The following is a 69,656-nucleotide window of genomic DNA, read 5'->3' on the forward strand; positions in this document are numbered from 1 at the left end:
AATCACGACCCTTTCATATGAAATCTTTAGTGTTGCAAGCCCTGAAAAGGGACAGAAATTGTGCCCTCAGGGAGCTTGGATTTTGAGACGGTAGCTTGCCAATGCTCCCAGCTGAATAAAGCCCTTCCCTTCACAACTTGGTGTCTGAGAGGTTTTGTCAGCGGCCAGTTCTGCTACATGGGGAGGGATCAATGAACAATTCGATTTAATTTAGACAGTGTTTATTTCATATGTTTACTGCTACATTACATCAAGAAATTTCTTATTTTGATGTTATGACAATTCAGCAAGTAAAAAACACATTTCTTTGAAAAAATATTTCTAAGCTCAGGCTCTTAACATATAAATATAATGCACAAAATAAACATACTGCAAAAAAACCACCCACCTACAAATTGCTGTATGCATCATTTCTAAAACAGGTAATATTTATAAAAGCATAACTCTACATTGCTTTTATTTTCAGCTCTAAGTAACAGAAAAACTTACTTTGTAAAGTGCTAGATCATAGGCTCAAGGGCATAAGGTGTCTGCCACAACTACTCAACCCTGCTGGGGTAGTGCAAAGACAGCCACAGGTCAAACATACACAGATGTTTTTGTTTGTATTTGTGTTTTCAACACTTTATTTATGGACACTGAAATTTGAATATTATATAATTTTCATGTGTCACAGTATTCTTTTTTTTAACCATTTAGAAATATAAAACCATTCTTAGCTTGCAGGATACAAAAATGGGTAGTGGGCCAGATCTGTCTGATGGACCGTCATTTGTCAAACCCTGACTTAGTGTAGTCAGGATCTGCTCCTAAATCACTTCTAGGAAAACAAACAACAAACAACCAAATCAAGGCACTGGCAGCAAGAAGGTGGGGGATGAATGTTGGGTAGCCAACTTTTTTTTTTTTTTTTGCAGCGTAATTCACAAAATACAAATAATAATGATGATAACCTCTAACATATAGCTCTTGTGTCTCAGACACTATTCTAAGTGCTTTGAAAATTTCAACTCATTTAGACCTCAAAGCAATCCTAAGATGTTGTCACTATCACTACTCTTTTATGGGAAGGGAATTGAGGCACAGAGATATTAAGTAGCATGCCCCATGCTGGAATTGGGGCCCAGGCGGCAGGATTCCAGAGTCCACACCTTTAACTATGTCATGTTGCTTCTATGAGGAAGAAAAAGTTGGTGAAGAAATTTAGGACTCTCAGAAAAATACAAATGCAGGTATCTCTGCTCCCTGCTCACACATCAACAGTAAGATACACAATATTTCTTACATTGCACTATTTGTTTTCATTGTATAGATTGTAATAAATATTACTGTTTTTAGCTGTTTAAAAATAGCTCAGGCTTTTGCTATATATAAAGGTGTCCCTAATGCAAAACTTGGCTGACATTTAAAAATTTTACAAAAACATTTTAGCTTTTTTTTGAAGGATTAGTTTAGTGCCACCGTCTATATCCATTTGCAAACACACACACACACACATAAATAGGATAAAAAGATGCCTTATAGTTTAAAAGAAATATTACACTTACAATACAAATATTAACAACAAGAGTCACTACTGAGACTTAATGTGCGATATCTTCATAGGCATAATAGTTACTGAACGAACAAAGGTTACGTATTTCCCTATGTACAATTATGGATGGATTCCACATGCACATTGAACATCCACAAGTTACATGTTATAGCACACTCACATACACACAGTCCTATATACCAAAAGACATTTAATGTATGTTTAATGATGTTGCCTAATTGTGCTTTTTAAAAGCTTCATATATGTAGACATTTGCAGGTTTCCTTTTAAAACAGAGCAATCTTGGCATCAGATCTGCAACATGATTTCTAGTATAACTGTTTCCCTCAGTACAAATTATTTGAATTTTTGTTGAACACCTTCCAAATATTTAAAGTATCTATTCAAGTACCAGTGATCTGACATTGAATGAAACATCAATTCTTAAGAAAGGCTTCTGTATCTGCCACGGTCTTTGCAGTTCTCCCTTTGAATTCTTTAGTATATGAGCTCCAATTGTGTAAAGAGATTTCTGGATACTCAAGGAGCTTCTCACTTACGAGCTTTTGGATGTCTACAGCTGGCTGCCCTGACAGAAAATGTCTTGACATTCATTTTACTCACAGGATTTCTCTCCTGTGTGATTTCTATGTTGCAAAACAAAAGTATGACTTCTGAAAGGTTTCCCTCCTGTTTTATAATTTGCATGACTTCTGCCATTTATATTATCTAATATTTAGAAAAGTCTACAATATGATAAAATTTTCTCCCAAATAAATGTACAGAATCTATGTATTTGCTGATACACAGAAAGAGCAAAGATTGTAGCTGAAAATTTCCCTATATTGATGTGATTCATAAGGTGTACCTCTTGTGTGAATTATCTGATTGTTCTGAAGGATGAATTCAGTCAAGAGAATTTCTCAACTCATCTTACTTCTCAGCCTTCCTCTTCTTTGTGTGTGTCTTCTGATGTGCAGTGAGTTGTGACTTCTGGATAAAGGTTTCCCCACACTCCTGACACTCATAGGGCTTCTCCCCTGTGTGTTTTCTCTGATGTATAATAAAATGTGACTTCTGAGAAAAGGACTTCCCACATTCCTTGCATGAATAGGGCTTCTCTCCCGTGTGAGTCCTTTGATGTAATCTGAGGACCGAATTCACAGAGAAAGATTTGCCACATTCTCTGCATTCATAGGGCTTCTCCCCTGTGTGTTTTCTCTGATGTTTAGTGAGGTCTGATTTATAGTAAAAGGTTTTCCCACATTTATTACATTCAAAGGGTTTCTCCCCTGTGTGAGTTCGCTGATGTACTGTGAGGGCTGACTTCTGGTAGAAGCATTTCCTACATTCCTTACATTCATAGGGTTTCTCTCCTGTGTGAGTTCTCTGATGAGTTTTGAGGTGTGAATTCCTAGAGAAGAATTTCCCACATTCCTTACATTTATAGGGTTTCTCCCCTGTGTGTGTTCTCTGATGTACTGTGAGGTGTGACTTCTGGGAAAAGGCTTTCCCACACTCCTTACACTCATAGGGTTTCTCCCCTGTGTGTGTTTTCTGATGTACCATAAGGTATGCCTTCACATAGAAGAACTTCCCACATTCAGTACATTCAAAAGGTTTCTCCCCTGTGTGTGTTTTCTGATGTTCTATGAGATGTGGTTTCTGGTAGAAGGATTTCTCACACTGATTACATTCGTAGGGTTTCTCTCCTGCATGGGTTCTCAGATGTCTACTGAGAGATGATAGGTGGTAAAATATTTTCTTACATTCTTTACACTCATAGGTCTTATCTCTCGTGTGAATTTTCTGATGTCTTGTGAGGTCTTCATTTTTGGAGAAAGAGTTCCCACATTTATCACAGTCATAGGATTTGCCCTTTGAGTGAGTATGCTGATGTACTATGAGGGCAGACTTCTGACAGAAGAACTTCCCACATTCCTTACATTCATAGGCTTTCTCTGTGGTACGAGTTTTCTGATGTTTTGTGAGTTCTCCATTCCTAGACAGAAAGTTCCACATTCATTAATGTGTAAGACTTTTAAGGCTTTTTGTTCCCCCACACTGGGCATATTTTCCAAGTACCTCTGAGGACTGATTTCTAGAGATGTTCCCATATTGGTTCCATAGGGTTTCTCCACTGTGAACATTCTCTGACCTGCACTGTAGTTTAACATTTGGCAAGGTGAATCTGCATCTGCATTCTATTCACAGGGTCTCTCAATTGCCTGCTTTCTGTTTTGTGTAATCAAGACTCCCTTTATTATTTAATTCAGAAGAGTAAAAAGACTACTTCAAAGTTTCAGTCTCCTGATCCTGCACAAGGTCTCTATGAAAAGGGGCATTCCCATTTGGATTATATTCCTCGGGATTTGCTCTGCAGTGTTAGTTTTCTCATGTGTAGTATTAACTAGTGTCCTCCCATTTCCAGTAACTCCTTCAAGACTCTTGCTTACAAATCTTTAATCTTAAACATTAATTCTTGAACTTGCCTTGAATTTCCAGCTTGGCTTTCCCGGTATCTTGCTTCTAGATCATGAATACTCCATAGGTCTTCTACAAAGGAATCAAAAATTTAATACTTTATAAATATTAACACATTAATATTGTCATAGCATTGATTCTTAGGCTTCAGGCCAATTTCTCATAATGGAAGAACCTCAAATGCAAATTTCCTCTAGCCCATTGTTTTGGAAAAATAAACTAAAACGAACACTAAAAACTGCTGTCACACACAGAAGAAGGAGCCTAGTTGTAGACCCATGTACTCTGACATTTTTACAAATATGACCTTAAGAGCTTGGAGGCGAAAGTTAAAGACAAAAAAAGAACCGGGAGAGGAGAACGCAAGACATTAGAAGTGTTGCTGAACAAGAGTGTGGGAAGTATAGAGAATGCTGTGAGCCCCTTAAGTACCATGAACAGTAAGCAGGATAAGAAAAACTACTGGACAACAGTGTTCCCTGGAATTACATGGAAAAGATTAAACTGGAAGAAGGAGCTGAAGTATACTGAAGTATAGGTCTTTATTGCCTCAAACCTAGATTACTGTGCTAGGACTGCTAGTATTTAGCAGACAAACTTCTACTTTATTTCCTCTTCATCCATCCACAGCAATCTAGGTGTCAATACTAAAGGGACTTTCTCAGAACATCAGTTTCCTCAGGCTTAGAGGAAGAGTCCTGTAGCTTAGACTTTCACTCTCCGTCTAGCTGGCTTTGTTTTCAGGACAGGAAGATGGAGGACCACATATATCCAAAAGGAAGGATTTTCTTAAAAGCATCAGGATAAGCCATCTATACAAGGATGAATTCCTAGTTCTAACACCAGAGATTTTCAATCCTCAACTCATCCTGACCACCAAATCCTGCACTTCTAAAGCACTTGTTACTTACGACTCAGCACTAGTCTTGAATTTCATTTTCATATCTCGCTTCTTCCATCTCTGCTTCCAATTTACTACAGGATCTTTAAAGGTCAAATTATTGAACATCATTCTAGAATCTTTAGTGACCTTCATATTTATGCATCTTTAAATGCATGAAAGCAAGTGAAAGGTTATCAGTAGAGGCTTGGGGTTGGAATTTCATAGCAATGGTGGGGAATACATAAGAAAAGTCACTTGATAAGGAATTATGCAATGTTAACTCAGGCACACATGAAATAAGATTATATGAATGGGCCGGGAATGGTGGCTCATGCCTGTAATCCCAGCACTTTGAGAGGCTGAGGTGGGTGGATCACCTGAGCTCAGTAGCTCGAGACCAGCCTGACCAACATAGTGAAACCCCGCCTCAACTAAAAATACAAAAATTAGCTGGGCCAGGTTGCAGGCACCTGTAATCCCAGCTACTCAAGAGGCTGAGGCAGGAGAATCACTTGAATCGGGGAGGTGGAAGTTGCAGTGAGCCAAGATCGCGCCACTGCACTCAAGCCTGGGCAATAGAGTGAGACTCCATCTCAAAAAAAATCTTATGTTTGGAAAACATTTAAGAGCATAGTAAAATGGAAGTTAACAGGTGTTTTGGGGCCACAAGGAGAAATAAGTTGCATAGGCAAGAGAGGGAAAGACTAGTTCTTGACAGAAAATTCATTTAAATGAATATTACTAATACCTCCTTACCCTTGTAGGTTTTTTATTTTGTCTAAATGACTCAATACTGAGTCAGTATTAGTCATACCATGCAGGCTTCTGGCAATGTACATATGCTGCATTACACAGCTACTGTGGGAATTTAGATCAACAATTTTTGTTTTGATCCTAACAAGGAAGGAAGTGGAATGAGCAGAACTATCTTACAAGAAGGTAAAAATATGGGATCAGAATATAAATAGGGCAAAGATGCTGGAGAGGTCAATTTTAGGAGTCCTTATCATAAAAACCAATGCATTAGCCTTAAGAATGGATGAGCTCTTATAGGAGTTAATAAAAAAAGCACAGAGCAGAAAGTAGAGAGTGTCATATATTTTTTATTTCTTTTTTTCATGAACATGAGTCTCACTATTGCCCAGGCTGGAGTGCAGTGGGGCGATCTTGGCTCATTGTAACCACTGCTTCCTGGGTTCAAGCAATTCTTGTGTCTAAGCCTTGGTCTCCCAGGTAGCTGGGACTACAAGTCTGCATCACCATGCCCGGCTAATTTTTGTATTTTTAGTAGAGACAGGGTTTCACCATGTTGGCCAGGCTGGTCTCGAACTGGTGCCCTCAAGTGATCCACCCGCTTTGGCTTCCCAAAGTGCTGGGATTATAGGCGTGAGCCACGACGCCCAACCAGTCTCTTGTTAATTAATATTCATTCTTTCAACAAATATCTAGTGAGCAACTAATATGTAATAGGCATTGTTCCTGATACTGGCAACACATCTGTGCACAAGTTAGAAAATACATCATAAACATTTAAGGAGGCAGGATGAGATTGATTGCCTCAGTGTTATCCAAATAAGATACAGTAGATTTTAGGGGGGATAAGGAGTGCTTTGTGGGAAGGATAAACACTGTATAGCAGGAAGTAGCAACTCTGAAATGAAAGACTTGTTGAGCCGCATAACGATTTTTAATCTGAGTTCAGAGTTTAAAGAAAATATGGGAAGTTAAAATTGGTGCTAAAATAACTGAGGTATTTTATTGTTAATAAAAGGAGGGAGATGCCATTTAAAAAAGTTGTAAGTCAGATTTACAAACACTTTATAGTTGCATACTCTAATGGCAGGGAGTAACTGGCGATGCTAGAGAAAAAGACAAAATACAAGGTAAGGAGGGATTAGAGTTTGTATATAGGAAAGAGAAGTAAATCTATTTAAACCATGTCTAGCAAAGGAGAGAATTTAAGTGGAGAGAACAAAAATTGGAGGTGTGAATTAGGTTTTTTCACATGTGCAAATAAAGTGTCCTTAATCGCTTCCAAAACTATAGGGCATTTATAAAGAGACTACCTAGGCTGGGCACGGCAGCTCATGCCTGTAATCCCAGCACTTTGGGAGGCTGAGGTGGGTGAATCACCTGAGGTCGGGAGTTGGAGACCAGCCTGACCAACATGGAGAAACTCCGTCTCTACTAAAAGTACCAAATTAGCCAGGCATGGTGGCGCATGCCTGTAATCCCAGCTACTCAGGAGGCTGAGGCAGGAGAATTGCTTGAACCTGGGAGGTGGAGGTTGAGGTGAGCTGAGATGGCAACATTGGACTCCAGCCTGGACAACAAGAGCAAAACTCTGTTTCAAAAAAAAAAAAGTGAGAGATTGCCGAAAAGTATTTCAGAAGGCAAGAGGCACCAACCACTCACCAGTAACATGGGATATAATTTCTTCTAACTCACCAGGGAAACCCCGATGTGGATATTCTACTTCTAATATCCACGGCTCTCTTCCTTGCTTCAACTTGAAGACTGCATTTGGCTTATTCACATGGTAACCTATGAATGGAAAATATCAAGGAAATGATACAAATTGCTTGGAATTTAGGGACTGTGAAAGATGAGGAAGTGGAATTTCAGGAGAATGATGAAGGTTGCAGTTAGGCTTGGCAAATTTAGATTCTTTCAGTGGGGAGACAGGGACACAAATATTTTTTCTAGTACCCAAAATGCATTTATTAACTTCGAACTCTGAATCATAACTAATGTCAATCATTCAACCCTATAGGGACCTTTTATATTCCAGCAGCCAAGAGGGAGATGCAAACTACCGGGATTTACACCTGGGGAAGTTTTCCTCACCCACTGAGACCAGGTGACTATAGTTTTCCAGCATCACATCCTTATACAGAGTCCTCTGAGCAGGGGTCAGTAACTTCCATTCCTCCTTAGTGAATTCCACAATAACATCCTTTAATGTCACAGGTCCCTGGAATAACAAACTTCAGTTCAATCTAAAGTAACCAGAATAGATAGCATACCATTGAAAAGACATGTGAGCTAGCTCTTAGTGTACTAACTGCAAAGTTCACTCTGGAGAGTTAGAATATGTGCCATGCTGTACCCTGCTTTATTCATAGAAGGAATATTTGTTCAGTACATATTTACTGAATTCCCACTCCATGCCTGGAACTCTGCTGAAGATACAAAGATGAAGAAAAAAATGAGTGTCATGTGCCACATAATGACATTTCAGTTAATGATAGAATCCATATATGATGACGATCCTATAAGAAAATATAGTATTTTTATTGTCTGTTTTCTATGTTTAGATACACAAATTCTTACCATTGTGTTACAAACTGCCTACAGTGTTCAGTACAGTAACATACTATAGAGGTTTGTAGCCTAGGAGCAATGGGCGACACCACATAGCCTAGGTGTGTAGTCAGCTGTACTATCTAGGCTTGTGTAAGGACACTCTATGATGTTTGCATGACGAAGTCACCTACTGATACGTTTCTCAGAACATATCCCCATCACTAAGTGACACAGGACTCTATTCCTGTTAACGAGGAGCTTATATTTTGCCAGGAAGACAAAGGTGAAAATGCTAAATTATAGTATGTGAAGCAGATGCCATGACAAAAACAAGTACACAATATGAGATGGCCACAAATGGGGGTAATTATTTGCATTTCATATTGTCATGTTAGATTTTATTAGGTGGTCAAACTAACTTTAGGAATAAAGAAAACACAATTGGAAAAGGCATGGATTCATGAGAAATGGCAAGTTTAGGAAACCACATATAACTTGGTAGGTATGATACCTATGGTGGGTATATACCAATGGTAAGTATATACCATAGGTTGCTAGTTATATACCTATGGTAGGGCATAGGACCAAGATTAGTTAGAAGGTTACAGTGTAGAGTCAAGGGACAGGACAAGAAGAAATTCTGAATCTGTCTTTTGGACTAGTAAAATATACTTTGCATACACACTTAACAAATCTCTGCTTAATACATACATTTGCTTGTATTAATGTTTATTAAGGCGGTGGGTGTGGTGACTCAGGCCTGTAACACCAGCTACTTGAGAGGGTGATATGGGAGAATCAGATGAACCTGGGAAGTCAAGGCTGCAGTAAGACTCTATCTAAAGACAGCGAGACTCTATCTAAAAAAAAAAAAAAAAAAAAAAAAAGTAGGCTGGGCACAGTGGCCCACGCCTGTAATCCCACCGCTTTCGGAGGCCGAAGCCGGTGAATAACCTGAAGGCAGGAGTTTGAGATCTGCATGGCCAACATGGCAAAACCCCATCTCTACTAAAAAATACAAAAATTAGCCGGGCATGGTGGCACACACCTGTAGTCCCAGCTACTCAGGAGGCTGAACCAAGAGAATGGCTTGAACCTGGGAGGCAGAGGTTGCAGTGAGCCAAGATTGTGCCACTGAACTCCAGCTTGGGTGACAGAGCAAGACTCCATCTCAAAATAATAATAATAATAAATTTAACAAGTTTGTTTTTGTTCATATAAGAGAAAACATAAAGAGATATTCTGCTATTTCATACTATGTGAAATGTCTTATATATCTCTGGGATGCTCACCATTCACTGTGTAGATGAAAATATAGACACCAGGAGCCACTGAAGAGACGTGTCAAGTAAGCACTGGAGTTACAGGGGTAAATGAGTGGCTTAGGAGAAAACTTTAATGTAAAAGTGGCAAATGGCACATTAGAAAAATCAGAAAAACAATTATATAAAAGCAACAGCAGTGGGGGAAAGAAGTATAATGTGACTTTGTGATTAATTGGACATTAGTTAATAATCACTAGGAGAAAGGGGGGAGGGCAGCACCCATAATGTCTGTATGCCTTGCTTGTGGGTACAGTCATAGTGCCAATTATTTTCATTCCTTCACTTTTATTGGTAGAACTGTTAAAGGCTATGAAATTTCCTCTAATCATTGCTTTATTTATATTCTATGAAATCTGAAAGGCAGTATTTTTACTTGCAGAACATCTTAGCTGGATATAAATTCTTGGTTCATTTTTTTTTTCTTCTTCTTTTGAGATGGAGTCTGGCTCCGTCTCCCAGGCTGGGTGGCGCAATCTCGGCTCACTGCAACCTCTGCCTCCCAGGTTCAAATGATTCTTCTACATCAGCCTCCCAAGTAGCTGGGATTACAGGCGCCTGCCACCACACCCGGCTAATTTTTGTATTTTCAGTAGAGACGGGGTTTCAGCATATTGGCCAGGCTGGTCTCGAACTCCTGACCTCAGGTAATCTACCCGTCTTGGCCTCCCAAAGTGCTGGGATTATGGGCCTGAGCCACCAGCCCAGCCGGTCCATTTTTTTTTTTTTTTTTGACACGGAGTCTCGCTCTGTCACCCAGGCTGGAGTGCAGGGGCTTGAACTCAGCTCACTGCAAGCTCCGCCTCCTGGGTTCACGCCATTCTCCTGCCTCAGCCTCCCGAGTAGCTGGGACTATAGGCACCCGCTACCTCGCCCGGCTAATTTTGTACAAACTAACATTATTATGTGGCAACCAGGAAGTCTGTAAATGAAAACAGGAATACAAGGAAAAGGATAAGTTGGGCAGGAGTTAATGAGTTGAATTTTGTTCATTCTGTGCTTAAAGTGACTATGGAACATAAAAATGGAATTGTCCGTTTTGGCAGATACACATATGAGTAAGTTTCCTCAGACAGAATTTTCAAATATATAAAAAACAGAGTTCTAGAAGAGTCCAAAAAAGAAGCTGTGGGGGCCGGGCACGGTGGCTCACGCCTGTAATCCCAGCTCTTCGGGAGGCCAAGGCGGGCGGATCACCTGAGGTTGGGAGTTTGAGACCAGCCTGACCAACATGGAAAAACCTTGTCTCTATTAAAAATACAAAATTAGCCGGGCATCGTGGCTCATGCCTGTAATCCCAGCTACTCGGGAGGCTGAGGCAGGAGAATCGCTTAAACCTGGGATATGGAGGTTGTGGTGAGCCGAGATCATGGCATTGCATTCTAGCCTGGGCAACAAAGATTGAAACTCCATCTCAAAAAAAAAAAAAAAAAAAAAAAAAAGGCTAACAGATGGCCAGGTGCAATGGCTGATGCCTGTAATCCCAGCACTTTGGGAGGCTAAGGCACATGGATCATGAGGTCAGGAGCTCAAGACCAGCCGGGTCAAGATTGCAAAACCCATCTCTACTAAAAATACAAAAAATTAGCCAGACGTGGTAGCGGGTGCGTTTAATCCCAGCTAATCGGGAGGCTGAGGCAGAGAATTGCTTGAACCCAGGAGGCGGAGGTTGCAGCGACCCAAGATTGTGGCATTGCACTCCAGCCTGGGCAAGAGAGCAAAACTCTGTTTCAAAAAAAAAAAAGCTAACAGTTATGTAAGAATAACTATTTCTCATATAGCCATAACAGGAAACTATAAAATTTAAAATGGACTGCTTACAGAAGAAGTGAGAAGGAAAAGACTATTTTGTAAACTAAACTGTCCTTCAAAGATACTTATAAATATACATTAACAAACTGCTCACATCTTTTCATGAAATATTCACTAAAAGACCATTTTCTGGGCCGGAAAATATCTTAAACTAAAAGAATTGAAATCTACCAAATACATTCTCTAAACACAGTAGACATAAACTAGAAATCAGTAACAGAAACTTATCTGGAATGCTATCAAATACTTGAAAATAATAGGTGAGCACTTTGTTTAATGTTATTGGTTAACATGGTTAATGAACTTGGTTCTCTGAAAAAACTAAGAAAGCTGATAAACCTATATTCAGAATGACCAAGATAAAAAATACATGTTAACAACATCAGAAATGAAAAGGGGAATAGTTACTATAGGCCCTACAAACAGTAAAAGGAAAATAAGAGAATACTAAGAACCAGTCTATGTGCATAAATTTGACAACTAAGATGAAATGGATTAATTCTTTGAAAGAAGATAACTACCAAAACTCACTCAGGAAGAAATATCTAAGATAAATAATATTACCTAGTATCAATTCCATTAAATAAACTGAATCTGTAGTTAAAAACGTTTCAACATGACTGACTTCATGAGAAATGGTGACTTAGGGTGCTCTAAGAATTGGTCCCTCCACTGAGGCAACCACTAAAGCTGACAAAAACTGATAGAATCAAGTTTTTGGAACTGTAGAATCTTTTTTCTGTTTTTTTCTTTTTTAACCATCAACCAGTGGAGTACTTTTTTTTTTTTTCTTTTCTTTCTTTTTATTTATTTATTTTTTGAGACAGAGTCTCGCTCTGTCACACAGGCTGGAGTGCAACTGTGTGATCTCAGCTCACTGCAACTGCAACCTCTGCCTCCCGGGTTCAAGCAGCTCTCCCACCCCAGCCTCCCAAGTAGCTGGGATTACAGGGGCCCACCACCACGCCCAGCTAATTTTAGTAGAGATGGGGTGTCACATGTTGGCCAGGCTGGTCTAGAACTCCTGACCTTAGGTGACCCACCCGCCTCAACCTCCCAAAGTGCTGGGATTATAGGTATGATCCACTGTGCCCAGCCTCAGTGGAGTACTTAATAAAGAAAGAGGCTGCTAAATTTTGGGGAGAAAGTGTGTGGCACTTTTTTCTTACTGGCCTACTGATATAGTTTGGATGTGTGTCCCCTCCAAATTTCATGTTGAAATATAATCCCCAGTGTGGGAGTTGGGGACTGGTGGGAGGTATCCAGGTCATGGGGGTGTATCTCTTATGGATGGTTTAGCACCATTCCCTTGATAATGAGTGAGTTCTCATTTGGCTCACATGAGATCTGGTTGTTTAAAAGAGTCTGGCACCAGGCGTGGTGGCTAACGCTTGTAATTCCAGCACTTTGGGAGGCCAAAGCAGGTAGATAACCTGAGGTCAGGAGTTTGAGACCAGCTGGCCAAGATGGCGAAACCCTGTCTCTACTAAAAATACAAAAATTAGATGGGTGTCATGTTCCACGCCTGTAATCTCAACTACTTGGGAAGCTGAGGAAGGAGAATTGCTTGAACCTGGGAGGCAGAGGTTGCCATGAGCCAAGACTATGCCACTGCACTCCAGCCTGGGTAACAGAGTGAGACTCCACCTCAAAAAAATAAATAAATAAATGAATAACTAAAGAGTCTAGGACCTACCCCTTTTCTCTCTCTTGCTCCCACTGTCACTATGTGATGTACTAGCTCCTGTTTCAACTTTCTGTCATGAGTAGAAGCTCCCTGAGGCCTCATCAGAAGCTGAGCAGATGCCAGTGCCTTGCTTCCTGTACAGCCCGCATAACCATGAGCCAAGTAAACCTCTTTTCTTTATAAATGACCCAGCCTCAGGTACTTCTTTGTAGCAATGCAAAAAAGAACTAACACAAAATTGGTACTGAGTAGAGCATTGCTATAAAGATACCTGAAGATATAAAAGCAGTTTTGAAACTGAGTAACAAGCAGAGGTTGGAAGAATTTGGAGGGCTCAGAAGAAGACACTAAGATGAGGGAAAGTTTGAAACTTCTAAGAGACTGGTTAAATGGTTGTGACCAAAATGCTGATAGGGATATGGACAGTGAAGGCTAAGCTGATGAGGTCTCAGAAGAAAATGAGGAATTTATTGGAAACCGGAGTATAGGTCTCCCATGTTTTATCCTGGCACAGAGCTTGGCTGCATGTCTCAGGGATCTGTGGAAGACTAAACTTAAGAATGATGACCTAGGGTATCTGGCAGAAGAAATTTCTAAGCAGCAAAGCATTCAAGATGTGGCCTGACTGCTCCTAACAGCCTATGATCAAATACAGGAGCAAAGAAATGACTTAAAGTTGGAACCGATATTTAAAAGGGAATCAAAGCATAAAGTCTGGAAAGTTTGCAGCCTGGTCCTGTGGTACAGAAAGAATCCAAGCCCAAGCAGGCTGTGAAGCAACCACTGCTAGAGAGATTAGCATGACTCAAAATGGAGCCAAGTAACAATCCAACACAATGGGGAAAATGCCTTAAAGGCATTTCAGAGATCTTCAGGACTGAGCCTTCCATCACAGGCCCAGAGGCCTAGGAGGAATGAATAGTTTCAGGGGCCAGGCCTAGGGCAATGCAGCCCTGTGCAGGCTTGTGACACTGCTCCCCACATCTCAGCTGCTCTGGTTCCAGCTTCAGCTCAAGGGGGCCCAGGTACAGCTTTAGCCCCAGCTCAGGAAGGCACAATCTGTAATCCCTCATGGTTTCCATCTAGTGTTAAGTCTGCAGGTGCTCAGAATGCAAGCATGAAGGAGGCTTGGCAGCTTCCCCCTAGATTTCAGAGGATGTATTGGAAAGCCTGGGTGTCCAGGCAAAAGTCTGCCACAGAGATGGAGTCCCCGCAGAGAAACTACTAGGGCAATGTTGAGGGAAATGTGTGGTTGGGGTACTGCCTAATAGAGCTGTGGGAAGGGGGCCACTGGCCTCCATACTTTGGAATGCTAGAGCCACTAGCCACTTACAACCTCAGCATGGAAAAGTTGAAAGCAGTCAACTCCAACCATTAAGATTAATCCATTAATCCATTAAGATTAAAGCAGATTTCTTAACAGAAACTATGAAAGCCAAAAGGCAGTGTGATGACATATTAAAGTGCTGAAAGAAAAGAATTCTATTTCAAGAATTCTTTTCCATCAAGACTATCCATCAATAATGCAGATTAAATTAAGGTATTCCAAGATAAACAAAAGCTAAAGGACTCTGTTTCTAGTAGACCTGCCTTATAAGAAATGCTACAAGAAGTCCTTCAGTCTGAAATGAAAGGACATTGGACAGTAATTCAGGGCCATATGAAGCTATAAAGAACACAGGTAAAGGTAACTATATAGGTACATATAAAAGCTGGTATTATGGTATGTTTTAAATTTTATCTCTTTTTGTTTCCTATAGGATTTAAAAAGACAAATGCATAAAATAGTAATTATAAATATATGTTAATGGTCATACAACATACAAAAATATAATCTGTGACAGTAACAACATAAAAGGGGGAGAAACAGAGCTATATATCAGCAATTTTTATACAGTACTGAAGCTAAGTTGGTATCAATTCAAACTAGATTGTAAAAAATTAGAAAAAAATTGTAATGTTAAGAGTAACCACTAAAAACACCTTAAAATATTCACAAAAGGAAATGAGGAGGAAAGCAAAATGGTACATTAGAAAAAATTTAAAAAGAAGGCAGTATTGGAGGGTATTAGTGTATTATCACATTGCTATAAAGAACTACCTGAGGCTGTGCACGGTGGCTCACTTCTGTAATCCCAGCACTTTGGGAGGCTGAGGCGAGCACATCACTTGAGGCCAGGAGTTCAACATGGCCAACATGGCGAAACCTCGTCTTTACTAAAAATACAAAAATTAGCCAGGCATGGTGGCATGCACCTGTAATCCCAGCTACTTGGAAGGCTGAGCCAGGAGAATCTCTTGAACCTGGGAGGTGGAGGTTGCAGTGAGCTGAGATTGCACCACTGCATTCCAGCCTGGATGACAGAGCAGGACTCCATCTCAATTAAAAAAAAAGAAACAACAAAAAAAAACCACCTGAGACTGGGTAATTTACAAAGAAAAGAGGTTTAATTGGCCCATGGGTCCACAGGCTATCCAGGAAGCATGGCAGTGGAGGCCTCAGGAAGCTTAAAATCATAGCAGAAGGTGAAGGAGAAGTTGGCACATCTTCACATGGCAGAGCAGGAGAGAGAGGGCAAAGGGGGAAGTGCTACATACTTTTAACCAGATCTTGTTAGAACTCTCTCACTATCACAAGAACAGCAAGGGAGAAGTCTGCCCCCATGATCCAATCACCTCCCACCAGGCCCCTCCTGCAACATTGAGGGTTATAATTTGACATGAGATTTGGGTGGGGACACAGAGCCAAACCATATCACGGAGGAATTAAAGGAAAAGATATAAACTATGTTGAAGAAAAATGCCAAGTTGCAGAAGTCTTTATCAAACATCATTTTAAACAGATTAGACTCGCCAGTTAAAGGCAGAGATTGACTGAATGGATATCAAAAACATGATTCAAATATATACCTTCTAAAATTAAATTTAGATCCAAAGACACAAGTAGGCTGAAAAGAAAGGATGGAAAAAGGCATCTCACGAAAATAGTAGTAACCAAAAGAGAGCTGGCTGGCTATACTAAGATAAGACCTAAATAAATGAGACGGCATCCTGTTTTCATGGACTGGGAAACTTAATATGGTTCAAATGATAATACTACCCAAAGAAATCTACAGGTTCAAATATCCTCCAATTCATATGAAATTGCGAGGGGTCCTCAATAACCAAAACAACATTGGGAAAGAAGAATAAAGTCAGAGGATTCACTTCAAAATTTCAAAACTTACTGAAAAGTTAGTTATCAAAACAGTGAGGTACTGGCATAAGGATAGACATACAGTCTAATGGGATAGAACTGAGTCCAGAAATAAATGCATATATCTATGATCATATGATTTTCTTCATCTTTTTTTTTTAATTTTTCTAAGACAGGGTCTCACTGGCTGGAGTGCAGTGGTGCAATCATGGCTTACTGCAGCCTGGACCTCCCCAGGTTCAGGTGATTCCCCTGCCTCAGCCTCCCAAGTATCTGGGACTGAAAGTGCACACCACCCACCTGGCTAATTTTTGTATTTTGTAGAGACAGGGTCTTTTCATGTTGCCCAGGATGGTTTCAAATTCCTGGGCTCAAGAGATCTGCCCACCTTGGTCACCTAAAGTGTTAGGATTACAGGCATGGGGGACCACGTCCAGCCCCAACTGATTTTCAACGAGGCTGTCAAGACCATTCAGTGGGAAAAGAATAGTCTCTTCACCAAATAATACTGGGAAAACTCAATACCCACATGCTTGAGTTAAATGGGACCTCTACCTCACATCATATGCAAAAATCATTCAAAACAGATCAATGACCTAAATATATGAGTTAAACATGTAGAACTCTCATAAGAAAACATAGCCTACCTTGAATTTGGCAATGGATTCTTCTATATGACACCAAAAGCACAAACAAAAGAAAAATAAATTTGAATTCATCATAATTTAAAGTGTTCGTGCATTATAGAACTCTGTCACAATGGAGAAAAGACAACTCACAGTGTGGAAAATATTTGCAAATCATCTGAGACAGAGTCTCCCTCTGTTGCCCAGGCTGGAATGCAGTGACGCCATCTCAGCTCACCACAACCTCTGCTTCCCAGGTTCAAGCAATTCTCCTGCCTCAGCCTCCCAAGTAGCTGGGACTACAGGCATGCGCCACCATGCCTAACTAATCTTTGTATTTTTAATAGACACGGGGTTTCACCATGTTGGCCAGGCCAGTCTCAAACTCCTGACCTCGTGATCCGCAGGCCTCAGCCTCCCAAAGTGTTGGGATTACAGCCATGAGCCACTGCACCTGGCCAATCTTTTTTTTTTTTTTTCTTAAGACAGTCTTGCTCTGGCGCCCAGGCTGGAGTGCAGTGGTGCCATCTCGACTCACTGCAACCTGCACCTCCCAGGTTCAAGTGATTCTCCTGCCTCAGCCTCCCAAGTAGCTGGGACTACAGGTCCATCTCGACTCACTGTAACCTGCACCTCCCAGGTTCAAGTGATTCTCCTGCTTCAGCCTCCCAAGTAGCTGGGACTACAGGCATGCACCACCAAGCCCAGCTAATTTTTGTATTTTTAGTAGAGACAGGGTTTCACCATGTTGACCAGGCTGGTCTGAACTCCTGACGTCGAGTGATCTGCCCACCGTGACTTCCCAAAACGCTGAGATTACAGGCATGAGCCACTGGGCCTGGCCATAAAATGTTCTTATAATTCAACAACAAAAAGATAAACGGCCCAGTTAGGAAATAGGCAAAGAACTTGAGTGTACATTTCTCCAAATAACACAACTCACCCTTGAACAACACAGGCTTGGATGTAGATTATTTTCAACCAAACATAGATTGAAAATGTAGTATTTGCAAGATTGGAAACCACACATATGGAGGGCCAATTTTTTGCACACATGGGTTCTGAAGGGCTGACTGCAGGACTTGAGTATCTGTGGATTTTAGTACATGTATGGGTCCTGGAACCAATCACCTGCATATACCAAATGATGACAGTATATCCAAATGGCTAAAAAGCACACTAGAAAAATAATTTAAAAAAATAGCACACAAGAAGATGTTCAACATCATTCATCTCTAAAGAAATGCAATGCAAAACCACAACGATAACACTTCACTCTCCCACCCCAATTATAATGGGCATAATTTTAAAAATGGAGAACAGGTTTTGGGGGTATATGGAGAAACTGAAACCCTTGTACATTGCTAATGGGAATGTAAAATGGTGCAGTTGCTGTGGAAGTTTGGCAGTTCCTCAAAAAGTTAAACATAGAATTGTCATACATCCCAGCAATTCCATTTTTAGGTATATACCCAAAAGGATTGAAAACAGGTATCAAATACTTATAGATGAATTTGCCTAACAGTACTATTCATAATAACCAAAAAGTGGAAACCACCCAAATGTCTGTCAATGGATGAATGGATTATATATTCATTGTGGAGTATATACACAATGGCATTTTAGCCATAAAAAGGAATGATGTACTGATACATGCTTCAAGGTGGATGAACCTGGAAAACACGCTAAGTGAAAGAAGGCAGACATAAAAGGTCACATAATGTATGACCTCACTTACATGAAATATCTAGAATAGGTAGATCTATAGAGACAGAAAACATTAGTGGTTGCCAAGGGAAAGAGGGAGAGAGAACAGGGAATGACTGCTTAACGGGTATGGGGTTTTCTTTTGGGATGGTGAAAATGTTTTGAAAGTAGGTAGAGGTGGTGTTACACAACACTGTGAATGTACTAAATATTAATACCTCACAATTGTATAATTTTAAATGATGAATAGTATGTGAATTTCACTTCAATTAAAACAAGTAAACAAAACCTTTGAACAAAGACAACCTCAGGCCTAAATGGTTTCATTGGTGAATTCAATCAAACAATAAATCAGAAACAATACCAATTATATGTAATTTCTTCCATAAAACCAAGAAAAAATAACCATTCTCAACTCATTTTATAAGGCTCACATGACCCCGAGACCCAAATCTAACAATAACATTACCAGAAATGACAACTACAGTGGTTGCTGGCACCAGTTTGTATCAGCTCAGAAGAGCTAGTTTTCAGGAATTGGCTGGCATGTTATAGCTTGAAATTTGGCATGGTGGGAGTATTTATATCACAGAAACTGGTAAACAGTATAAACCAGATTTCTTTCCCAACCCCTAAAATCTGATTATTAAACATTTACTGGTATACTGATCACTGATCAATATTCTTAATGGTGACAGATGCAAAAATCCTCAACAAAATGTTAGGAAATCTAATTCAGCAATATATTAAAATATACATGTTATGACCAACTTATCCTGGCAATGCAAGTTTGATTCCACATTTGAACATCAATCAATGTCGTTCACTATGCTAACAAACTAAAAAAGAAAACAACATGATTATCCCAGAAAAAGGAAAAGAACATTTGACAAAATTCAAGATCCATTCATGATAAAAATTCTGAACAAACTAGGAAAAGAAGGGAACTTCCTTCATCGGATAAAAGGCATTTATATAAAATCTATAGCTTATACCATCCTTATTATTGAATGGCTAAATTCTTTCCCCCCTAAGGTCAGGTTTCATTATGTACATTCCTTTGATTATATAAAAGGTGATTTTTAAATGAGCAAAAAAAACCACAAAAAAACAAAAAAACAAAATTCATTGTTTTCTACAGCCTACAAGGGCCGTACATATTCTAGCTTCCTCTACCTTTTTGATGTTACCTCTTACCATTCTTACCCTAAGTCATATCTCTCTAGCTTCAATATCCTACATACTATTTCTGGAACATGTTTTGGGGTGTCTGTATTGCTGTTTTTCTTACCCACAATGCTGCTCCCTCTGATTTCTACTTGACTCTCTATCTCATTTAATTCTAGACTTTCCTCAAATATTGTCTTTTAGGGTAATATTGTCCCAATCAACCTACAACTCGTTCCTCACTTCTCGGTATCACTTTGTCCTCCTAAATTGCTTGAGTTTGTCTCTGAACATACACCTCAGAAATATTACTCAAATGTTGACACATTGTTATAAGGTATATTTTTAAAATCACATTTGTGGCCTGGCACAGTAGCTCATGCCTGTAATCCCAGCACCTTGGGAGGCTAAGGTGGGAGGATCATTTAAGGTCAAGAATTTGAGACCAGCCTGGCCAACATGGGGAAACCCCTTCTCTACTAAAAATACAAAAATTAGCAGGGTGTGGTGGCAGGTGCCTGTAATCCCAGCTACTCGTGAGGCTGAGGCAGGAGAATCACTTGAATCTGGGAGACAGGCTGCAGTGAGCTGAGATTATGCCACTGCACTCCAGCTTGGGCAACAGAGCAAGACTCCATCTTAAAAAAAAAAAAAACAAAAAACACACATTTGTTAGTATCAATACCATTGTCTACTTTATGCCAAACAGGCAATAACCTATTTAGCATTGCTTTCATGCCATCAGTGCAAGTATCAACAGTGTAAAAGGCAATCTACATCTTAGCACTCTGAGTCTCAACCTCATAGACCCCTTGAGAAGGTCTTGGAGCTCCCAGGGATCTGCAGACCACATTTCAAGAATTGCTGTTTTATTCTAATAGTATTTTGCCTGAAGGTGATTTTTAACTATTTCTACGTTTCTAATTTAGTATATGGGCTCTCGTTCGTAAAACTCATTAAACACACACACAGACACACAGCGAAACAAAGTAAGGGCTAAATAAATGACTCACCTGGAACTTGTTCATTTTCTGCTGCTCTTGGGAAAGGCTGAAAACTACAAAGCCAGAGCAGAAATCATAAGGGACCTTATCTGGCAGCCCCAGGAATCACCTGTGAGAAATTTCCATACAACATTTTAGTAAAATATATACCTTTGAGAAAACGTATCTTTGACCCATTAGAAAGCATAGTAAGGACCATGATGAAGTGGCATCCGCCTGTCCACTTCTGACTCTGATATTAATCTTGATGAGCCTGTGACATTTTTCAATGAATCTATACATTTCTTTCCTACTGACTGTTTTGAAAATTATGTTTCTGTTTTCTGAATAACACAAAAGAATCAAAAACTTAAATATCCAATCATGACTGATTAAATAACATGTATAATATATCCAAAGTATGGAGCCCTTTGCTGACACTAGAAATGATGTTGAAGAGATATATTTATTGGTACATAAAAGGTAATCAAGCTACATATCATAAGCATTTTTTTCTATTATAAACCCAAGGTTAGAAAGTCTTTTCAAAGTTCTCAAAAATAAGACATTTCTTCTTCCTTAATTGCAGTTTCTCAAAAACTACTTCTCCAAGAAACTTCTTTTGATGTAAATATGATATAATGAACTTAAAGACTCAGTCCTACGCTAGGCTCTGCTATTAATAAACTTAGTGATTGCCTTAGTTTCAATGCTTTTGTCTTTAAAATGAGTAGGAATTAGATAATCTTGAACAACCCTTCATGTACCATTCTGATTCTATAAGTCTTCACTCAGGATCACCAAAACGGACAGTACCTGCAATGCACTGTACCCTCAAAACTTGGGCTGGGCCTAAGGCAAAATTTAATTAGGCCCTGATGAACTCTGACCTGAGAATCTAATCTGCTGACAGTGATACAAATCTAGCTTCTAAAATAACAGTTAGGCATCACAATTCCCAAACAAGCACTTCATATATATATAGTAAAAGGCAACTACATGTCATAATCCTAAGGTCCTTGTCATAAGCAGCAGAAATCATACAGGGCACCCAAATTGGATCTTTGTTCACAGATGACATGACCCTATATTTAGAAAAACATAAAGACTCCACCAAAAACACTGGTAGAACTGATACATGAATTCAGTAAAGTTGCAGCATATGAAATCAACATTAAAAAATCAGTAGCAGGCCAGGCACGGTGGCTCATGCCTGTAATCCCAGCATTTTGGGAGGCCAAGGTGGGTGAATCACCCGAGGTCGGGAGATCGAGACCAGCCTGACCAACAAAGAGAAAACCAGTCTCTACTAAAAGTACAAAATTAGCCAGGTGTGGTGGTGCATGCCTGCAATCCCAGCTACTCAGGAGGCTGAGGCAGGAGAATTGCTTGAACCCAGGAGGCGGAGGTTGCAGTGAGCCAAGATCATGCCATTGCACTCCAGCCTAGGTAACAAGAGCAAAACTCCATCTCAAAAAAAAAAAAAAGGCAGCATTTCCATACACCAACAGTGAACAATCTGAAAACGAAATCAAGAAAGCAATCCCATTTACAATAGCTACCAAAAAAACTCCAATACCTAGGAATACATTTAACAAAAAAGTAAAAGATCTTATAATTAAAAGTATAAAACAGGCTGGGCACCGTGGCTGACACCTGTAATCCCAACACTTTGGGAGGTGGAAGCAGGTGGATCGCCTGAGGTCAGGAGTTTAAAATCAGACTGGCCAACATGGCAAAACCCTGTCTCCACTAAAACTACAAAAAAAAATTAGACAGGTGTGGTGGCTCACTCCTGTAATTCCAGTTACTCAGGAGGCTGAGGCAGGAGAATCACTTGAACCCGGGAGGCAGAGGCTGCAGTGAGCCAAGATTGCACCAAACTGAGATCTTGTCTCAAAAAGAGTATAAAACACTGATGAATTATATTAAAATGGAAAAATATCCTATGCTTATGGACTGGCAGAATTAATATTGTTAAAATGTCCATAGTACTAAAAGCAGTCTACAGATTCAATGCAATCCATATCCAAATACCAATGACATTCTTCACAGAAATAGGAAAAAAAAAATCCTAAAATTTATATGGAACCACCAAAGACCCCGAATAGCCAAAGCAATTTTGTGCAAAAAGAACAAAGCTGGAGGCATTGCACTACCAGACTTCAAAATATACTATAAAGCTATATAAACAAAACAGTAGGTTACTGACATAAAAATAGACACATAGACCAATGGAAAAGAGAATTGAGAAATAAATACATGCATTTATAGCCAATTTCATTTTTGACAAAGGCACCAAGAACATACATTGGAGAAATGACAGTTTCTTCAATAAATGGTGCTGAGAAAACTGGATATCCATATGCAGAAGAATGAAACTAGACCCTGTCTCTAACCATACGCAAAAATCAAATGATAGTGGATTAAAGACTTAAATGTATGACCGGAAACTATGAAACTACTTGAAGAAAACATTTAGAAATGCTTCAGAACATTGTTCTGGACAAAAATTTTTTGGTAAGACCTCAAAAGCACAAGCAACAAAGACAAAAATAGACAAACGGGATTACATCAAACTAAAAAGCTTTGGCACAGCAAAGTAAGCAATCACGGTGAAAAGACACCTAAAGAATAGGAGAAAATATTTGCAAACTACCCATCTGACAAGGAATTAATAACCAGAATATATAAGGAACTCAACAGCCAGAAAACAAAAGAAATGATTTAAAAAAATTGAGCAAATGATCTGAACAGACATTTCACAATAGAAGACATACAAATGGCCAATAGGTATATGATAAAATGTTCAACATCACTAATCATCAGACAAACGCAAATCAAAACCATAATGGGATATCATTTTACCTCTTAAAAGAGCTATTATAAAAAAGGCAAAAAAAAAAAAAATGCTGGGACATGGAGAAAGGAGAACCCTCACACACTCTTGGTGGCAATGTAAACTAGTACAGCCACTGTGGAAAACAGTGTGGATGTTCCTCAAAAAATTAAGAACAGAATTACCATATGATCCAGCAATCTCACTGCTATGTATATATCCAAAAGAAAGGAAATCAGTATATTGAAGAGATCTCTGCACTCCCATTTTTATCGCAGCACTACTCACAATAGTCAAGGTATAGAATCAACCTAAGTACCCATCAATGCATGAATAGATAATGAAAATTGTGGTATATATACACAATAGAGTATTTTTCAGCCATAAAAAGAAGGAAATTTTGTCATTGCAGCAACAAAGATGGAACTGGAGGACATTATGTTACACGAAATAAGCCAGGCACAGAAAGACAAATATAATGTTCTCACTCATACACAGGAGCTAAAATAGTTGATCTCATGAAGGTAGAAAGTAGAATGTTGGTTACCAGAGGCTACGAGGAGAAGCAGGGAGTGAGGAATGAAAAGAGGTTGGTTAATGGGTACAAAAATACTGTTAGGTAGAAGGAATAAGTCCTAGTGTTCAGTAGCACAGTATGGTGACAAGTGTTAACAATAATTTATTGTGTATATCAGAATAGCTACAAGATTTGGAATATTCACAACACAAGGAAATGATAAATGAGGTGGTGGATATTATAATTACCCTGATTTTATCATGACATATTGTATGCATATATCAAAATATCACACGTACCCCATAAATATGTATATTATGTACCAAAAAAAAAAAAAAAAAACGAAAATAAGCAGCAAAAACCACTTCCAGCTAGCATGGTGCTTACAAAATGCCTAAGCTCAGTTATCAGCCAATGAGAGGCATTATCATATCACCACCATAAAATGGGGGAACTGATGAACTGCAGTCTTCATCTTTAAAAAAATTCTTTGTCCCATTTCCTGTCTTTAGAAACTAGCCTCTGGGCTGGATGGGATTCCCCGCTTCTCCTGTAAAATGCAAAATTGAGCCCTCAAATTGTGGTTTCAATTTACACGTTTCACAGTCCTCTGAGAAGACACTAAGGTTGGAGGATGCAGGAAGGCCTTAAATAATTAACCTTTTGACTCAAGGGCTCTGAAGATTCCCCCAAGCATTTTTGGAAACACAACACTACGTGGTTAAGACTGGGTTCAAGTACACTCCACAGCTACGTTCTGGTGGTGCTCAAGGGACAAATGTTGTGCTAAATACAAGCCAAGACTGGATTTTAGTGTGGGAAGGCGCATGAATTCAGAGGAAAAAGTGAGGATTTACAACCCACCTGCTAATACTGTGGGTAAAATAATTTCTCTCTCTGAATCTTTAGTAGTCACATTTATTTAAACGGAGGTGGTTCAGTCGAAAGGATGGTTACGATGATTAAATGAGCCAATAATGAAAACAACATGTCTTGTAATAATAGAAGCAGCTCACCTTTATTGAGTCCTGTATCATACTTTACATCTACTACCCTATTCAGTACCCAAAGGCCCCCATCATTTGCCAAATGGGCGTCCAGCCGCAGCGGGACCACCTACAGAGGCTGTACCGGAGCCCACGTCCCTGTGGCTTTCGAGCGCCGAGTCTGCAGCGGCCAGCGCGCCTGACGTGGCAGCTCCGGTCACGTCACACAATGTGGCTACTCCAGGCGCCCGCTGCCCGGCCACCGCAGGCCTTCTCTGGCCACCCCTCAAGCAGGTCGCGCAAACGCCATTCCGGGCAGGAGCGCCAGCGCAGATGGCCAACCTCCCCGCCAGGCCGCTCCCACCCGGGACCCTCCGCGGAGGCCGCTCCGGGGCCAGGAGGCGGCTTCCAGGCTCGAGACCCCGCCTCCCGGGCCCTGCCCGCCCGCAAAAGCCTTCGACACACCTGCAGGGTCTCGGCCTCTGCTCCTGGCCAGCGCCGGGCCCAGGCCCCGCCCTTTGCGGCCCAGCCGAGACCCGGAGGCAGCGGAGTCCTCTCCCCACCCTAGGGCGTAAGACAAAAACGCCGACGCCAGAAAGGAGACGGCACTGCACATGCGCAGAACGTTTCCCGAGCCCTGCTCCAGAACTACGCTTCCCAGAAGGCCCGGCTGCGACTCCATCTTGGATGACGTCGTGAGGCGCGGCCTCCTCCAGGGTCCTGAGTGTTTGCGGTCGGGTTTCCTGGGGCTGGCGCTGGCTTCGCTCGGTGATGGCGGAGAGCTGAACCTTCGCACGTCCGCGCTTGAAGACAGAAGGCTACCGTGAGGTGCCCCAAGGAACACTGATGGGCAGTTTTGTTAAAGTGGTTGAACTCCGTGGGTACAAAAGTACATGGAGTAATGAAGGGTAATGCCGTGTAACCGCTTCTTCTTAGGAATGCTAGCTTTCACAATTGTGCAAACGATACGCAAAACGTAATAAACTACAAAATATGTATAAGCTAAAATAAAACGAGTGTACCACTTCCCAAAAGCAAAATTGCTTAGTGTTAGGTGTACATCCTTCTCATGAATTTACACAAATTTTAACCTAATGGTATAGAGTATCATGACTATCATTTCACTAAGGAATATATATAACCATCCCTCCTTATCCCGGGGGTCCTTATCTATGGATTCAACTAAGCTCGGAATGAAAATACTTAAAAATTCAATCTTACTGAGGATGTACAAACTTTTCCCCTTGTCATTATACCCTAAACAATACAATACAACTTTACATAGTATTTGCACTGTGTTAGGTTTACAATTAATCTACACATAATTTAAAGTATCCTGGAGGAGGTGTGTAAGTTATGCAAATACCAGGTTATTTTCTACCAGAGACTTGAACATCCCTGGATTTGAGTAATCCAGGGAGGTCCTGGAACTAATCACCCACGGATACAGAGAGAGGACTTGGCTGTATATGTAAAACAAATTATGTATTTCCTGGTCAATAACTTTATTACATTAAAACAAGTAGAATCATCTAGGGAAAAAAACCATATATTGTCATGTGTATAAACACAAATGTATATACATATACAAAATATGCACACATAATACACACACACACACACACACACACACACACCCCACTTTTCTGGTTGGGAGGTATTGAGGAAATAATTTAAAATAAAGCCTCTTGCCAACCCAGAAAATTATCTCCACAGATGGAGAAAAGAACAAAACAGTTACATTATTGAATAAACATTAAACCAGACTGCAATGTGCGTCACAGGCAACCCACTAATGATTTTATGAAGACAAGAAGAACTATCATTTTTTATATTAGCAGGTCTGGTACAACGCATTCCATTTTCTCAAGGTAAAAGATAACTTGTCCTCAAGACGACTGTATGACACCATTTGCTATGCATAATTCATCTGAAATTCACCTGATAATTAGGGTAGCCGTCAGTGTTAGTTAATTGCTGTTATGCAAATGAAAAGTAAAGTTTCTGGTGTCTCTATGACAGGCAGGTAGTTAACAGCAGGTAGCCAGAAGCCTAGGAGTTTACCACAGAGGCAGGGAGATGGGGTGCAATCTTCCTTGATGCTTACATTTCAAAGACATGACCCAAGGCCATTAAGAACGACCTTCCTGGGTTGTTAAACTAGCAAGAAGCTTATTTACTTTTTAAAAAGTCTTGCTAAATCTCACAGGGACAGAGAAGGGATTTACAATTACAAGTTTTCTTAAGGAAATGCTGTAAGAAAAGAGAGGAGGAAAGGGGCCTTTTTGAAAGAAGGAAAATTCAGTTTGTTTGTTTCTTTGAGACAGAGTCTGGCTCTGTCCTCCAGGCTTGGATGCAGTGGCTTGATCTCGGCTCACTGCAAGCTCCTCCGCCTCCCAGGTTCAAGCAATTCTCTGCCTCAGCCTGCTGAGTAGCTGGGACTACAGGCGCCCACCACCATGCCTGGCTAATTTTTTTTTTTGTATTTTCAGTAGAGACGGGATTTCACCATCTTTTCCAAGCTGGTCTTGAAGTCCTGACTTCATGATCCACCCACCTCGGCCTACCAAAGTGCTGGGATTACAGGCCTGAGTCACCACGCCCGGCCCAAATTTTTATATTTATATTTACCCTTACAGAAAACTATAAAATTTTACACAATTTCAATCAAAATTTAAATAAAAAATCTTAATGGGGAGCTTAGTTTTATCTTACTTGATAAACTAATTTTTAACTTCCTCAGGAAACAACCGCAGGGAATAGCAAGGAACTGAGGACTAAACTCTGATATTTTTATCTTACCCAAATTTCTATCTAAGGGATCTGAGGAGTTATGCCCTACAAACCATAAATTCACATCAGATGGGTTTTATTTAACCCTATATAATGTGACTTACTTTCCAACCTGACTCTGGCAAAACATTACGAGACAAGGAAGAAAATAAAAATATTTTACCCCAAAAACATGTTTCTTTGTCACATTTTGAAATGGCCTTGCAAGCTGACCTTTGTGGGGGGAAATTCGCATCTCTAAATAATCTCTATTAACATAGCTAGACCTTTTCCTTCCAGGCCCTTCCAATTCTGAATAGATTGACTGAGCGTCTAGCACCTTTTTAAGGGTCAGAATAGAAAACATTTGTCATCTCTTGTTTCTAAGGACAGCCACTATGAGATTTCAAAGGAACCTTGGTCTCCACAATCTTTTATCTTAACCTGAACATTTCCTTTCTATTGATCCCAGATCCTTAGACAAAAACTCAACCAATTGTCAACTAGAAAATGGTTAAATTTACCTGTAGCCTGGAAACACCCCCACCCTTCAAGTTGTCCCGCTTTTCTTGAACAAACCAATGTATTCCTTAAATGTATTTGATTGATGTCTCATGCTTTCCTACAATGTATAAAACCAAGCTGCACCCCCAACCACCTTGGGTGCATGTTCTCAGGACCTCCTGAGGGCTGTGTCACGGGCCATGGTCACTCACATTTGGCTCAGAATAAATCTCTTTAAATATTTTACAGAGTTGACTTTTTTCATTGACAGAACTTTTTCTGAAAATGCAAATTTAAAAAGTAATTGAAGGCTGGGTGTGGTAGCTCACACCTGTAATCCCAGGACTTTGGGAGGCCGAGGTGGGTGGATCACGAGGTCAAGAGATGGAGACTGTTTGGGTGAGGGAGAAGGGACAAGATGGAGGAAGGTAAACAAGAAGGCACCCCCCCTGTTGCTTCCAGGTTCTTCATCACCAACTTACCCGCGCGCGGGAAAATGCAGATCAACTGAGCAGGCGCCGCGGGACGTCAATCCGAAGAGATCGAAACTTACTCGGCCACGCCTATGGAGACGCCCCTATCACGCCCTTATCCTGCCCACTGCCCTCCCCCTTCCAGTACCAATGCGTAAAAGTCCGCTGCCTGCAGGAGCCAGCGTGACTTCTTCGGCCCCCGCATTTGTGGACTGGAGAACCTCACCCAAGAGTGTGTGCATATTTGCAATAAAGGGCTGCCGTTTTCTTATGTACTTTGGCCTCATGTTTAATTACTTAGCTCTCCTAAATTAAGTTACATTAAATTAAATTAAGACAGAGACCAGCCTGGCCAACATGGTGAAACCCTGCCTCTACTAAAAATACAAAAATTAGCTGGGCGTGGTGGTGCGTGTCTGCAGTCCCAGCTACTCGGGAGGCTGAGGCAGGAGAATCCCTTGAATCTGGGAGGCAGAGGTTACAGTGGGCTGAGATCATGCCACTGCACTCTAGCCTGGCAACAGAGGGAGTCTCAGTCTCAAAAAATAAATAAATGAAATAAAAAGTAATTTAAGTTTGATGCTAGTTTTGAAAAAGCACAGAAAGATCCAAATATACATGAGAACTTAGTATATATTAAACTTTTCATTGAAAACAAAAGAAATATATATATCTCTCCACACTTTTGTTTGTTATATATATATAACCATTTTTTTCTTTCCTTTCTAATTTGGTCTTGAGGTCTCTTTCTCCTGAGGGTGACTATAAACTATCCCTATGGGGCTCCTGGGATTTGGTGTCATGGATATTTGGTGTGCCATATGTTAAAAGTTTCATTTCAAATTTACTGAAAGTCCACCCTTAATTTTTAAAAGTCAGTAAGTTCCAAGAGAAGTAGCAATTTGAGGTCACTGGTGAAGGCTTCACACAAGGTGAATTTTTACGTTCGGTTTCTCCACAGCATAAGGAATAAAACCATTCTTTTGAAATGAAGAAGAGAACCACCTAGGAGACTATCACCCTGACCTGAGGACTTCACTAGGGATTCAGGAAAGAAGACACAGAAAGAAAGCAGTCCTTAAGGGTTATATCTGAATAATTTAATTTTACTTAAAATTTTTTTATTGAAGCTTAAAAAAATACAAAAGTATGCAATGGCATGTGTATCACTGTATAATTGATAAGTGAATGACGAAGACAGGTGAACACAACCATGTAAACACCAAAGAGTTCAAAGACAATATTACCAGTGCCTGAAGTCTCCCTGAAGGACCCATTCTCTATTATTACTCTGCTTCTCAAAAGTAGCCCCATCCTGATTTCTGGGTTTTTTTTTGAGACAGAGTTTCTCTCTTGTTGCCCAGACTGGAGTGCGATGGCATGATCTCAGCTCACTGCAACCTCTGCTTCCTTGGTTCAAGCAATTCTCTTGCTTCAGCCTCCTGAGTAGCTGGGATTACAGGCATGCGCCACCATGCCTGGCTAAATTTTTGTATTTTTAGAAGAGACAGGGTTTCACCATGTTGGCCAGGCTGGTCTGGAACTCCTGACCTCAGATGATCCACCCACCTCAGCCTTCGAAAATGCTGAGATTACAGGCGTGAGCCACCATGCCCAGCCCCCATCCTCACTTCTAACAGTAAAGACCAGTTTTGCAATTTATTATTGCAATTTCTTTTACTCATTTATTTTGAGATAATCTTATTTTTAAATTTTTTTTAGACAGAATCTCACTCTATCTCCCAGACTGAAGTGCAGTGGTGCAATCTCGGCTCACTGCAACCTCCATCTCCCAGGTTCAAGCTATTGTTGTGCCTCAGCTTCCCAAGTAGCTGGGATTACAGGTGTTTGCCACCATACCCAGCTAATGTTTTCTATTTTTAGTAGAGTTGGGGTTTCACCATCTTGGCCAGACTGGTCTTGAAATCCTCACTTCAGATGATCCGTCCGCCTCCACCTCCCAAAGTACTGGGATTACAGACGTGAGCCACTGTGCCTGACCTGAAGTAATCTTTAACTTACAACTAAATTACAAAAGTAAGATAAAGAATTCTCATATAGGCTGGGCATGGTTGCTCACACACACCTGTAATCCCAGCACTTTGAGAGGCCAAGGCAGGTGGATCATGAGGTCAGGAGTTTGATACCAGCCTGGCCAACATAGTGAAACCCCGTCTCTACTAAAAATAGAAAAATTAGCTGGGTGTGGTGGTGCACACCTGTAATCTCAGCTACTCAGGAGGCTGAGGCAGGAGGATTGCTTGAACCTGGGAGGCGGAGCTTACAGTGAGCCAAGATCATGCCATTGTACTCCAGCCTGGGTGACAGACTGAAACTCCACCTCAGAAAAAAAAAAAAAAAAAAAATTGAATTTTCATATGTCCTTCACCAAGATATTTCCATCATTAATATTTTGGCACATTTGCTTCATAATTTTTGCTATTTGTGTATATTATGTATTCATTTTTTGTAATCATCTGAGAGTCAGTTGTAGGAATCATTCCACTTTACTCCTAAGTTCTTAACTGTATATTTCCTATCAGCAAGGATAAAATTCTTAGATAACCATGGTATGGTGCTCAAAATCAGAAAAATTTAACAAAGATATGATATCTAATCTATAATGTACAGTCCATGTTCAAATTTCACTGATTGTCTCAATTAAGTCTTTTTTTTTTTTTTTTTTTTTCTTGAGACAGAGTCTTACTCTGACACCCAGACTGGAGTGCTGTGGTGTGATCTCAGCTCACTATAATTTGCCCTTCCGGGGTTCAAGCAATTGTCCTACCTCAACCTCCCGAGTAGATGGGACTACAGGCATGCACCACCATGCCTGGGTAATTTTTGTGTTTTTTTTCAAGTAGAGACGGGGTTTCACCATGTTATCCAGGATGATCTCGATCTCTTGACCTCGTGATCTGCCCATCTCATCCTCCCAAAGTGCTGAGATTACAAGCCTGAGCCACCATGCCCAGCCTTCAATTAAGACTTTTATAGATAATTGTTTTTCTGATTCAACATCCAATTCAAAAACTGTTTCTGGGCCCAGCATGGTGACTCATGCCTGTAATCCCAGTACTTTGGGAGGCTGAGGCTGGTGATCACTTGAGGTCAAGAGTTTGAGACCAGCCTGGCCAACATGGTACAACCCCATCTGTACAAAAAATACAAAAGCCATCTGGGTGTGTCACGGGAACCCACCCCCAATATTTCAACGTGGGTTCTTTCTATTTTCCATAAGTGTCGGCCTGCTGAGAAGTAAAGAGAAAGAGTACAAAGAGAGGAATTTTACAGCTGGGCCTCTGGGGGTCACATCACATATCAGTAGGACCATGATGCCCACCTGAGTCTTAAAGCCAGCAAGTTTTTTTAAGGATTTCAAAAGGGGAGTGGATGCGAGAACAGGGAGTGAGTCACAAAGATCACATGCTTCAAATGGCACAAAGCTAAACAAAGATCACATGCTTCTAAGGGCAAAATCAGAAACTCCTAATAAGGGTCCAACAAAGATCACAAGGTAAAAGACAAAAGCAAAGATCACAAAGCAAAGGGCAAAAACAAGATCACAAGGCAATGGGCAAAAGCAGAATTACTGATAAGGGTCTATGTTTAGAGGTGCACATATTGTCTTGACAAACATCTTAAACAACAGAAAACAGGGTTCGAGAGCAGAGAACCAGTCTGACCTCAAATTTACCAGGGTGGGGTTTTATCCCCACCCTAGTAAGCCTGAGGGTACTGCAGGAGACCAGGTCATATTTCAGTCCTTATCTCAACCGCATAAGACAGACACTCCCAGAGAGGCCGTTTATAGACCTCCCCCAAGGAATGCATTCCTTTCCCAGAGTATTAATCCTTGCTAGGAAAATAATTTAGCGATATCTTCCCTACTTGCACATCCATTTATAGGCTCTCTGCAAGAAGAAAAATGTGGCTCCATTTTGCCTGACCCTGCAGGCAGTCAGACCTTATGGTTGTCTTCCCTTGTTCCCTGAAAATCGCTGTTATTCTGTTCTTTTTCAAGGTGCACTGATTTCATATTGTTCAAACACACATGTTTTACAATCAATTTGTATGATTAACACAAGAGTGGTCCTGAGGTGACATACATCCTCAGCTTACGAAGATAACAGGATTAAGAGATTAAAGTAAGACAGGAGAAAGAAATTATGAAAGTATTATTCGGGAACTGGTAAATGTCCATTAAATCTTCACAATTTATATTCCTCTGCCACGGCTCCAGCTGGTCCCTCTGTTTGGGATGCCTGACTTCCTGCAACACAGGTGTGGCGGCCCATGTCTGTAGTCCCAGCTACTCAGGAGGCTGAGGTGGCAGAATCCCTTGAACCCAGGAGGCAGAGGTTGCAATGAGCCAAGATCACACCACTGCACGCCAGCCTGGGCAATAGAGGGAGACTCTGTGTAAACAAACAAACAAACCAAAACAAAAGCCATTTCTGGCCAGAGTAGAGTAGAGTAGAGTAGAGGGACTGAATTTACCCTCCTGCCTAAAACAACCAAAGAAACCAGATAAAATATATGAAACAATGATTTCAAGTCACTGGATATCAGGCAGTGAGCACAGCGACCCATGAAACTTGAAATAAGTAAGCTCTACATTTGCCACAGCTTACTGCCTTAAAAGAGTTTGCAGGCTGTAGCACAAGGAGGGGTATCCCACGCTGAGCATTGTAGACTCCTTGAATTGAGGAGACACAGCTGAGAGTCCAGAGAGACCAAGGCAGCTAGAGTTTGTAAGACAAATTACCAAGGAAGAGAGCTGCACAGAGAGACAGCTCTGGTGATCTTCAGAAGGTCCCCTTGATAACTCAGCAGAGTGCTCTCTGGAACATGCGTATGAGGAAATCACCTGAGGCTGGGGAATCATCCAAAAAGATTGAAGAGAATAGAGCCCAGTGATGCTGGGAAAAGTGCCTGCTGTCACCAGCCAGGGTGAGAAAATCATGATTCATGAGCATTGGGTAGAGTACTCAGAATGGTCTCATCTCAGCAACAAAGAATAATGAGCCCTAGAATAAATACTACAAATGTTAAAAGCAAGAGCCAACACTATCAGTTAACTACACCCCAGAAGGGGCCTCAAGAATATTTAGAGAAATATGAAAACATTTTATGGGGCTAAAAGCATCATAAAATTTGTAATATCTGCTAATCTCATTCAAAGATTAGCAGGCTTGGCCAGGAGTGGCTCATGCCTGTAATCCCAGCACTTTGGGAGACCAAGGTGGGCGGATCACCTGAGGTTAGGAGGTCGAGACCAGCCTGGCCAGCATGGTGAAACCCTGTCTCTACTAAAAATACAAAAATTAGCTGGGCATGATGGTGGGCACCTGTAGTCTCAGCAACTCGGGAGGCTGAGGCAGGAGAACTGCTTGAACCAAGGAGTTGGAGGTTGCAGTAAGTTGAGATCACACAATCGCACTCCAGCCTGGGCAACAGAGTGAGACTCTGTCTCAAAAAAAAAAAAAAAAAGGCAGATCAGCAGGTTTGCAAAGAAACAGAAAAATAACAACTCACTATGAGGAGAAAAACCAACTGTGCAAAACTGACCCAGAACTGATACACATGTCAGATTTAGCAGACAAGGACATTAAACAAGTTTCCATAACTGTGCTCTAAATGTTCAGAGACAAGCAGAGACATGGAAGATATTTTTTCTTTTTTCTTTTCTTTTTTTTTTTTTTTTTTTTTGAGACAGAGTCTTGCTCTGTCACCCAGGCTGTAGTGCAGTGGCACAATCTCAGCTCACTGCAGCCTCTGCCTCCTGGGTTCAAGCGATTCTCTTGCCTCAGCCTCCCGAGTAGCTGGGATTACAGGCACATGCCACCATGCCCAGCTAATTTTTGTATTTTCAGTAGAGATGGGGTTTCCACCATGTTTGCCAGGCAGGTCTTGAACTCCTGACCTAGTGATCCACCCACCTCAGCCTCCCAAAGTGCTGGGATTACAAGCATGAGCCACCATGCACAGCTGACATGGAAGATATTAAAAAATCAAACCAAACATGTAGAGATGGAACCTACAATGCCGGTGATGAAAAATACACTGAATGGGATTAATAGCAGATTAGAAACTGAAGAGAAGATTGGTGCATTTTAAGATAGGAGTAGAAACTTCAAAATGAAACAATAAGAAAATATAAAAAATAAGAAAGAAGCATCAGTGAGCTGTGGGACAACTTTAAGCTGTCTGACATATATGTAATTGAAATCCACAAGGAGAAAAGGGTGGAGAAGAGGACGATAAAATTTTTATTTGAAACATTAATGGTCAGAAATTTTATAGATTTTATGAAAACCCTAGTTGGGAGAAACAAGAAACTTGATAAACTACAATCTGCAATTATAGTTTGAGATCTCATACTCCTTCTCAATATTTGGTGGAATAGAAAACCAACAAGGATGTCAAAAACCTAAACAACACTATCAACCATGTTAGGTTATTGACCTAACATTTATAAAATATTCCATTTTCCTGGCTGAGCGCGGTGGCTCACGCCTGTAATCCCAGCACTTTGGGAGGCTGAGGTGAGTGGATCACCTGAGGTTGGAACTTCGAGACAAGCCTGTCCAACATGGAGAAACCCCATCTCTACTAAAAATAAAAAATTAGCCACGCATGGTGGTGCATGCCTGTAATCCCAGCTACTCAGGAGGCTAAGGCAGGAGAACTACTTGAAGCCAGGAGACGGAGGTTGTGGTGGGCCAAGGTCATGTCATTGTACTCCAGCCTGGGTAACAAGAGTGAAACTCGGTCTAAAAAAAAAAGAAAAGAAAAAAAATTCCATTTTCCAACAACAAAGTATACATTCTTTTCAAGTCCACATGGAATATTTACCAAAAATGACTATAATTTGGGCCTTAAAAGATTTCTAATAAATTTAAAATAATTCAAGTCATTCAAAATACATTCTTCAGCCATAATGGAGTTAAATTATAAATTAATACCTAATTATATTTGGATAATAATCAAATATTTGGAAACTAAATACCAAACTCATTTCTTCTTCTTTCTCCTCCTCTTCCTTTTCCTCTTCTCTCCTCCTCCTTCTCTCCCTCCTCCTTCGCCTCCTCCTTCTCTTTCTTCTTTCTTCTTCTCCTTCTTCCTCATTTTCCTTCTCCTTATTCTTCTTTCTTTTCTTTATTGTTGCCTAGATAGGAGTGAGTAGTGTGATCATAGCTCACTGCAGCATCCACCCTGGGATCTTCCGGCCTCAGTCTCCCTAGTAGCTAGGACTATCGGCATGTGCCATCATGCCTCCAGCTGTTTTTCTTATTTTTTGTAGAGAGTGGGTCTCACCGTGTTGCCCAGTCTGGTCTCAAACTCCTGGACTCAAGCGATTCTCCTGCTTTGGCCTCTCAAATGCTGGGATTAGAGGCATGACCCACTGCACCCAACTTAAGTAACATACTTCTAAATAACCCATGGGTCAGGCTGGGCGCAGTGGTTCACACCTGTAATCCCAGCACTTTGGGAGGCTGAGGTGGGCGAATCGGGAGGTCAGGAGTTTGATACCAGCCTGGCCAACATGGTGAAACCCCGTCTCTGCTAAAATACAAAAAATTAGCTGGGTGTGGTGGCATGCGCCTGTAGTCCCAGCTACTCAGGAGGCTGAGACAGGAGAATTGCTTAAACCCAGGGAGCGGAGGTTGCAGTGAGCTGAGATCATGCCACCGCACTCCAGCCTGGGTGACAGAGCAAGATTCTGTCTCAGAAAATAAAAAATAACGCGTGGGTCAAATTGAAAATCAAAGGGGGGGGGAAATTAGAAGGTAATTTGAACTGAATGAAAATAAAAACACATCAAAATTTGTGGGATGCCATTAAAACTGCGCTTGGAAGAAAATTTATAGCACTAAACATTCAAAAAAAAGAAGTCTCTATTGAATGACCTCAGCTTCCCACCTTAAGAAGCCAGAAACACTTAAGAGCAAAAATAGCTAAAAGTAAGCAGGAGAAAGGAAATAATAAGCATCAGAGTGGAAATCAATGAAACAGAAAAAAAAAAATAGAGAAAATAAATGAACTGAAAAGCTGGTTCTTTGAGAAGAGAAATAAAATTGACAAGCCTCTAGCAAGAGCGATTAGGAAGAGAGGGAACAAACAAATGACTAATATCAGGAATAAGAGTGGTTACATCGGCCAGGCAGGGTGGCTCACACCTGTAATCCTAACACTTTGGAAGGTCAAGGCAGGTGGATCATGAGGTCAGGAGTTCAAGACCAGCCTGAAAAACACAGTGAAACCCTGTCTCTACTAAAAATACACAAATTAGCTGGGGGTGGTGGCTCGCACCTGTAATCCCAGCTGCTCAGGAAGCTGAGGCAGGAGAATTGCTTGAACCTGGGAGGCGGAGGTTGCAGTGAGCCAAGATCATGCCATTGCACTCCAGCCTGGGTGACCGAGCCAGACTCTGTCTCAAAAAAAAAAAAAAAAAAAAGTACAGATTCTACAGACATTCAAATTAAGCAAGGGGCTGGGTGCCGTGGCTCATGCCTGTAATCCCAGCACTTTGGGAGGCTGAGGTGGGTGGATTACCTGAGGTCAGGAGTTTGAGACTAGTCTGGCCAACATGATGAAACCCTGTCTCTACTAAAAATACAAAAATCTCTCCAAGATTGGGAACAAGGGAAGGATTTCCACTCACACCACATCTGTTCTATGTTGTTCTGGAGGATCTGCTGGTACATTCAGGCAAGATAAAGAAATAAAGTAGGCCAGGCACAGTGGCTCATGCCTGTAATCACAGCCCTTTGGGTGGCCGAGGCAGGCAGATCACAAGGTCAGGAGTTCGAGACCAGGCTGACCAACACGGTGAAATCCCGTCTCTACTAAAAATACAAAAATTAGCTGGGCATGGTGGCACGCACTTGTAGTCCCAGCTACTCAAGAGGCTGAGGCAGGAGAATCACTTGAACCCAGGAGGCAGAGGTCGCAGGGAGCCAAGATCGCACTATTGCATTCCAGCCTGGGTGACAGAGTGAGATTCTGTCTCAAAAAAAAAGAAAAGAAAAGAAATAAAGTAGCTGGCCAGGCGTGGTGGCTCACGCCTGTAATCCCAGCACTTTAGGAGGCCAAGGTGGGTGGATCACCTGATTTCAGGAATTTGAGACCAGCCTGGCCAACATGGCAAAACCCCGTCTCTACTAATAGTCAGGTGTGGTGGTGCCCACCTGTAATCCCAGCTACTCGGGAGGCTGAGGCAGGAGAACTGCTTGAACCTGGGAGGCAGAGGTTGCAGTGCGCTGAGATCACCAAGATCACGCAACTACACTCCAGCCTGACCAACAGAGGGAGACTCTGTGTCAATAATAAAAATAAAAATGAAGTAATTTACTTCTGGAATGGCAAAATGATTTCCATGAACCTTCTTTCTAGTGAAACAACCTTACTTGGTGAATTTTTTTTTAAACAACCATTTAACGTTTTTGGAAATTGCTTGTTGTTGTTGTTGTTTGTTTGAGATGGAGTTTTGCTCTCGTTGCCCAGGCTGGAATGCAGTGGCACGATCTCAGCTCACCACAACTTCCACCTCCTGGATTCAAGCGATTCTCCTGCCTCAGCCTCCTGAGTAGCTGGGATTAAGGGCACGAGCCACCGTGCCTGGCTAAATTTGTATTTTTAGTAGAGACGGGGTTTCTCCATGTTGGTCAGGCTGGTCTCAAACTCCCAACCTCAGGTGATCCGCCCATCTTGGCCTCCCAAAATGCTGGGGTTACAGGCATGAGCCACTATGCCCGGCCTCAAATGTTTCTTTTAAAGTACATTTTTGGCCGGGCACGGCGGCTTCTGCCTATAATCCCAGCATTTTAGGAGGCCAAGGTGGGTGGATCACCTGAGGTCGGTAGTTTGAGACCAACCTGGCCAACATGGTGAAATCCCGTCTCTACTAAAAATACAAAAATTAGCTGGGCGTGATGACGCATGCTTGTAATCCCAGCTACTTGGAAGGCTGAGGCAGGACAATCACTTGAACGCAGGAGGTAGATGTTATGGTGAGCTGAGATCATGACACTGCACTCCAGCCAAGGCAACAAGAGTGAAACTCTGTCTCAAAAAAAAAAAAAAAAAAAAAAAAAAAAAAAAAAAAAGAAAAGAAAAAGAAAAGAAACATTTGAACATACAAAGTACCACCTGTCATATGTGTTATCTTCTCTTTCTTATTGTATATTAATGTGTACAGACATTGTTACAGAACTCTCCTTTCGGCAGATAAGCCAAACAATGTTTAATAAAACCAGAATTTACTTAAATATGCAAATATCAGGCACATAATTGTTTATAACACTTATCTGAGTTAATTTTCAAAAGTGGCTTTGAACACTAATACTTATTACACTGTGCAGATTAAAAGCATATTATTTGAAGAAAGTACTCCTACTTTATACTTGTGATATGTTTAAATGATGTGCCTATTTCGATTTGTCTGAAGCCAAGATTGGATATAAACCAAGAACATTCTGCATTTGTATGTATTGTGATGGAATGCCATATTTTCCTTCCTAGGAGTACGCGCCACAATACAGTTTTCCCAGGCAAGCTATTCTGTCTCTGCCAATTATTATTTGTGTGACCTATGTGGTGGTTTAATCTTTCTATACCTCGGTTATCTCATCTTCAGAGTGAAGATAATATTTCCTATCTCACAGATACTGAACAGTCTGACATGGTGTTTTTCTGTTATTAGAAATAAAGGCATGTAAGTTCAGAATTTAAATATTAGAAATAAAATTGGTGGTCATTCCATTATACGAAAGAAGTTTCTTCTTCTTTGTTAATATGAGATTCTTTTTATTTATTATATTATATTTTATTTTATTTATTTATTTGAGATGGAGTCTCACTTAGTTGCCCAGGTTGGAGTGCAGTGGTGTGATCTCAGCTCATTGCAACCTCCACCTCCCAGGTTCAAGTGATTCTCCTGTCTCAGCCTCCCAAATAGTTGGAACTATAGGCACACACCACCACACCCAGCTAATTTTTGTAGTTTTAGTAGAGAAGGGTTTTCACCATGTTGACTAGGCTGGTCTTGAACTCCTGACCTCAGGTAATCCACCTGCTTCAGCCTCTCAAAGTGCTGGGATTACAGGCATAAGCCACCATGCCTGGCTGAGATTCTTTTTAGAATTTGCTTTTTTTTTTTCAGGTTTTCCTTCTGTTTAAAACATATGAAACAACTGTGTTTAATTTAAATAGAATACTCTCTCTTTTTTTAAAAAATAGAATACTCTCTTGAGCCCTGTCTGTTATTACTTGATTAAATATGGTGTGAACTAAGAAGCTGACTTTGTTTTCTTCTAAATGAATAGCCAGTTGATCTTTCATGTTAAATTCATTCACTATTATTTCATGGAATTGAAATTTCTTTTTTATTGTATGCAAAATTATCCTTTGGAGTGGCTATTGCATTTGTAGGCTCTGCATTACTTTTCACAGTTTTCTTTTTTGCTTTTTTTGTGCTTTTTTTTTTTTTTTTTTTTTTTTTGAGACGGAGTCTTGCTCTGTCGCCCAGGCTGGAGTGCAGTGGCCGGATCTCAGCTCACTGCAAGCTCCGCCTCCCGGGTTTACGCCATTCTCCTGCCTCAGCCTCCCGAGTAGCTGGGACTACAGGCGCCTGCCACCTCGCCCGGCTAGTTTTATTTTTCACAGTTTTCTACTGCTGGTGCTTAATCCAGATGGGCCAGTCACAGGACTTCACCCTCTTAGTCTCACATTGAAGATTTCATTGATGAGTATTTGATTAAGTTGAACCACTGAGAGCTTCTCCTAAGATTTTCATAACTGGAGGTGTTTATGTTCCAATTACTTGGTGACTGGAATGCATTTTCAATAAGAGAAAAAAATGTGTGGAAATGTAGGAAAGCAAGAGAAGCATGATGGTGAACAGGCTCAAGCAGTGTTTGAGCTGTTGATTCTTCAGCTCAAAGACCCACACCATAACTCTGCTATGGCTTCTTTGTGAAGCCAATAAATACCAATATATAGCTGGGCATGTGTGACTCACACCTCAAATCCCAGTGCTTTAGGAGGATTGCTTGAAGCCAGGAGTTAGAAACCAACCTCAGCAACATAATGAGACCCCATCTCTGAAAAGAATAAAAGAAAATCAGCTGTGTGGGGTGATGTGCATCTGTCATCCCAGCTGTTTGTGAGATTGAGGTGGCAGGTTGCTTGAGTCCACGTGTTCAAGTTTACAGTGAGCTGTGATCGCACCACTGCACTCCAGTGTGTGTGACAGAGCAGGACCCTGTTTCTAAATACTTAATACATATGTACATATCACTATTTTCCATTTACCATCATCTTTTCTGAGTTCTGCTGCAATCAGTTATTCATCGATACTACGCTAAACATATTTTAATTACTATGACTTATTTATTTATTTATTTATTTATTTATTTATTTATTTTTGAGATGCAGTTTCACTCTTTTTGTCCAGGCTGGAGTGCAATGGCATGATCTTGGCTCGCCACAGCCTCCGCCTCCCAGGTTCAAGCAATTAACCTGCCTCAGCCTCCCAAGTAGCTGGGATTACAGTCATGTGCCACCATACCTGGCTAATTTTGTATTTTTAGTAGAGATGGGGTTTCACCATGTTAGTCAGGCTGGGCTCAGGTGATCCAAACTCCTGACCTCAGGTGATCCAAAGTGCTGGGTGTTAGTTAGGAACGTAGACCCAACATGGCGGTATCACCCGATATGGCAGGTCCTTTGTTAGGACTTCCCACCCTTCACTTCCTGCTAAGACTTTCAGTGTGCGAAAAAAGCCCATGCCGGCCAAAAACCCTGTGCTCTGCACAAACTCCTGGACACATCATTCCTCAGAAATAGAAACCTACCTCAGGAAACCGAAACCTACAGACTCTGCCTACCTCGCCCTATAAAAGGCCCCTGATACCTGCCCCATGTGCGACTTCCTTGGCCCTCCTCCTAGAGGACCGGTGAACCTCGCCTGTGAGCCCAATAAAGGCTACCTCTGTTCTCATGTGCCTCGTGTCTTCTTGCTTGGGTCCCCATTACATTACATTGGTGCCGAAACCTGGGAGGAGACCCCTACCCGGACCCCTGCTGGTTCGGGCAGGCTCTCCTCTCCCCAAGCCAGGACCTCCTCTCCGAGCCAGGAGCCCTTTCAACAAATCCAAGACTCAATTCGATCACTGCTGGGTAAGTTTTCCCCCATCCTGCAGGCTCCGGGAGTCCCTGCCTGAAAACGTGGCCACGTCAGGGCTTCCCCCATCTGTCACTTGTGACCTTGGCACCAGGGACTAGGAGACGTCCAACCTCCCTGGAAGCCGCCATACCCCGCACTCCGCTTGGCAGTGGGAGGACGCTCCCGTTGCCTCTGGACTGCCTGCCTCAGGATCATGGGGGCTGCCCAGTCCAAACCAGACTGAAAATACCCTCTGGGGTGCCTCTTGGCTAATTTCCAGACTTTAGGTCTCAGCCAAGACCTAAAACGAAAGCGTCTTATTTTCTTCTGCACAGTGGCATGGCCGCAGTATAAATTAGATAATCAGTCTCAGTGGCCTGCAGAGGACACTCTAGACTTTAACATCCTCACAGACCTGACCAACTTCTGCAAGAGACTAGGCAAATGGTCCAAGGTACCCTACTTTCAGGCCTTTTGGGACTTGCGCTCCCGCCCAGACCTCTGTGCCCAATGTTTGTTGGCCTAGGTCTTGCTCGCGACATCTTCTTCCTCAGGCCAGAAGAAGAACAATCTCCCCTCTTTCTCTGAGCCCCCTGATACTCTTTCCCTGCCCCCACTTCAGTTCCCCACTCAACCTCCCCCTTACTCTGACCCATCATCGTCTCCATCCTCATTGGCGCCACCCCTTCTCTCCACTCCTTCTGTGTCCCCACCAAACCCGACAGACCCTGTCTCTCCTACCTCCTCCTCCTCCTCACCTGTCTCAGCCCATACCTGGTCCAGGACCGACCTCCTGTGCCCCTTGTGGGAAGTGGCAGGTGCCGAAGGAGTGGTCTGGGTCCATGTGCCACTTTCGCTGGCAGACCTGTCTAAGATTGAAGAGCATGTAGGCTCTTTCTCGGCCAACCCCACTCTGTATATCAAAGAGTTCAGATACCTATGCCAGGCATATGACCTGACCTGGCATGATCTCTATGTTGTTATGACCTCAACCCTGTCCTCTGAGGAATGGGAACGTATCCTAGTGGCAGCCAGGCAGCATGCTGACCAGGTTCATTTAACTGACCCCATCATGCCAGTCAGCACCTGTTGGGGTCCGCGTGTTTCCTAAACAAAGGAATGAACACACAAGACAACACAGGACAAGACATACATGGCGGCCACGCCAAACGGCACACACTGCTTTATTTTATCCAGCCGTTTGTGGAATGTTGCCAAGTCACGGGACATGTGTTGCTTCTCTGAACTTTCCTTGACTCGCAAGATCAGTAAAACATTGACCAGTTCCCAGAGCCCGCTGCTTACAGCTGGCTCCTTTATCCTTCTTGTTTGCAGAGAAGGAATGTCCTGCTTTGTTTGCAAGAGCAGGGCTTATCGGGAACTTCTCATTTGCGAGCACACAGTCCTCTACAGGCACCGAGGCAGTGCCCTCGGCCGAGCCCGACTGGGACTACCAGGTTGGGCAGGCAGGCTGCCACCGCCAAGACATGATGGTCCAGTGCCTTCTTGCCGGGATGCAGGCAGCCTCCAATAAGTCAGTCAACTTTGATAAATTAAAGGAGGTAGTCCAAGGCTCAGATGAGAATTTCAGCCATTTTTTTTAACCGACTGATTGAGGCACTCATTCAGTACACCTGCCTTGACCCTGCCTTCCCAGCAGGAGGAACCATCTTGGCTACGTACTTTATTTCTCAGTCGGCTCCGGATATCCGGAAAAAGTTAAAAAAGGTGGAGGATGGCCCTCAAACTCCCATCCAGGATTTAGTCAAACTGGCCTTCAATGTCTACAACTCCAGGGAGGAAGCAGCTGAGGCCCAGTGACAGGCCAGGCTAAAAGAGAAGGTACAACTCCAAACCCAGGCCTTGGTAGCCACCCTGAGGCCGGCTGGCTCCAGGAGCTCTCAGAGAGGAGGTACTCCCAGAGCGCCACCTGGTGCCTGCTTCAAGTGCAGCAACGAAGACCACTGGGCCAAGCAGTGCCCTAACCCTAAGGAGCCAACTCGCCCCTGTCCGAGCTGTCGCCAGATGGGGCATTGGAAGTCAGACTGCCCCAACCTGAGGACGGTCACTACACCTCCACGTGACGACCCTCCTCCAGGTACTAGAGGCGGTTTCCAGCTCCTCGACACCGACGAAAATTGAAGAGGCCCAGACTTGGGAACCCTTCTTACCCTCGCAGAGCCCAGGGTTATGCTCCAGGTAGCAGGTGTAGGCAGCAACCATTCTCCTAGAAGCTCCACATTCCCCACTATCCACAGTCATCTGCAAAAGGAGGACCATACACTGTAATCCCCGCCACCCCCACCACTGCCAAGCTCCTTGGTCTTCCCTCCTGGTACCACCTGTCCCAGCTGAAAAAGGTGTCCACCCAACATGATTCCAATTGGACCACTCAGGTTGTTACCCCTACCAAGTTACAACTCACGTGTGCAGGTAACGACCCTCTGCCTGACCTTCCTTGGCCACCTAGTCCTCCCAAGTCTAGGTAAGTCTCCTGTCCAAGCTTCTCCCACTAACCCATTCCAGTGGAGGTTCTACCTTTCCGAGACCTGGACCCAAGGAAATCGCATGAGCTCCCTCACCATAGCCACAGTAGATTGCCAACCCCAAGGGTGCCAAAGTCAAGTAACCTTTAATTTCTCCTCCAACAGTGTGTCCCATGAGTGGAGGCACCCGTATATCTGTTTCACATATGATCAGACATATGATGCTTGTCGATCTACTTGGGTTGAAACCAATGGGGGCTGCCCTTATAACTACTGCAACATGCACAAGGCCATACAGGACACCAAAGAAACCCTCTGGCAGCAGCCCACTTCCTCCGTGTGGCTGACTATGAACCTTAAGTCTACCTTTTTCCTCACCATCCCTGACCCTTGGGACTCAAGGTGGGCAGCAGGAGTGGAGGCCCGCCTCTACCGAGCAGGGTATGGCTCCTATCCCATGGCCTGACTCAGGATCTTTAGGGCCTACATCAGGGTCGTAAGCAGCCTTGTCAGCCTGGCCTCTGACATCACACAACAGGAAAAAGCCATCTCAGCTATAGTCGACCCAGGCAGCAAGCCCCAGGACAGCAGCAACCCTTTTTCCTGGCTAACCTTAGTCAGAGAAGGGGCTCAAGTAGTACACGTGGCTGGGGTACACAACATCTCTCACTGTTTCCTGTGTGCAGTCTTAGGTAAACTCCCACTGGTTGCGGTACCCTTACCCAGCCCTTTTAACTCCTCTAGCCTAACCCTCTCCCTTCCCCTTCCCGGCCGAACCCTGGGGGAAGTCCCCTTGTTCCAAGACCTGCTTAGATAACAACTCCCCTTTTGCTATGCCACCCCCAATGCTTCCTGGTGCAACAGGACAGGATCTGCACCTCCAAATCTAACCGCCCCCCAGGTGGGTATTTTTGGTGCAATTCCACCCTGTCAAAGACTCTCAAGGCTTCCAACACTACCCTATGCGTTCCCATCTCCCTAGTCCCCAGCCTCACCCTGTACAGTGAGGCCAAGCGATCCTCCCTTCTGCCAGGCAAGGGCAGTATTCCTTCCATTGATGATTGGGGTCTCTTTAGCCTCATCCCTCATAGCCTCCAGCCTAGGAACTGGAGCCCTAACTCATTCTGTCCAGACCTCTCAGCCCGATTAGAGGTAGCAATCAAAGCATCTGCGGAGTCCTTGACCTCCCTCCAATGACAGATCACCTTGGTTGCCCAGGTGGCAGCCCAAAACCATCGGGCACTCGACCTCCTTATGGCCAATAAGGGCAGCACCTGCATGTTCCTCAATGAAGAATGTCACTACTACATCAATGAGTCAGGACTAGCAGAAACTAATCTTCTCACTCTAGAGATGATTCGGGAAGGGCTCCACCAGAAAAACCTCGGACCAGGGCCCTCACTTGGGTGGTGGCAGTCGTCTATAGGCGGTTGGGTCCTACCCTTTCTAAGCCCCTTACTAATCATTGGCTTCTTGCTACTCATAGCTCCCTGCCTCATCCGCTTCGTCTGGGACCGCATAAAGGAAGTCTCCTGGGTCACTGTCAATCAGATGCTACTCCACCCTTATACCCAAGTTCCGACCTCCGAAGAACCCCACAATGACCTATACCAGCAGGAAGCAGCCAGATGAACACATTGCCCCTTTTTCTTATTAGAAAGAGGTCGGAATGTTAGGCAGGAACCTAGACCCAACATGGCGGTATCACCCGATATGGCAGGTCCTTTGTTAGGACTTCCCACCCTTCACTTCCTGCTAAGACTTTCAGCGCGTGAAAAAAGCCGGCACCTACCAAAAACCCCCCCGCTCTGCGAGCAAACTCCTGGACACATCATTCCTCAGAAACCGAAACCTAACTCAGGAAACTGAAACCTACAGACTCCGCCTACCTCGCCCTAAAAAAGGCCCCTGATACCTGCCCTGCACGTGACTTCCTCAGCCCTCCTCCTAGAGGACTGGTGAACCTCGCTTGAGAGCCCAATAAAGGCTACCTCTGTTCTCATCTGCCTCCTGTCTTCTTGCTCGGCTCCCCATTACATTACACTGGGATCACAGGTATGAGCCACTGCACCTGGCCGACTTTAATATTTTTAAATATATTGTAGAATGTATTAGAATTCTTAGAATCTATTTGACACCCACCTTTTCTTCAGGGATGGAATTTTTAAGATTTGGACTCAATTTTCATTCAAATGGATAGAACCAGCTTGCTAGAATCAGTCCATGAAGGAGACAGAGCCAGTGGTTAGGGCCTTGAGCAACAATTGCCCTTCCCCATTTCCTCTCTCCTTCTGTTCATGCCCCACCCCACATTGTCTTCTGAAGAGGGCTCTCTGGGCCATGGTCGTGAGTGCCATCTTTCCCTGACGGGGTCTCCTTCCTCCTCCTTATCAAGTTGCTGTCTTTTTTTTTTTTTTTGAGACAAGTGTCTTGCTCTGTCACTCAGGCAGGAGTGCAGTGGCATAATCTTGGCTCACTGCAGCCTTTGCCTCTGGGCCTCAAGTGATCCACCCACCTCAGCCTCCTGAGTAGCAGGGACTTCAGGCATGCCCCATCATGCCTAATATTTTTTTTCTTTTGAGACAGGGTCTCTCTCTGTCAGCCAGACGGGAGTACAGTGGCGTGATTTCATTTCACTGCAAGCTCCCCCTCCCAGGTTCAAGTGATTCTCCCAGCTCAGCCTCTTGAGTAGCTACAGGTATGTGCCATTATGCCTGGCTAATTTTCATATCATTTGGTAGAGACTGGGTTTTACCATGTTGGCCAGGCTGGTCTTCAACTCCTGACCTCAAGTGATCCTCCTGCCTTAGCCTCCCAAAGTGCTGGGATTACAGGTGTGAGCCACCGTGCCTGGCCAATTTTTTTTTTTTTTTTAATATTTAGTGGAGACAGTCTCACTATGTTGCCCAGGCTGGTCTTGAAGTCCTGAGCTCAAGTGATCCTCCTTCCTCAGCCTCCCAAAGCGCTGGGATTACAGGCACGAGCCACTGTACCTAGCCAAGTCTCTGTCTTTCATTCAGCAAACGGAAGTCTCATTTGGACTCTCAGGAGGAGTCAGACTTTCTGTCTACTCTCCGAAATTTGTCCAACCTACCCTATTTGTTGTTGTTGTCCTGTTTTGTTTTGGTTTTTTTTTTCAGGATTTTAGCAGCCTGAAGCCAGGTTTTTAGTTTCTGTATCTAGTGATAAGTGGAAAAGAGGGATGAGGAATGCGCTTTGCTGGCCCAACCAGAAACAGAAACTAAGAACTCATGACTGTATTCTCTCCCTTGGACACCCATGCTAAAGCATCTTCAGCGTGCTGTGGCAGGGTGGCTGCAGCTGCCATAACAAAGCACTGCAGCCTGGGCAGCAAAGGCAGTGGAAATCTATGGTCTTACTGTGTGGAGGCTGGAAGGCCAAGATCAAGGAGCAGGTCGATTTCTCCTGAGGCCTCTCCTTGGTTTGTAGATAGCCATCTTTTCCCCATGTCTGTCTCATGGTCATCCCAGTGTATGTGTCTGTGTTCTAATCTCTTCTTTTTATAAAGACACCATTCATATTGGATTATGATTCTCTTTTAACTTAATTACATTTTCCAAGGTCTTGTCTTGAAATGTGAGATTCTGAGGTACTGGGCATTAGAACTTCAACATGGGAATTTTGAAGGGGACGCAGTTCAGCCCATCACAGAGGGAGGGGATCTGTGCACAGAGGTTATCACACTGCTGCGTGTGGGAAACTTTGGCTTGATGAGTTGATCCTTGCCAAACCCCTCTTGCTTGCCTGGCTCTGACCAACAAAGCCTTAAAATCTAGACCACGTACAGACTTCACCGAGCACCTGCATAACTAAGTGGCTAAATGACCACCATCGACCCTTTCTCTGGCCTTAGGATCAGTATGGCCGGCAGGGGGCCATATACACCTAACCCAGATGGAAGGGAATGGCCCGGGGTGACCAGCTGGCTCTCTTTATCAGGCTCAGGCTCCTCAAGTCCCCGCTTGGAAGAACAGTGACAGATTCCATATGCAGATAAGCAGGAAACTGACATCTTTGTCTCTGGCAGTTGTTGAGCTGGTGCCTGCTAAGGAGATGCAGGAAGTTAATGAACTTTACTGAATGATCAAAATGGTGTCACTGTTTGAGTAAGTTCATGTTTCTAAAGAAACAGCTCATAGCACACATCAGATTCTTAACCTGTGCCCTCTTTCCCCAAACGAGTCACTTTCCAAAGGAGATTCAAATTCTGACCTATCCACAAACCTCACTTCCATGATTTTGAAAGTAAGAGGATAGATCTCCTCTCAGAGCTCCATCTGGAGTCCTGTGCTCTACACACCCTTAGGTGTCATCAGGGCCATGACTGTGTGGTGGCTTCCAGAGAGAAGTCCAAGGGAATCTGTCTGCTTGCCTGGGGACTTCCTTGTCACAGAGTAACGGACCCTTCTCTCCCAGCACAGAGGAACACTGGACTAAGGTGTAAGTCCCAGGGTTCTGAAGGAGCAAATCACAGAAAGATAACTTGTATTTGGCAAGTTCCAATGCCACACTCACTCCAGAACTTCCCTGGGAACTTGGAAGTGCTAAGTGAGCCCAGCTGGAAAGGACAGAATGATGGGGGTAGTATATTTAAAAAGCTAGAGTTTAAAGCTTGACACTGTTCCCTTAAGTTCTTCTGGTTGGTTTTTTGCTCTGATTATCATCTCTGGAGCTTCCTCTTGGTGCAGCTCCCTCCCCTGCAGACTCAGTCCTGCAAATGCCAGCTCCATTTCCTTTATTTTTATTTTATATTTTGAGACGGAGTCTTGCTCTGTCACCCAGGTTGGAATGCAGTGGTGCAATCTTGGCTCACTGCAACCTCTACCTCCCAGGCTCAAGTAATTCTCTTGCTCAGCCTCCCCAGTAGCTGGGATTACAGGCACACACCACTACCACCCAGCTAATTTTTGTATTTTCAGTAGAGATAGGGTTTCATCATGTTGGCCAGGCTGGTCTTGAATGCCTGACCTCAAGCAATCCACCCCCCTCGCCCTCCCAAAATGTTGGGATTACAGGCGTGAGCCATCGCACCTGGCTCCAACTTCATTTCCTTCAACCAGGGAGAGTGCTGGACTCTGTCTGGGGCTCCCCTCCCCATGCCACTGCCTAGAATGTCTCAGGCTGCAAGCTAGGGCAATCAGGGGCTCACCTCACTTGATCCCTGTCCCTCAGGAATGCTGTCCTTCAACTGCCTGATGTCCATGGTCTGGTGCGCCGCCATTTCCTATATTTTGTCTGCTGTTCAAGTTCTTTCAGAAGGGAGGATAAATTTGGTTCCTGTTACTGCATCTTGGCTAAAAGCGTAAGTCCCATAGCCATTTATATATTCCAGAAAAAAGAGAAGCAAAGGCATGATCATTGTATGTTACTGTATTGTACCACTGTCCACACTGAACCTGTTGCTCCCACCACCGACATGTTCAGGAGTTAGTGTTTGTGGCTGTTCTGAGGCTGCCATAGTCCCCTAGTCTTTCCAGTCCCTCTTCTGAGGCTGCAAGTCCTCTGGGGCTCTACCAATGTGTTTGTGGGAGCAAGGCAGATTGCAGCAGCCAGCAAGCCCTTTTTCTCATGGGGAATAGGTATGAAGGAGATCCTGGTAAGAGGGGTTGCTTCTCCTGGGACTAGAGGGCCTCTCCAGGGATGAGGCCTGCAGTTCTTTTATTTGAGGGAGTTGGGAGGCAATTTTTGCTACCCACCTTTCAGACTCTGGACCTGTCATTAACAACTTTGTTCTTAGCATCCCACCTTTCAAAGTCATCCCACAGCTGGATGAGGGGTTATAACCTCAAGCATATTCTAAGAATTTTATCACCAAGTCATCCCTTTTTCCTCCTATAAGGCACTCAAGATCTCCAAGCAGCAGGGAGGGGGCTCAGGATACATATTCAGGTTGTTCCAGCTCAAAACACTGATGTAGACATGGCTGGCACCAACATGGCTCTAGGACATACTCCAGGTGACAGAAAAGATGGTCAATGAATTAAGGATCCCAAATGGAGTCACAGATGGGAGTGGGGCCAGGGTTTGTAGGAATTGGATTCCAGGTCTCTGCATGGCTACTTGGATTAGCCTTCACATCTTGGGAGGTTGTCCCTGTGGAGTAATGAATGAGGCCTCATTAGGGAACTGGGGTACTAGTTCCAGTTTGTCAATGAGTGATCTGTGATCTCACTTTGCTTTTCTGGGCTCAGATTCCTCCTATGTACAACAATGAGGGTTAATATTTGTGATGATTAATTTTATGTGTTAACTTGGTCACAGTGTGCCCAGATATTCTAGATGTGTCTGTAAGGGAGTTTCTGAATGAGATTAACATTTAAACCAGTAGACTGGCAGAATGGCTATTATTAAAAAGTCACGACTGGTCTGAAGGTACTGAGTTATCTCAATTGATTGTTCCCAGTCAGTTATAGACTGAACTCCCTGTTCTATTTTTTCTCTCCTTCTCACTACTGCACTTGACTAGTGTTAAAAAAAAAAAAAAAAAAAAAGTTAAAAACAACGGATGTTGGCATGGTTGCACAGAAAAGGGAACCCTTATATACTGTTGGTGGGAGTATAAACCTCTACAGAACACAGTGTGGAGGTTTCTCAAAGAACTAAAAATAGAACCAGCAATCCCAGTACTGGGTATCTACCTAAAGGAAAAGAAGACATTACATAAAAAAGATGGCTAGGCATGGTGGCTCATGCCTGTAATCCCAGCACTTTGGGAGGCCAAGGTGGGTGAATCACAAAGTCAGGAGTTTGAGACTAGCCTGGCCAACATAGTGAAACCCTGTCTCTACCAAAAAGAAATACAAAAATTAGGCTGGGTGCTGTCTCTCATGCCTGTAATCCCAGCACTTTGGGAGGCCGAGGCAGATGGAGGACGAGGTCAGAAGATTGAGACCATCTTGACTAACATGGTGAAAACCCGTCTCCACTGAAAAACAAAAACAAAAACAAAAGCAAAAGCCAGGTGTGGTAGCGGGCTCCTGTAGTCCCAGCTACTCGGGAGGCTGAGGCAGGAGGAGTGCTTGAACCTGGGAGGCAGAGGTTGCAGTGAGTTGAGATCAAGCCATTGCACTCCAGCCTGGGTGACAGAGCAAGACCCCGTCTCAAAAAAAAAAAAAAAAAAAAGTGTAGCTCATGCCTATTATTCCAGCACTTTGGGAGGCTGAAGCAGGCAGATCCCTTGAGCCCAGCCGTTCAGCAGTTCACAACCAGCGTGGGTAACATGGAAAACCCTATCTGTACAAAAAATACAAAAATTAGCCATGTGTGATGGCATGTGCCTGTAGTCCCAGCTACTTGATAGACTGAGGCAGAAGGATCCCTTGAACCCAGGAGTTTGAGGCTGCAGTGAGCCAGGAATGCACCACTGCACTCCAGCCAGGGTGACAGAGTGAGACCCTGTCTCAAAACAAAACAAAACAAAACAAAACAAAACAAAAACCCAGTGAAAAAGCAAACAAACAAACAAAGCCCAGCATTTATATATTCCTAGCAGCACTATTCACGGTATCAAAATCATGGAACCAAGCTAAGCGTCCATCAACAGTTGACTGTATAAATAAAATATGGTACATATACACCTTGGAATACTACCCAGCCTTTAAGAAGAATTAAATCATGTCCTTTGCATCAATATGGATGGAGCTGGAGGCCATTATTATAAGCAGAGTAACTCAGAAACAGAAAACCAAATTTTGCATGTTCACACTTATAAGTGGGAGCTAAACAATAGGCACATATGGATACAAAGATGGAAATACTAGACAACTGTGGACTCCAAAAGCAGGGAGGGTGGAAAGGGGGTGAGGGTTCACTATTTGGATAATGTTCACTATTTAGGTAATGGATACACTAAAAGTCCAATCCCCAATAGTTCACAATATGCCCATGTAGCAAACACGCACGTGTACCCCTGAATCTAAAATCAAACAAGGTTAAAAACATAGAAAGTTTAATTATGCTAAAAATAACCCCCTCCCTCAAAGAAAAACAGCAAAAATCCCCACTAAAACAAGAGAAGACAAAATTGGTAGGCTGAGTAGACTGTCTTACTGATGTGAGTGGGCCTCATGTGGTCAGTTGAAGGATTGAATAAAACAAGCCTTCTTACTGACACATTAGCTTTTTCCTGCCTTTGGACTTGAACTGAAACATCTGCTCTTCCTGGGTCTCATGCCTGCAGACCTTCAGCCTGGAACTACACAATTGGCTCTCTTGGGTCCCCAAACATGGACTCATCATCCTTCAGATCTTGAGAGTTGTCAACCTCCATAATTGCATGATTGCATAAGCCAATTCCTTATGTTAAATCTCTCTCATATATATATACATACATACATAAATATATACACACGTATATATGCAAGTGTACACACACACACACACACACACACACACACACACACACACAGTTTCTCTGGAGAACCCTGATATAATACTTAAAGCATGTTTAATGAGGAATTACAATATTCCAGGTAGGCCTTGGGCTAGGAGCTCCTACATTTTATTTTCAGAACCCTGGGTGGTAGAGTAGATTGACCGAGTTTGAAGATGGCAAGAATGAAAACCAGAGAGGGGAAGTTCCCATGCCATAGAGAAAGAGCCGTGTTAGGTTGTCCCCTCTCCTTCTGTCCCAGATGTGAGTGTATGTATCAGGTTTGTGTTGTCCATTCTTTAAAATTATTAATTTATACCATCACAAGTTATAGTAAAATGTATTGCTTTTTCATGTAAGTATAAAAGCTCTGTTGACCAGCGTCTCCAGTGTAGCCTCTTCCAGAAAGGTAATGACTGCTATCAGTTTCATGAGGCTCTTTTCAACCTTTCCCTTGTATTTTATCCATTATACACGAGCCTATAGAAAACATATATTCTCTCATATTTTATAAGAATTTAAATTGTCATACTTTAAGGGAATTCTAAATTATGTTTATAAATAAAGTCTCATATTATGCTCAAAAGTTGAAATAGTTCAATTCCCTCAAAATTTTTGAAAGTCATAGGAATTACAGAATTTCAGTGTCAGCAGTGCCTTGTGACCCATGTTTATGTGAAAGCTATGTGGTGGTGCCCTTAACTTCGTTTATGTCAAGGGCCTACAAATAAAGCATAGGCTTGTCTTATGTGCTTTGGAATCTTTTTTGGGTGAGCTAATGAAGCATTGTGTTTTTAACATTTAATACCATTCTAATTTTTTTTTTGAGATGGAGTTTTGCTCTTGTTGCCTAGGCTGGAGTACAATGGTGCGATCTCGGCTCATCACAACCTCTGTCTCCCAGGTTCAAGTGACTCTCCTACCTCAGCCTCCCAAGTAACTATTAGCCACACCTGGCTAGTTTTGTATTTTTAGTAGGGATGGGGTTGCTCCATGTTGTTCAGGCTGGTCTCGAACTCCTGACCTCAGGTGATCCACCCGCCTCGGCCTCCCAAAGTGCTGGGATTACAGGTGTGAGTCACCATGCCCAGCCTAATTTTTATTTTTTTGAAGCAGAGTTTTGCTGTGTTGCTCAGGTTAGAGTGCAGTGGTGCGATTTCTGCTCACTGCACCCTCTGCCTCCCAGGTTCAAGCAATTCTCCCACCTCAGCTCCCTGAGTAGCTGGGATTAGAGGCACCTGCCACCACGCCTGGTTAATTTTTGTATTTTTAGTAGAGATGGGGTTTCACCATGTTGGCCAGGCTTGTCTTGAACACCTGACCCCAAGTGATCTTCCCACCTCGACCTCCCATGGTGTTGAGATTACAGGTGTGAGCCACCACACCTGGCCTAATTTTTTAATTTTATAATGATAACTGTAGGAAAGATAACAGATTAAGGACTTTCCTCCTTGCTGTTCGCAGTATGCTCTTGTTAATCTCATCCCAGGAACAGCTCTTTACTTTATCCATTAGTTCTAGTCCCTAGCTTCTTCTTTTAATAAAGTATTTGGGCCGGGTGCAGGGGCTCATGCCTGTAATCCTAGCACTTTGGGAGGCCAAGGTGGGCGGATCATAAGGTCAGGAGATTGAGGCCATCCTGGCCAACATGGTGAAACCCCTTCTCTACTAAAAATACAAAAATTAGCTGGGTGTGGCAGTGCGTGTCTGTAATCCCTGCTACTTGGGAGGCTGAGGCAGGAGAATCACTTGAACCCGGGAGGTGGTGTTGTGGGACAATCAGAGATAGCAGAGACTGAAAAAATTCAGGAAAGCCTTTATTAAGGTGATCACCTGGCTCAGTAGGACTACTGTTAAGGAAAGTCTGAGCCCCAGACAAAGAAAGCAGCCACCTTTTAAGCTATCAGTGGCCGGGAGCTACATGATGTGGGAGGTGTACTTACAGAAGTGAGAACAAAGGCAGTTGATCAGTCTTTTACATTTGTCTATACTACATGTTCCACATCCTTGGGAAACTATGTTTCTGTAACATGTGCTTATCAACTTTGTAACTTTGCAGCTGCACTAGGGAGGTGAAGCAGGAACTCACAGGAGGAATGTGAAACTGGTGAGTACAGATAAGGCTTGCCTAGCACAGAAGGAAAAACAGGTATTAGTATTCTTCTCTAACTTAGACTACGGTGGTGTGGGGGCTACACTACACTTACCCTTTGAAGTAAAAAGTAAAAATTTCTTGGTGGTCTTTGATTATACTTGCAAAATTCATGAATTCCTTCTTCATACCCCACCTTTGGTGCTCACCATAAATATAGATTAATAAAGAGCACCACAATCGTTTATCTCTTCCCGTGTAGGCTCATATTCTTCCAGGGGGACTGGTTGGTATTTTTGTAATGCCATTATTTTGGTGGTAGTTGTTTGGTCCACTATTGCTTCAATAGTAGACTGCATGCTTCTGATAAGGAGAGGTAAAAGACAAGGTGGTATTAGACATCCTCCTACTATAGCTTTAAAACTAATTATCAAGGTTTTAAAGCCTCCAAACCATGAGAACCATCTTCTAAAAAGTGAGTTTGAGCTCTACCCGGACCACGTCTGGACTGGGACATGGGCTAACTATCACATTCTAGCAGTAATTTCCATACAGCTCTTCCATTATCATCGATTTGTAAGCAACAGTTGGTCAAATTAAGCTTACCACAAACTCTTCCTTCTGAGGCTAGGAGGTAGTCTAATGCTAGCCTATTTTAGCATATAGCAGTCATTTGAGGGGCCTGTATGGCTAACAGATCCAAGGCTCAGGCTGTTTCATTGACTATGATTTCTAGTACTGCTTGCAATCTTATAAATCTGTTTAACATGTAAATAGGGGTGTGGTAGCCCCATGATCCATCTTGGGCCCATGTAGCTGGCCCACAGTATTTGATAATTCTTTCAGGAGGCCATTCTTTATCTTTCCAGCTACCTATCTCAATGTACTTCTTTATGTTGTGTTTATCTTTTCTACATTACTTATCTGAGTAAAGACATTTCTTCTGGTCTTTTTTCTTTCTTCATTATAGACAGGGTAACTAAAATCTTCCCCTTGTTTCAGTGGGAGCAAGAAGAAGGATGGCCTTATTGTCGCTAAAACAGGCTCCGGTACACTTCTTGGACAATAGTTAATAGGCTTTTGTCCCGCAGATCCGATATAGTCCTGCTGGTGCTTTCCAAACTAGATTTGGAGCATCTAGTTGATACCATGACTGATTTAACACTGAAAACTGAGAGAGAGGGTTAAAATATGATACAGAGGAATTGCCTATAAAGCTTCTCCACTGTGTCTTGTTCTTAAGACTCTTCAAAATATTGCTGACCTAAACAAGTCATATCTCCTACTTGAGTTTGAAAGTCTTTTCCCCACTGTGCTATGTAGTATCTTCCAATGATAGGGGTTTTTAATAGCCAGACACCTGGCTTGAATTGAACCTTATAACAAATTCCGGTATGGTAAAGTCATCTTTGCTTCTTGGCTGGTTAGCAGAGGTACTCTCCCTGCATAAAGGCATTGGCTGAACTCATGTGTGGTCCATTGAATGTTACACTCAGGACATTCTTCTTCTGGTTTTCCTGTAATGATCTTAGCAGCCTTGGTGCTGACTCTTTCTTGTCCTAGTTTTTGCAGACTACACCTAGATTGTTTAGGTTGCTGAGGTGTGCAGCCTGACAGGCATCAAAATATAGGAATAAAGGAATACCTGTGTTTTGCTTATGAGTTTCCCAGTTCTAACGTCTTTAGGATTGGCATATGATGGTCATAAAGGTTTCCCTATTTGAATTTCAAACTAGAAGTCATAGGGTAGAAGACCTGGGTGATAACATACTTGAGGTTGCCTATTTCCTGGGTTACAGACGAAGTAACTGTTTTGATTATAAACACATGTCCCCAGGGGAGTTCCTGTACACTTATAAGAAGTTTGATATAACAGGGTTTTAGTTATACCTTTACCAGACCAACTTTCTATCATACAATGATGACAATTATTTTGGTTTCCTCCCGTGCCTGTTAACATTATTGTCATTAGTGCAATTAAGTTTATACTACGCACGGGCATCCTCCTGGGCAAAAAGTTTGATAGCAATTGCAAAGATACTATGACAACAAGACAATCAGTATAAGCAATGGTATAACTACACTTGCAAATTCAGTCTACATTTACTTATCTAGTGCTGGCTTCCTCAGGCATTGGCCGTGCATAGACTAGTCAGCTTCCAGTTGTATGACTAGAGCAGGGCTTGACTTTTCCTTAAGCTTCAGCCATGTGTAGACTAGTCACCTTCCAGTTGTGTGACTAGAGCAGGGCTTGACATTTCCTTAAGCTTCAGCCATGCATTGACAGACCAGCCTCTGGTGTGGTCGGAACAGGGTGGTCATCTTTTCCTGCTGTGCCTTGGTTTCTCTGCAAGATCAGTTGAGTTGGACGATCTGGATCTTGCTGACTTGTCCACTGGTCTTGAACTAAGGCTGCAGGTTTCAGTCGGCTGTGATGGCTCCAAGGTGTAATACCTGCAACTTTAACAGCAGTAGGGGTAGACATGGTCACAATATGGGGGCCATCCCATAAGTGCCCGAGGGTGGTAGGATTCCAGCATTTAACCCATTCAGAGTCCCCAGGTTGAAAGGGATGTATTGCATCTGTAAGGCTAACAGGGTATTCTTTCTCTTACCCACCCTCGTACTTCTTGCATTCACCTAATGCCTGCATTTGTCTTCTTAGGGTTAGTTCTCCAATTTCCCTTAAATCTCCTTTTACTTGAGATGTAAGTGGGGGTGGTGGACCATACACTATCTCATAGGGTGAATACTCAGTTAATTTAGTAGGGGTACACCTGACTCAGAGAAGGACCACGAACAATACCTGGTCCCCGCTTAAATGAATCTCTTGGCTAAACTTCTTCAACGGTTGTTTCAGTTTCCGGTTCATCCTTTCAAACTTTGCAGAGCTTTGTAGGTGATAGGCTGTATGCAGTTTCCATTTAATTTTTAACATCTGAGTTAGTTGCCGTACTACTTCTGCCACAAAAGCTGGTCCATTGTCCCAGACTAAGGTTAGAGGAAGTCCAAATCTAGGAATAATGTCTTTTAATAATATCCTGGTTACTTCTCATTCCTTTTCTGCCCTGGTGGGGAATGCCTCGACCCACCCTGAAAAGGTGCAGACAAATACTAACATGTACCGATAACCTCCAGCCTGAGGCAGTTCAGTAAAGTCTACAAGTAGGTTTTCACATGGCACCGCTCCTGTTTCCTGAATTCCTGGAAGCCAAATAGGTCCTTGCCATGGGTTATTCTGGGTGCAAGTAACACGCTGCTCGCAGACAGCTCGAGTGATGGCAGTTAAGCGTGGCACATAGAAATACTGCCCTATGAGAATCTCTAAAGCTGTCTTCCCCATGTGTGTTCCTTGGTGAAACTGCTTTATAAATCGGGGGGCAATGGCTTCTGGAATGGCAAGCCTCCCATCTGAAAACTTCCACCAGACTCCTTTCTGATAACTCCCATTTTCCTGTGCAAACTGCACCTTCTTGTTGGACGAGTAGTTAGGAGTGTCTGCAAGGGAAGGCTCTAATAAGAGCATGGCATAATTCTCTTCTTTCTTTGTGTTTTCTGTCATTGTAGCCTTTTTTACTTCCTTTTCTGCTTTTGTGTTTCCTGTAGCCTTATCACTTCCTCCTGTTTGATGTCCTTTACAGTGGATGACTACTACTTCCGTTGGAGCCCACAAAGCCTCTAGGAGCTGCTCTATTTCCTTTGTGTTCTTTATTTCTTTTCCTTCAGCAGTTAACAGTCCTCTTTCATTGTAAATGGCTCCATGAGCATGCAAGGTGGCAAAAGCATATCTTGAGTCAGTATAGATAGTCACTGACTTTCCCTTCGCTAGAAATAGTGCTCTGGTGAGAGCTATTAGTTCTGCCTTCTGCGCTGAGGTTCTTACCAGTAGGGGGCGGGCTTCGGCCACTGAGCTTAATGTGATGACAGCATATCCGGCCTTTCTGATACCCTCAGATATGAAGCTGCTTCCATCAGTAAAATAGTCAACATCTGGGTTTTTTAAGGGTTGATCCTTTAAGTCTTTCCGGCTTGAAAAAACTTCATCTACTGTTTCTACGCAGCAGTGGTACCCTGGGGCACATAACAGGGTCTTTCTATGTTCTGCACATTCTATTGGTAACAGTGTGGCCAGATTTAGGGTATTCACAGGCTCTAAGGTGATGTATGGATTCTCACATGGGAGTCCTTGGTATCCTAGCACGCTAGGGTTAGAAAGTCAACGAAGTCCTCTCTGTTCCGTCAAGGTGACAACTGTGTGGGGCAACCGAATTATCAGCTTCTGCCCAAATGTGAGCTTGTTAGCATCTTTGGCTAACAAGGCAGTGGCAGCCAGCACCTTGAAACAGGGTGACCATCCCATAGCCACCAAGTCTAGTTGCTTGGACAAATATGCTACAGGCTGCTACTACAGCCCTAGCATTGGCACTTAGACTCCTGTAGCCATTCCTTTTCTTTCCCTTTTCTTTCATGAACATACAGGTAAAAGGGCTTTGTCATGTCTGGCAGTCCTAGTGCTGGGGCCTGGATTAAAGCTTTCTTGATTTCCTTGAAAGCCATGTCCTGTTCTTTTCCCCAAAGGTGGGGCTCCTTTTCCCCTCCATTGGTTGCCTCATATAAAGGCTTTGCTAGGAGCGAGTAGTCAGGAATCCATATGTGGCAAAAACCAGCTGCCCCTAGGAATTCCTGCACTTGCTGCCTTGTGTCTGGCCAAGGAATGCTACAGACAGTCTCTTTTCACTCCTGCCCAACCTCACGCTGCCCTTGGGAGACGTAAAAGCCAGGATACCGAACTCCTTGGCCACAGATCTGTGCCTTTTCTTTAGACACTTTATAGCCAGCTTCCCACAGCACTCGAAGGAGACTCTCTGTTTCTTGGATATATTCTTTTCTTGTGAGTGTGGCTAACAGTAGATCATCTATATATTGCAGTAAGACACAGAGGTCGGTTGGTGGTGTGAAAGCCTGTAAGTCTGAGGCTAGTGCTTTTCCAAAGATGGTTAGGGAGTTTTTAAAGCCTTGGGGAAGTCTAGTCCAGGTATACTGAGATGGGCCCTACTCAAAGGCAAAAATATCTCGACTGATAGGGGTTAATCAGATGCAGAAGAATGCATCTTTAATGTCCAAGCATATGAACCAAGCAGCAATAGCAGGTATTTGTCCAAGCATAGTGTGTGAGTTAGGCACAATAGCATGCAGTGTAGCAGCTACCTTGTTGACTGCCCTTAAATGTTGTACAGGCCGGTAGTCACTGGAAGGTTTTAACACTGGCAATAGGGGAATATTCCGTGAGAAGACACATCTCTCTATTATTCCAAACTCAAGGATCCATTTTAAGTGTTTTGCAATCCCTTGGTTAGCCTCTATGAGAATGGCATACTGATGGATCAACACTGGGTAGGTTCCTTGCAATAGCTCTACTATGACAGGTGCTTTATTTACTGCTAACCCTGGGGAATTGTGCTCCGTCCAGACTCCTGGTAACTTAAGGAGTAAGTCTGTGAACAGTTTTTCTTTCTCAGCTGTGCTGTACTCCTTTCCACACTCCTGGCAACTACTTTCATAAAGTCTTCACTCCTCTGCCTTGGGTACTGCAAGAGTTAGAATCATAGCCTTCTTTTGCCCTAGACTGAAGGTCATATCTCCACTCAGTGTGAAGGAAATTTGAGTCTGCAGCTTCTGCAACAAGTCTCTCCCCAACAAGGGCACTGGGCGGTTTGGCAAGTATAAGAACTTGTGTTGGACTTCTTGGTTTCCAATCATACATCTCTTTTATTTGAAAAGGGGTTCTTTTTTTTTTTTCTGTGATACCTGTGGCCCTGATAATATTAGCATAGAGTTTTGATAACAGCCCAATTGTTTGAGTTACAACCGAGTGTTCAGCACCTGTGTCTACCATAAAGTCTATTTTTCGGCCCCCTACTACCATTGAGACTGTGGACTCCTCAGGGCCTAATGAGATGAAGCCTGGCCTGTCTCAGTCTTCAAGGTGGTCACTGACTCCTTCCAGCCCAATTAGATCCACATCAGATCCTACTGTGCCTTGCTCAGCAGTGGAAGGAGGCCTTGTTCAGCCATTCCGTCCCTGGTTGTTGCCTTTATCCTTTCCTTTCTCTGGACATTCATCTTTCCAATGCCCTCTTTGCCTGCATCTCACACACTGATTTTTCTGTAGTCTAGACCAACCTTCCTGACCTGTCCTGGTCTCCTGACTTGGCCTAGCTTGTCCTTTACTGTGACTGCATCCATGACCACGTCCACATCCTCTTGCAAATCCAGCCTCTCTTTCAACCAGGGCTGCGGCCAAGAACTCTGTCTTTTCCTTCACTCTACACTTGGCCTCCCACTTTGCTTCTTCATCTCGATTTACAAACACTTTGGTTGCCACTTGAATAAGCTGGGAAATGTTCATACCTTCAAATCCCTCCGGCTTCTGCAACTTTCACTTAATGTCATTTTGTGCCTGACTCACGAATGCCAAATTAACCATGCATTGATTCCGTGCCACTTCTGGGTCAAAAGGTGTGTAGAGTCGGTAAGCCTCACAAGTTTCTCATAGAACTCACTGGGGCTTTCATCTGGTTTCTGATGGACTTCTGAAACATTTCCAATGTTTGTTTCCTTTTTCCCTTCAGCCTTTATTCCTTGTATCAGAGCCTCTTGGTATCTCAGCAAGTTCAGAAGCCCTTGGGCCTGATTTGGGTCCCAGCCTGGATCAGTTTCTATTGGCAAAGTCTGCTGAGCATACTGTCTGACATCTCTTGTGCCTACTGGAGCATTGCTTTCTAGCCACTGATGAGCCACTTGTATTACTCCGTGGCGTTCTTCTGTATTGAACAGTGACAGAAGGAACTGCTTGCAGTCAGCCCAGGTTGGGTTGTGAGTTAAGAAGATGGACTGCATCAGGTCGATAAGAGCCCGGGGTTTTTCCGTATAGGAGGGAGTATGCTGTTTCCAGTTGAAAATGTCTGTAGTAGAGAAGAGCTGATAAACATAAAGCTGTTCTCCTCCTTGAACCTCATTTCGTGCATCTAAATAGATCTGTACCCTAGTTTCTCTGAGGGGTATCTGCATGGCTCAGGCGTGTCCTGACTGGAGATGGCCAACCTCATCCTGGAGTTCCTCCTTTGATTTATCAGGCAGTGGCCCTGGCTCTTCCCTACATGGTGAAATTTGGGGGGTACTATCCTCTGAGTCTGACCCTCCAGAGGCAGCTGCTGTAGTGACTTCCTGCCTAAGCTTTGCCAGAAGCTGGTACATTGGAACATAAGGGGGTGGATTCTCTAGCTCTTCTGGCAGGGCCTGTAGGTTTTTCCTGTTTTCCTTGCTGCTTTTTCTCCTGGGCCTACATTTTGTGGTCTTTTCTGTGCTTCGTTGTTTGTACAAGCCACTAGAGTCTTAAAATAATTTTCAAAACAGGTCTGTAGCCATTTTGGATGGGTTTGGATCACATTCAGCTAGGAGTCTATGTATGGGAACTGATCAGGGTGCCCAGACTGTTCTCCGACCCCAGTAACCACCCAAGACACTTGGCCAATTATTTTCCTATCTGTGGTTCCCTCGGGTGGCACCCTACATTAAAGGAGGGGCAGTCAATTTCACAAAGGGTTCTTAGACTTTGCAGTGTTAACTTCATTCCATAATCACCATCAAAGCCTTTCTTAAAATTCTTCAACATACATTCTAATGGAGTTGGCTTCAAGACTTTTCCTCCTACTTCCTCCCTCATGGCACACTTTCACTCTCACTTTCGCGCTCAGATTAACCAGACGGGGTCCTATTACGGGAGGTTTGGATGCTGCTTGATCAGGTCACAGCCAACTACTGCTGTGAAGCTAGGAAGTGAATCTTGTAGGTTTTATGCAGTGACCTAGGTCTGGCTTGTCCCACACTCACCTTGGAGGGCACAGTCTGCACTAAGAGATCTGCACCTCCCTACTTCACTCCCTGTGTTGGCCTCTCCTGAGACCGTCTCTTTCGCACACTTTTACACACCTCCCCTGCCCCAGGACTCCTCATCGGATGAAATGAGCCTCTTTTGTGTCCTGGGTAAGCCTAGTTAGGCTTCCACATTCACACACATGCACACACCACTCCTACCCCAAGACTCCTCATCAGATGAAAATAGCCCTTCTCATGTCCCAGGTAGGTTCACACACACCCACGCACTCCCAGTTTCTGTCTGCAGATCCAGTGAACTACTTTCACTTGTTAGTGGGGACACAAGGTTCATCCAAATTGGCAGGCCACTCCTGCCCCACCAGCCACTCTGGGTTGGATAAGTAGTCGTGATCAAGCTCCCCTTCCATCCTTATGGGATGGGCTTTTCTAGGGCCCAACCTTACTGCGGTTCAGCAGTCTGCCTGCACGCTGCTCCTGTGACTGTCCTGCAAATCCTGAGTTGGTTCCGTTTGCGCTGTCAGGGGAAGCTCCAATGCATGGGAGAGCCGTTCTCCTTCTGGGCTAAGTCTTACCTAGTGGCACCAAGGGTCCCAAATCTCCTGTGTCCTGTGTCTCTAGCCCACAGGCAAAGGAGACAGAAACCTGCCATCTCCAATCCCAGAGAGGCGCCCAGATATGTTATGGGACAATCAGAGATGGGAGAGACCGAATAGAATTCAGGAAAGCCTTTATTAAGGTGATCACCTGGCTCAGTAGGACTGGCGTCCAGGAAAGTCTGAGCCCAGACAAAGAATGCAGCCACCTTTTAAGCAGTCAGTGGCTGGGAGCTATGTGATGTGGGAAGTATACTTACAGAAGTGAGAACAAAGGCAGTTGACCAGTCTTTTACATTTATCTATACTACATTTTCCACATCCTTGGGAAACTATGTTTCTGTAACATGTGCTTATCAACCTTGTAACTTTGCAGCTGCGCTAGGGAGGTGACGCAGGAACTCGCTGAGCCTCAAGGAATGTGAAACTGGTAAGTACAGATAAGGTGTGCTGAGCACAGAAGGAAAAACAGGCAGTTAGTATTCTTCTCTAACTTAGACTACGGGGGTGGGTGCTACACTACACTTAACTTTTGAAGGAAAAAGTAAAAATTTCTTGGTGGTCTTTGATTATACTTGTAAAATTCATGAATTCCTTCTTCAGTGGAGGTTGGAGGGAGTGAAGATCATGCCACTGTGCTTCAGCCTAGTGACAGAGTTAGACTCCGTCTCAGAAAAAAAGTATTTGTAAAATTGGGATAAAATTTACATACAAAATTTACTCTCTTAAAAGTGTGTAATTCAATAATAATTATAGTCACAAAGTTGCACAACCATCACCACTGTCTAATTCCAGAACATTTTGATCACCCTCCAGCTTCTTTTAGCTCTCCCAGAACTCTCCACATTGATCCCACTCTGGCTACCAGCACCAGCTGGACAGTAAGGACTCTCAGAGGTGAACACAATGTGCCTCAATATGCCTTTCTAAAAGTCGAGATAGGAACTGGACAGCACCCTTCTGAAGGTCTGAATTCCAGTTCTGCAAAGCTCTTCTCTGAATACGTGAGGTACCAGTGTGATCCTGGCACTGCCCCTGCCTCCACTGTCTGTCTAATTCTAGCTCTCTGGGACCACTCCGGTGAGTTTCTGGGTTCTGAGGACCTTAATCTTTTCCATTGTTTCCCAGCCCCAGACAGGTAGCTGCTACCCGATGTTGTCATCCTGTGTTAGCTCAGTGTTCATTTTTACCATTAAAACAACTGCTTTAAATAATCTTCATCAAATTCTCTCAGTTGTAATACTTGAGTGATCTCTCTTTTACCATTTGAATCCTGATTGATGTAAACATACTTGCACATATATCAACAATAATTTATTTTATTATTATAAAATCATATAAGTGGAATTACAATATTATAAGTCCTTTAAAGTTTAATTAAAATGAGGTTCTTGCCAAGAACATACATTGTGTAAAAGGCCCCCTGTTCAATAAATTGTGCTGGGAAAACTGGATATCCATTTGCAGAAAAACAAAACTTGATCCCTACCTGTCACCATATATAAAAATCAACTCAAAATGGATTAAAGACTTGAACATAAGACCAAAACTGTAAACATACTGGAAGAAAACCTAAAGAAAACTCTTCAGGGCATTGGTCTAGGCAAAAATTTTGTGACTAAGACTTAAAAAGCACAGACAGGGGCTGGGCGCGGTGGCTCATGCCTGTAATCCCAGCACTTTGGGAGGCCAAGACGGGTGGATCACGAGGTCAAGAGATCAAGACTATCCTGGCTAACATGGTGAAACCCTGTCTCTACTAAAAATACAAAAAAATTAGCCAGGCGTAGTGGCGAGCACCTGTAGTCCCAGCTACTCAGGAGGGTGATGCAGGAGAATGGAGTGAACCCAGGAGGCGGAGCTTGCAGTGAACCGAGATTGAGCCTCTGCACTCCAGCCTGGGCAACTGAACTAGGCTCCATCCTGACCCCACCCCCCAAAAAAAGCACAGACAGGGCCAGGCGTGGTGACTCACTCCCAGCCCTTTGGGAGGCTGAGGTGGGCGGATCACGAGGTCAGGAGATTGAGGCCAACATGGTGAAACCCTGTCTCTACTAAAAATACACACACACACACACACACACACAAATTAGCTGGGTATGGTGGTGCACACCTGTAATCCCAGCTACTAGGGAGGCTGAGGCAGGAGAATTGATTGAACCTCGGAGGCGGAGATTGCACTGAGCTGAGTTTGTGCCGATCCACTCCAACCTGGCAACAGAGCAAAATTCCATCTAAAAAAAAAAAAAAAAAAAAAAAAAGCACAGACAGGCCAGGCATAGTGGCATACACTTGTAATCTTAGCACTTTGGGAGGGTGAGGTGGGCAGATTCTTGAGTATAGCAGTTCAAGACAAGCCTGGGCAACATGGTGAAACCCCATCACTACTAAAGATATAAAATTTAGCCAGGCATGGTGGTGGGCGTCTGTAATCCCAGCTGCTTGGGAGGCTGAGGCAGAAGGATCACTTGAGCCCAGGAGGTAGAGGTTGCAGTGAGCTATAATCACACCACTGCACTCCAGCCTGTGCAGCAGGGTGAGACCCTATCTCAAAATAAATAAACAAATAAATAAATAAATAAAAGCACAGACAACAACAACAAAAAGAAATGGGACTGTATTAAACTAAAAAGCTGCACAGCAAAGGAAACAATTATGAGAGTGAAGAGACAACCTGTAGAACGGTAGAGAATACTTGCAAACTATTTATCCAAAAGGGACTAATATCCAGAATATACAAATAACTCAAACAACCTCAACAGCAAAATCAAAAACGAAAACAAGTAATTTGATTAAAATGTGGGCAAAGGATCTGAATAGATATTTCTTAGAAGAATACATACAAATGGCTAACAAATGTATGAACAATGTCCAGCATCACTAATCATCAGGGAAACGCCAATCAAAATCACAATGAGGCATCAGCTTACCCTAGTTAGAAGGTCTATTATAAAAAATACAGAAAATCAGTGCTGGTAAGGATGCATAGAAAAGAGAATTCTTAGACATTGTTGGTGGGAATGAAAATTAGTACAACCATTATAGAAAACAATGTGGAGGTTTCTCAAAAAATAAAATAGAACTGCCATACAATCCAGCAATCACACTGCTGAGTACATATCTAAAGGAAGGGAAATCCATATTTCAAACAGATATCTGCACTCCTGCGTTTATAGCAGCACTATTCGCTATAGCCAAGATATAATATCAACCTAAACGTCTACCAACAGATGAACGGAAAAAGAAAATCTGGTATATAAACACAGTGGAATATTATTCTGCTATAAAGATGAAATCCTGTCATTTGCAACAACATGGATGCGCCTGGATGTCATTAAGTGAAAGAAGTCAGACACAGAAAGATAATTACTGCACATTTTCACTTATATTTTGGAGCTAAAAAAATTGGGGCTCACAGAAGTAGTGAGTAGAATTATGGGCATTACAGGGTAAGGGGGTAGTGAGGAGGGGAGGATAGGGAAAAAGGTACAAAAACAGAAGAAGAAAGGAGAGGCAAAAAATCAGAGTTAATCAAATTCACAATAAAAATGAATAGCTGTGGCCGGGTGTGGTGACTCATGTTTGTAATCCCAGCACTTTGGCAGGCTGAGGCTGGTGGGTCACCTGAGGTGGGGAGTTCAAGACCAGCCTGAACAACATGGATAAACCCCATCTCTAGTAAAAATACAAAAAATTAGCCAGGCATGGTGGTGCATGCCTGTAACCCCAGCTACTCAGGAGGTGGAGGCAGGAGACTCACTTGAACCTGGGAGGCAGAGGTTGCAGTGAGCCAAGATCATGACACTGCACTCCAGCCTGGGCAACAAGAGTGAAACTCTGTCTCAAAAAAAAAAAAAAAAAAAAAGAAGAAGAAAAGAAAAGAAAAAAAAAAAAGAATAGTTGCGATGGTAAATTTGACTTGGTCACAGGGTGTCCAGATCAAACATTCCTTATGGGTGCATCTATGAGGGTGTTTACAGATTAGATTAGCATTTGAATCAGTGGACTCAGTAAAGCAGATTGCTGTCCTCATGTGTATGGACATCATTCAGTCCACTGAGGGCCCGGATAGAACACAAGGCAGAGGAAGGAGGAATTAACCCGTATTTTCTGCCTCATTATTGAGTTGAGACATTTCATTTCATCCTCTCCTGTCCTTGGACTGGAATTTACACCATTGGCTTCCCTGGTTCTCAGGCCTTTGGACTCATACCAGAATTACACCACCAGCATTCCTGGATGTCCAGCTTGCAAATGACAGGTTGTGAGACTTCTTAGCCTCCATAATCATGTGAACCAATTTCTCATCATCAATGTGTCTTTCTCCCTTACTCTCTCCTACTGGTTCTGTTTCTCTGGAGAATCCTAATACACTGGGAATAAACATTTCCCCAAGCCCATGCCATAGATGTATATTAGTGTTTTTTTTCAATCTTTTCAAATCTTAAACTTAAAAATATTTTATTTATTTACGATTTTCCCCAATTGGAAACAACTTGCATATCCCTGGGCTGGGGAATGGATAAGGAAACTGGTAAATCCATACCAAGAAATAGCAGTCAGCAATGTTAGAGATGATAAATTCCTCTTCAAAAAGTTTTAGTTCCCTGTTCTTTGTTGCTTAAGACCAACTTCCTTGTACTTCCTTGTCTCCTAGCTACCTGTTCTGTAAGCAACCTTCCTGCCTTTGCCTTGCCCAGACAAGTCCAGATATGCCTTCCTGCCTAGTAATGGACAGTCCTCCTTCCTTCCTGCCTAATAGACCCTATTCAATTTTAAACCTTAGCCAATCGAGTTAGCTTAGATTGTGAGGTCCAACCCCAGCCAATGGAGAAGGGACACAGAAATGCTAGGAACTGTATCAGGGATAACATCGCCTGCCCTAGCCCTCTTGGTGTACTCTTGTGATCGTGACTGGCGCAAGCTGCACCATTCTGCAGAAGTAAATTTGCCTTGCTGAGGAATTTTCTGCCTATGCACTAGCTTTCTCTGTGGTACCGGGCACTTGTTTCTAACAGCAGAAAAAACAAACAGAGGTATTGGCACACAAAACAACACAGAAGGATCTCAATTGCATTGTGTTAAGAGATACCAGATTCAGGGGCAGAGCAAGATGGCCGAATAGGAACAGCTCCAGTCTCCAACTCCCAGCACCAGCGACACAGAAGACTGGTGATTTCTGCACTTTCAACTGAGGTACTGGGTTCATCTCACTAGGGAGTGCCGGACAATCAGTGCTGGTCAGCTGCTGCAGCCCGACCAGTGAGAGCTGAAGCAGGGCGAGGCATCGCCTCACTTGGGAAGCGCAAGGGGGAAGGGAATCCATTTTCCTAGCCAGGGGAACTGAGACACACAACACCTGGAAAATCGGGTAACTCCCATCCCAATACTGCGCTTTAAGGAAACAGGCACACCAGGAGATTATATCCCACACCTGGCCGGGAGGGTCCCACGCCCACGGAGCCTCCCTCATTGCTAGCACAGCAGTCTGTGATCTACCGGCAAGGCAGCAGCCAGGCTGGGGGAGGGGCGCCCGCCATTGCTGAGGCTTAAGTAGGTAAACAAAGCCACTGGGAAGCTCGAACTGGGTGGAGCTCACAGCAGCTCCAGGAAACTTGCCTGTCTCTGTAGACTCCACCTCTGGGGACAGGGCACAGTAAACAATAACAAACGCAGCAGAAACCTCTGCAGATGCAAACGACTCTGTCTGACAGCTTTGAAGAGAGCAGTGGATCTCCCAACACGGAGGTTGAGATCTGAGAAGGGACAGACTGCCTGCTCAAGTGGGTCCCTGACCCCTGAGTAGCCTAACTGGGAGACATCTCCCACTAGGGGCAGTCTGACACCCCACACCTCACAGGGTGGAGCACCCCCCTGAGAGGAAGCTTCCAAAGCAAGAATCAGACAGGTACACTCGCTGTTCAGCAATATTCTATCTTCTGCAGCCTCTGCTGCTGACACCCAGGCAAACAGGGTCTGGAGTGGACCTCGAGCAATCTCCAACAGACCTACAGCTGAGGGTCCTGACTGTTAGAAGGAAAACTATCAAACAGGAAGGACACCTACACCAAAACCCCATCAGTACGTCACCATCATCAAAGACCAGAGGCAGATAAAACCAAAAAGATGGGGAAAAAGCAGGGCAGAAAAGCTGGAAATTCAAAAAATAAGAGCACACCTCCCCTGGCAAAGGAGTGCAGCTCATCACCAGCAATGGATCAAAGC

General features: G+C 43.1%; 1 protein-coding gene across 6 annotated transcripts; it reads right to left on the reverse strand.

The window, feature by feature from the left end:
* Positions 1 to 204: 204 nt before the first annotated feature.
* LOC701129 (uncharacterized) lies at positions 205 to 25,654 on the reverse strand. 6 transcript variants are annotated; one of them, XM_077946266.1, is made up of 7 exons: positions 25,515 to 25,654; positions 20,738 to 20,837; positions 17,794 to 20,362; positions 7,749 to 7,875; positions 7,350 to 7,445; positions 4,027 to 4,090; positions 205 to 3,536 (listed from the first exon to the last, which is right to left on the reverse strand). In XM_077946266.1, the coding sequence occupies exons 3-7, from the start codon at positions 17,878 to 17,880 to the stop codon at positions 2,468 to 2,470; spliced, it is 1,443 nt and encodes a 480-aa protein (XP_077802392.1). In that variant the 5' UTR covers positions 17,881 to 20,362; positions 20,738 to 20,837; positions 25,515 to 25,654; the 3' UTR covers positions 205 to 2,467. The 6 variants fall into 6 exon arrangements, with proteins under 6 accessions (XP_077802392.1, XP_077802394.1, XP_028682058.2 ...); XM_077946268.1 differs by having other exon boundaries at positions 17,794 to 18,029; positions 25,080 to 25,654; XM_028826225.2 differs by lacking the exon at positions 17,794 to 20,362.
* Positions 25,655 to 69,656: the final 44,002 nt, after the last annotated feature.

Source organism: Macaca mulatta, chromosome 9 (genome assembly GCF_049350105.2).
Source record: "Macaca mulatta isolate MMU2019108-1 chromosome 9, T2T-MMU8v2.0, whole genome shotgun sequence".
Lineage (NCBI taxonomy): Eukaryota > Metazoa > Chordata > Mammalia > Primates > Cercopithecidae > Macaca > Macaca mulatta.

What these genes read in the sequence shown, in the direction of transcription:
- LOC701129 (XM_077946266.1), bottom strand. Translation starts at nt 17,880, where the DNA reads ATGTGTGGTTTCCAATCTTGCAAATACTACATTTTCAATCTATGTTTG. An exon ending in CAAGCCTGTGTTGTTCAAGG is followed by an intron (nt 7,876 to 17,793) that starts GTGAGTTGTGTT and finishes TTGTTATTCCAG; the next exon opens with GGACCTGTGACATTAAAGGA. An exon ending in AGCCAAGCTGGAAATTCAAG is followed by an intron (nt 3,537 to 4,026) that starts GCAAGTTCAAGA and finishes CTTTCTGTCTAG; the next exon opens with GAATGGAGAACTCACAAAAC.